Raw genomic sequence first — 72,089 nt, 5'->3', positions numbered from 1 at the left:
TGTTATATTTATATATGAATAATACTTAAACTGTAAAAAGTTAAGCATACGTTTTATTCATAAATGAATAACGAATGTACTGTAATAAAAATCTGATCGATTTTTATTCACTTATTAATAACGATAACTGAAACTCAAAAAAAAAATTATCTTAAAACTATATCAATATGGATGTGTATTCATAGAGAATAAAAAATTATGAATTTTGATATATGTAAAATAATTTTTTGATAAAAATAGCTTTCTAAAAAAAACAAAAAAAAAATATGTTTTTGTGTATATTAAGGTAATGATTAGCATAGTTTAAGGAAACATGTTTGGTTAGAAAACATATGTGTATCTGTTATCCATTTTCGTCGGTATGCCTAAGTGTTTTTGTAACAAAACAAATGTGTGGGTGGCTCAGAATGATTCTCTCATTGTCATATATATATATATATATATATATATATATATATATATATATATATATATATATATATATATATATATATATATATAAAGAAAGAGAGAGAGAGAGAGAGAGAGAGAGAGAGAGAGAATTAGGTTCATATATAAACTTCAATTATTGTGTGAATGTATGACCAAATGTGGTCTAATCATTTGGTAAAAACATTATAGTAAAATTCATTGATTGATTAATTAAATAACCAAATTTAAAACCTATAATCTAGTAAAGTTAAATAATTATCATTAATTTCAAATCCCTTTATTTAGGCAATTCAAATCACTAGCACTTCTTCAACACTTATCATCATCATCATCATCATCATCATCATCATCATGTACACACCTCACCATCTTCATCAAGAACAAATGTTTGTCATCTTCTCGACATCACAAACCCAACATGTTCACCATCATAACCGACCTTCGATCAAACACTGTGTTGTTTATCTTAGACACTAACTTGTGGATCGGGAGAAAGAGACATGAGCATTGTTAATTTTTACCCATCTGTTGATATAATAGAGGAATGTGAAGCTGATGGAGCAATCAAAGATTTTACGAGTCATCGTCTCTTGTCATGGGGTTTGGAACTAGTGGTATTATTGGTTCATCATTATTTTTCTATACAGCCTAATCTTCTCTACTAGCGTTAACCCTGCCTATAAATCACCAATCAACCTAAATTGCAATCATCTTGAAAACACACAAAAGAGGAGGGGTGATTATATTCTTGAAGAATAAAAGGAACTATGATAGTTCGTTCTCACAGAATGTACAAAAACATTAATATTTTTTCTAAATTTCTAGATTTACGTCACAAAAACATATTTACGTTACAAAAACATAAGAGTTCTTTTAGAATTCATGTTACTTTGAAAAATGTGAGTTTGATTCAAAACCAATTATGAATGAATACATGTAACAAGCCAATTCGATTATATGTTATAGTGAGTTCAATGGTGAGAATGATATTCTCTAAGAAATGTATAAAATATGAGATTTCAAATAAATTCTATGAGAATTCATGGTACATGGAAGAATACAAGAGTAATTGAATGTATATTCTTTAAGAACAATATTAAATATTCTTTAAGAACAATATTAAATATGATATATATGTTATCAATCAACGTCTTTTACGAAACAACAATGAACTCTAATTATTTTGAACAAATATTCTTACAGAATAGCCATAATAAAAATAAAATTTGGAACTTTTGGATTTTATTTTCCACTGAATTCTTATAGAATACTAGACATACTTTCACATTACATGATACTGGGAATAAAAAAGGTTGACGAAACCTAACTTCTTTAAGAATCAATGTTATGTGGAAGATTTGTCCGTTATATACATTTAAATCATATGTATCTTATTTTTCAATCTTATAAAATATTATTAGTGTTAAAAATGTAGGATTAATCTTCGTGAAATTTCCATTAATTAGTTTGACTTTATGACAACCCGAAATTTCTATTCTGAACAAACCATATCAAGCCAATAGATGTAGATCAGTTACAGTGAAAATTCAGACTCCGAGTGTAAGTTAGGCAGTTTTCAGGATTTACACTTAAGAAGATATTAGGAGAGTGGTTGCACTAGGGTTTTGTGCAACACTGTTATTCCATTTCTCTAAGACATTAGAGTTCGTTCCAGGAATAGAAATATTTGCTGCCAAAAATCCCAGGACTATAAATAGAATTCTGAACCAAATTGGTTCATTAGTTGAATTCCAATTAGAGAAAAGCCAAATTCCCTCTCACGGATCTTCGGGTTTTCATCCCAAATCGTGAGTACACTTCTCTAGTTTTGTTATAAGGCTTGTTTTATGCTTATTAACATAGATTGTATGTCAAATACATGAGATCCGGGAGTTTACCGCCCAAGAACGTTCTTGGGGAGTAAACTCCAAAATCAAGCTTAAAGGCCATTTAGTCCCATTTCCTTGTTAGGTAACTAGCTTAGGATGATATGTATGAACATTTGAGACTAGAAATCAATCAAGAACACTTAGCCTTAGGAGTTTACGGCCCAAGAGATTCTTGGACCGTAAACACCAATTTCAAGGGCTTAAATGTGCCCTACTTCCCCCAAAGGCTTAGGCTTCATTATAGACATGTACACTAATGTGTTTAGAACCTAGAAAACATAAGAAAAGCACAAGTATTGAAGAGTTTACGGCCAAGATTGGTTCTTGGGCCGTAAACTCCTTTAAAGGGGTCAAAGGACACCCTAAACCCTTCCTTAAGCCAAGAGACAATTTGGGCATGTACCTAAATGAGTTATGGACTAGTTAAAACACTTAGAACTCCAAAAGTGAGGGAGTTTACGGCCCAAAAGGTTCTATGGCCGTAAACTCCATGAAATGGTACCAAATGGTGCCATAAACTCTTCTAAAGCCAAGTACAAAAGCCTAAAATTGTTCCTAGTTATTATAGAGACTTGAAAGCACCATAATCACCCTCCCAAGGGAGTTTACGGTCGTAAACTCCAAGGGAATATGGTCTATGGGCCGTAAACTCCCCAAAGGAGTCAATATGGCACCCTAAACACTTGTGTAGCCTAGAAACAATTCCCCACTAGAGTTGTAATATTTCTAAGCACCATTTCAAGCCTTGGTTGAGAGTTTACAGCCAGGAGCTTACTCCCCTGGGCCTTAAACTCCAATGAATATGGTCATTAGACCTTAAACTCCCATTAGGGGCATTGCACTCCTTTGTTGCAACCCATTAGCCTCCTAGCACTTGACCAAAAGTGTTTTCCTCGCGCTTAAATGTTATTACTTGTATAATTAGCGTTTTAATCACTAATTATTTATATACATATGTTTTCATATGTAATTAGGATCATTGTGTGTGTCTAAGTCTTCACTTGACACCAAGCACTTGTCCGATCCTTCCGTACGATAACAGTCCGTTCAATTCCAGTCACTTACTGTAGGTGAGTTCATACCCCTTAACTAATGTTTTAAACTGTTTTAAATGTTTTATGGGGGGGATACAAGTAGAATCATGCTACTTCTCATATCAATCACATGTGATTAATAAGTAGAATTACGCTAGTTATTACATCAATCACATGTGATTAATATACATCATTCAAATGATTTGGCTACTCATTAGCCGTTTTACCAAACAGTTTCCTTCAAATGATTTTTATAAACATTTTACATGTTTTAAACTCCTTATTACACTGTACATCTTACTCCGTACATTACTTTTCAAACTTATTTACAACATATTAGTTATATATCATGTGTAAATATATAGTCATAAAAGGTCATTCCAGTTCAACATATGCCCTTGGGTAGCATGGGTATACATCCATGTCCATACTTACCAGATAGATTACTAGTAAACTACCATATGGGTAGTTTAGGAAGATACTAGAACTATTACTAGAACACGATATCATACAAATGATTCAGTTCATTCATGAGTCAATACCTTCTAGAACATTACAGTACATTACTATACTTGCTAGATAGAGAGAACACACATTACAGCTAGCACACGTAGAACATTACAGTACATTACTATACTTCCTAGATAGAGAGAACACACATTACAGCTAGCACACGTAGAACATTACAGTACATTACTATACTTGCTAGATAGAGAGAACACACATTACAGCTAGCACATGTAGAACATTACAGTACATTACTATACTTGCTAGATAGAGAGAACACACATTACAACTAGCATACGTAGAACATTTCAGTACTCTACTATACTATTACATGATCACACTTATAGGAGTATTTTTACATAGATATATCAGGAGGAGTCCTATTACATTTTATATGTATCGACTCTGTTATCAAATCCTCATTCTTATCTTTACCTTGTGATACAATCACATAATCGACGAGACGGAATGGATTTAATATCCTAGTACCAAAGGATACATTGCGGGATTGACCATTCCTAGAATCTCTGTTAGCTACAGAGGTAAAAGCACATCCACGGATGTCAACGGTTGGTACCACTACAGGTATACTTTAAGGGATTGACTATTCCTATACCCAGCTGTTAGCAACAGAGGTAAAAGTACGTCTACGGATGTCTTAAAGTTAACAATGTTAGTTACCCTAGTACCAAAGGGTAATATTCAGGTTAGTTGTATTATTACCTTTATTTTGTGACTCATTCACATAACTAATGAGGTGAATTATATTTAAGTATCCTAGGACCAAAGGATACAATTTCTTATAATGATAATATTAGTAACACAGTTAGGTCTTGGTAGAAGACTACAATCAGAACAGTTAGGTCTTGGTAGAAGACTACATTCAGAACAGTTAGGTCTTGATAGAAGATTACATTAAGAACAGTCAAGTCTTGGTAGAAGACTCCTTTTGTTACTAATAGGAATCATAGGGATTTCTAGGGTTTTTCAAACATTTACAGTTGTTCAACAAACATTTTCACACTTATACGAGCTTTCTTTCAAAACAATGTCAAGTCTTAAAAATTATAAGTTTTACAAATTAAGACACATTAATACTTATGATCTCACCAGCTTCAAAGCTGATACTCGCTTTCAAAATTACTTGTATCCTCAGGTCATCATAGACAGGTACCGATGCAAGGAGAAAGGAAGATGGAGCTTGTTCAAGACTTATCTTTCATTTTGATTTATGCTTTAGTGTTTATCAAAATTTGACAGAACACATTCGTATAATAATTATATTATTAATGCAATGGATGATGTTGTTGCTTATTTACTACTTTACATTGTTGTTGATATTATACATGACGTCCTCCGCCCCAGAACGTTTCCGCCGTTCTTGGTTTTGGGGTGTGACAGACTTAATTCCTAAAATATAGGTATTTTTCATTTTTTTTTAATAAAATGTCATATTTTCCTTTATTGTTATTCAATGTAATTATAGAGTAAATGTTTTTCCATGTTAATAATATGTACCCTAAGATCACAAAGCATTCATTTGTTTTAATCTAATAGCCATAATTTAGTCATATGTTCACACAATACTTGTAATTCACATTTGATTCTAACCCTATATATATATATATATATATATATATATATATATATATATATATATATATATATATGTATATATATATATACATATATATATATATATAGGGTTAGAATCAAATGTGAATTACAAGTATTGTGTGAACATATGACTAAATTATGGCTATTAGATTAAAACAAATAGTATGCATTTTTTTGGGGTTTTGGTCTAAACTCCAACTTTTTTGGATTTGTGGTCCTTTTGGCTATGTTTGTATGTAAATTTGGTCCCTCGTAAAATTGGAATGACTAAATTGCCCTTATTAGATTTATTTTCCATTTTCTTTTTTTAAAAGTATTTTTATATATTAAATAAAGATAGTCTCTCTCTTTCTCACACCAGACCAACTTCCCCCTCCCCCCACCTTCTTCATTTACAGTCAAGAACACCCCACCGGAGGTGGAGCTATTTTCCGGCGACCAAGAAACACCGTTGCCACCATCCATATTTTCACCTCTTTGAATCACATTCTTAACCCCAAATTAAAACTCGGAGGAATGGTGGGTCGCAATTGGCGGACTGCAACGACGGTGGAAGGGCAACGACGACGATGGGTGGTTGCGGTTGGTGGCTGTGGGCGGCCTTGCTGCTTCATTTCTATTAACGAATGCTCGACAAGGGACCAAGACGAAGTAGAAACGACGATGGCGTTTGGTGGTGGTGGGTTATGATAGGATGGAGGCGTTTGGTGGATGGTGGGTGGTGAATTGGGTTTTGCCAACAGTCACAGCAGTGGTGGGTGTTGAAGTGAGTTTTGCCAACGGTAGGTGGTGACGGAGCTATGGTGGCAGCTTCACTGCCTTCGTTTCCTTTCTTTTTCAGGTGAGCTCGACGAGAGAGAGGGCATGAAGGAGCAAGGCTATGGTGTGGAGGTGTTTGGGAAGGAAGTTTGATGGTGGTGGGTCATAACATGGGGAGGTGGAGGAGGTGTTCGAAAAATTAGGTGGGTTAAGATGGTGGTGACAGTTTGCTCTGATCAGTAGCAAGAGGGGGAAGAACACGGTGGTGTAGGGTGGTGCTTGGCAGCTTGCTCGACAGAAATAGTAAAGGAATGATGGTGGGGCTCGACCAAGACATACGAGGGTGGTTTCTGGTGGGGTTGTGGTGGTCTATGTCGGTAGTCGTGGTGGTGAGCAGCCTAAACTGGTGTTACAATCACTAATGCTTTCTTTCCTTCAACCGGTGAGATACGAATGAGAGAGAGAGAGAGGTGGGTCCCATAATTTTTATTAATAAAACTTTATATTAAATAGAAAAAAAAAACTTAGAAAATGTATCAGAAGGGTTTTTTTGTCTTTTTAATTTTACGAGGGACCAAAACCACAAAGTAGCTCAAAAGGACCGTCAATCCAAAAAAGTCGGGGTTTCGACTAAAACCCCAAAAAATACATACCACAAAGACCATTTTTGCAATTTTGTGTGTATATATATCACCGAAAAGATTTGGCATTTATATTAATTTTAACAAAAGGGAGTTCATTATACACAATATTTTATTTTTATATACAACAATTCATGTTTTGTAGATGTGTACAATACGAATTTTTAAAACATAATTGTTATGTATGGAGAAAAATTATTTCCTTTACAAAAATATTATAAATTTGATTTAAAATAAATTATGTAAAAGGTAATGTTAAGAACTGAAAATACTTTTGCTTTTTAGTACGTTAGATTGATTCCACATATGTTATTATGTGTATTGGATTGAACATGGTAACAAAACTAGTCATTATTGTCTTGAATCATAAAGTCTCCTACTCTGTTACACGGTTAATAAAAAGTATACTTTGTAAATGGTTTAACATTGTTACTTTTTTTTTTTGTCATTTAACTGATATACATTATAATTGGTTTACTATTGTTGTATTAAACAAAAATATTATAGAAAGAACTAAAGAAAGTCAAACTCCATTTGCCTCATAACCCTGCTGCTTACTTTCATACCGAAGCATCCTTGACGTAAATTTTCAGCAGCCACCCCATGTTCATGTAGGAATACCTAAACTAAAAGTCACACAAACCCGTTGACCAGATGTAAAATTTTCCTTTGACCACTATTCAAGCAAAACTGCTTAAGTAACATTTAAGTTAGGCTCAAACTCACTACCTCACCTTTTTCCAATTACCAAAAACACCCTTCCCAACCCCATCAAACTTTCTCCTCCTTTAAATACCCCAAGGGCAAAATAGTCAATTCACATCTCCACCTTCCTTCAAGGACGCAAAAAGTCCATCTAGTTGACTCAATATCACGAAACCCACTTCAAAAGAGTCTTTATATCTCATAAACTTTTAACAAGTTTTATTAACATGAATCGAGTTTTTTCAAAATGGCAAAATCAGGAAAGGGTCGGAGGTTCATTGTTTCATCTATCATCTTCATTGCGTTTCTTTGCACAATTGCTTCCATAAATGAGCTCAGATTTGACCATTTATTACGGTTTAGCCGATGTGCTCTACAATTGGAGGACACTCTACCCACAAACGCTTCATCAGAAGAAATCCGTGTCCTTCTCGGAATCCTAACCCTACCGGACAACTACCACCGCCGCCACTTCCTCCGCCTCATCTACGCCACCCAACCGGTGGTCGCCGGAGCAAAAGTTGACGTCAAATTCGTCTTTTGCAACCTCACAAAAGAAGACCAAAAGGTTCTAATAGCCCTAGAAATAATGCAATACAACGACATCATAATCTTGAATTGCAAAGAGAATATGAACAATGGGAAGAGTTATACATACTTCTCGAGTCTGCCCGATATGCTTAATGAAGATCCGGGTAGTTCAGGCAGCTTGGGAAGCTCGGGCGGGACCTACCCGCCGTATCATTATGTGATGAAGGGTGATGACGATGCTTATTTCCGCCTCGGGCAACTTGTGGAGTCGTTGAGAGTGTTACCAAGGGAGGATTTGTATTATGGATATACGATCCCTTGTAATCAAATGAATCCTTATGGACATTATATGTCTGGAATGGGATATCTGATATCCTGGGACATAGTGGAGTGGCTCAGGGTATCAGATATCCCAAAGATGCATCTAGAAGGGCCGGAAGATAAAGTTTTTGGAGATTGGATGGAAAAAGGTAAAAAGGGAAAGAATCGACACAATGCAAAGTGGTCAATGTATAATTATCCCGAGCCACCCACACAGTGTACGCATGAATTATGGCCCGACACGGTTGCGGTTCACCTTTTGAAGACACAAGAGAAGTGGATTCGGACATTGAAGTACTTCAATGCTACCCAAGATCTTAAACCTTCTAAATTGTACCATATGGATTAGGTCATGATCATTTCTACTTGATACCTTAACCATTTTTGTTTCATTTTTTTAATCGGATTTGTAAACAATAAAGAGTTGATTCTTGGTTAATTGATAACTCTTAAGAAGAAAAGGTGGATTTAGTCATTTAGATAGTTTTTAACGATTTTATCCATTATATATAGTTAGTATAGATAGTTAATATAGATGTGATCATGTTCTTTTTTTCCAATGATATATTTAATGTGACAATTACTTCAGATCCAAAACATTTATCTGAATAGTTAAAAGAGAGTTCAAATCCGATTTAAACTAACCAAATTAAAATTCAGTTGGATCAATTTTTACAATTCGACTTTTTAGAGCCGAAACCTTTTAAAAATATGACTTAAATGTTAATCAACTATCAAAAAATATATATAATTCGTCTTTTTTGGCCCGATTGTGAACAACTATTTTCAATTTTCTTGAAAAAAAAATTAGAAAAAATGAGTGGTGTTTTCATTTTCGGTTGAAAATTTTAAAAAAAGCAATGTTTGAATGTGTATTTTCTATCAGTTTTTATTTTCCAATTTTCATATATCAAATAACACAATATTTAAATATCACCTGCTAATTCAAGAATTCGATGATAATTGTGGAAAAAATATTAAACCAAACATGTTATTTAACTTTTCAATTTCTTTAAAAAAAATTCTCTAAATTAATTGCATTACATTTTTCAATTAGCAAAAAACAGAAGTAAACATCAGTAAACAATATCCAATCACAACAAAAAAAAAAAACACCAATTATAGTTCACATTCAAAAAACATTATTCAATTCTTGAAAACTCTCCTCACAAGAATATCTCAATATCAAAATTTAACTCATCTATCACCAAAAGTGATCGAAATTCATCTTCTTCTATGCAGTATGCACAGTTAAAATCTCAGTACAAAGACCTAACAGATCAGATATTCAAAAACCTAGTTTCTACACAGTTGTCACCAAAAATCTCACCACATGCTAAAGCATTTTCATGAGAAAATGGATTGAATTCAAGAGAGATTACCTGAAAACTATTTGGTAGATTCTTCATTAGATGATGTTATCTTTTTGGTCGATGCAGCAGAGCTTGTTGTTGGCTCTCTTTCTTGACGAAGGACACGAAGTTTTTCTTGAAGAGCTTTGACTCTGTCTTCAGTATTACGAAGCTTTCTGTATCTATATGCTACCCAGAGACCAAATCCACCATAGACGATAAGATAGGAACTCCATACATAAGGATAAGCTTCAGCGTTCTCTTTAGCTTTACGATACTGTTCATATATCATCCCTGTAAAGCCGCTTGAAACGCCGGTGTTTGCTACCTGGTTCTCGTTGATCTTCTCCGGTTGATTTTCATCGACTCCTTGCTCATTTGCCATTTGTTTCGTGTTCGGAACTGAAAGTAAAATTAGAAATCGAACTGATTATCAAGGTTTTTTGGAGTGAGTTTTGATCAGATTTGGCAATTCAACAGACAACAGATAAACGGATCCAGAACGAATATGCGTGTAAACTTGTGATTATAATCAATTACAAAGACGAATCAGATCCAAAGCTATTGAAAAGATGTTATTCAATGAGGCATCTGTTTTAGTCATGAAAAGAGAAATTCATGAAATTTCATTTGGGGATCTGGCCAAGTACATAAACCCTAAAACCCTAGAAGAAATAATTTGCACAAAAAGAGATTTCCGTAGATTGAAGAAAAGCTTATGAGGGAAACCTTACCTGTGATTCAGTGCGAGTCGAAGAGCGAAAACTAATGGCAGAAGTGAAGAATAGAAATGGAGGTGAGATTGGTGGCTATTCAAGCATGGAGGTGGTGGCGAGTGGCGAGTGGCGACCGGGAATATGGTTCAACGCCGTTTATGAGATTCGATGCTTTTAGCTACTGAGCTTTAGGATTATTTCTAACTAAGCCACACTTGTATTTGCTTTCATATTTTGGCCACCGAGTTTGTGTGGATCATTATTGTGAAAAAGAACAAGTTTGTGAGTTTATAGACTAGACGGTATGGACCCGGTGAGGGCGTTAGAACCGACATGGCTCACTCGGAACGGCGTGGTAACAAGCAAAAATACCACCCCCACCCGTTATGTTGTCATTTGTGCCATCCAAACGAGTCATACATGCATATTTTTTCAAATTGGAAACCGAATAAAGAAAAATACATATTAACTTTTACGTATATATACTGCATTTATATACCATTTTTGCTACACCATTCTTCTCTTTATCTTAATATATTCAAAAATCAATTCATTTTTCAACTATAGAGCAAAACTCAAACACTCAACCACCGAACACAAACACATGTTCTTATGCGTTTCATGCAATATAAGAGTTACATGAATCTCCTCAACACTCAAAACTCGTCATAAATACCATTTCAAAGAAATTATTTTAACCCCACCAGACCTCAATGTAATTTTCTATATCGTCCTACATGCAATACAACTCAAACCTACAATAACACATTTTCAATACTTTAGCTTTCATGTCACAAACAACTACTCAACCACCACCCACACAATCATTGTAAGATATGGTTGCTGAAACGCAACCGGAAGGTAATCGGAGAGGTAAAGGGAAAAGGAAAAAGAAAGGGAAAGTTATCGCAAAAAGTGAGGAAACTAAACCACCGGAAGAGGAGTACACTTTGGCGATCACGTGTGTGGGACTTCCAAAAATGAATGCCAAGGAAAGGGCATGAGGAAAGTTAGTTTTTAGGAAGTCATGCTCGAAAATTTTCACACGCTTATGAAGAAGCCTCCATATCGCAATACTGTATGTTTAGTAGCAAGTGGACTTCAATCAGTTGTAGATGCGGCAAGCATCCCTTGTGGTGGATCTAAAGGGCCCACACACATCGGTGTGTATGAGATCCAATAGACCCTCACCCCTATCACAAGTGCCAGTAAAGGGTGACTTGGTCATCTTCCCAAGCAAACAAGATTCACACACGTCATCATCCCTAAGGTCGAATGACTCCAACACTCCATCCTTTTGGTGTTGGGCTATGCGTTTCTTGTTGACATGGCCAAGGCGACAATGCCACAAGCACGCTTTGTCTAGACTATTAGACGAATCAATATTCAACACATCATTTCCTAAGTTGTCTACAACCAACACAGATTCATATATTCCATTACAAGGAAATGCATTGAAATAAAAAAAACACCATTCAAATATACATTAATAGAACCATTACTATTATCAAATGAATATCTGAAACCCTGTCTATATAATCCATGAAAAGAAATGATTTTCTTTGCCATATCTGGTGAATAGCAACAATTATTTAAATCTAATCCTAACTCATTACTCAACACTAAAGAATAAACTCCAACTCTGGTCACAGGCGACGATCTTCTGTTTCCCATAATCAAGTTTATCTTCCCATGCTCCACCTCCGTACTTCTTCTTAGGCCCTGCAAATCAGAACAAATGTGGAAACCATATCCTGTATCAAGAACCCATGAATTAGAAAGTGATGAGTTGTTAGATTTAATAGAATACATACTTGCGAAAGTTGGCTTTATCTTCCCATCCTTAATGTCCTGCAGATATTTAGGGCAGCTTCGTTTCCAGTGGCCCTTCTCATAGCAATAGAAACACTGTGCTTCCTTAGGGTCAGAGGAGGGTTTAGCAGAACCTGCTTTGGTCCCACTAGAGGATGAACCATCACGGGGCTTTCCCTTTTGGTAGCTTTTTGAAGGAGCCTTCCTCTTCTTTCCCTTCCCTTGACCAGTTGCCAACACAGAAGCAGCCACAGTAGGGGCTGATGCAGCAGATTTTTCCTTGAGGTTGCTCTCAACAGTCCTCAGCAGTCTTTGAAGCTTACTCAAGGAGATCTCTTCCTTATTCATGTGGTAGATCATTCTAAACTGGTTGTAGAAGGAAGGCAAGGAGTGGATGATAATGTCGATAGCCAAATCCTCATCAAACTTAACATTAAGTTTGAGAAGACGATCAACATACCTCTGCATTTTTTGCAAATGAGAGGTTAGGGATTCTCCACTCCCCATCTTAGCGGTGATCATGTTAGTAATGATCTCATAGCGCTCTTGCCTCGCTCTTTGGTGGTACCTGTCCTACAAATCTTGATGCATTTCATATGGATACATATCCTCATAGGACTTTTGGAGTTCGAGGTTCATGGTGGCCAGCATGATGCAATGAACTTTCGTAGCATCACGCTCGTGGGCCTCAAAGGCGGCCAACTCTTCAGGAGTAGCAACATCTGGGTTGATCTTTTCAAGTTTCTCATCGAGGACATATTCTTTGTCCTCGTAGCGAGTGAACATTCGAATGTATCTTATCCACTTGTTGAAATTCGACCCATCAAATGTCACCTTTTGACATAGGTTCATTAGCGAGAATGACCTAGAAGCGTTGTTGTTGTTGTTGTTAGCAGACATCTGAAAATAGAAAGGAACAAAATTTGATTAGAAATGAATCCCCAATTAAACACCCAAATGAAAAATTAGGGCTAGGATCCAACAACATTATTCACAACTTAGAAAAGGGATGCCATAATCTAAATGTAAATAATTTGAAGGTAAGTGAATGACGATTCACTAATTTCCACCATGAAAAACGAAAAAGAAATTAAGTTTTAAATGTATTTGAAAACTCCTAGATTCTTGTAAGATTCATTGAACCTTTCAATGGCATGTTTAAATCTCAATATGCCCTTCAAGTTTGTGACTGGGATACCGAGGATCACAAACAAGGTGTGAATAACCATGTGAATCAACATGGTGCACTCAATGTCTCTATCACCTAATCAACGTGCCGGTAAACCACACACACTCCATTGATCTATGACAAACATCAAGCCACCCTTCGATACTAATGGCAATCCCAAATTAGTGTGTCAGTTAACCACACACGCTCCACTAACGTTTGACAAGGGTACAAAGTGTAATTCCATGGAGTAGCATCATTTTCACATTTTACCCTAAAGTAACTAAGATTGAGAATTTGTATAAACATTGTAGTTACTTTGTATCATTCATTATACTTTTAACAAGGAGAGGATTGCCCTATCCTACACGTTCGACTGACGACCCTCCACCAATCAAGGAAGCGGTGGGTAAGAGTGGATACCCATTAAACAACCATTTTATAGGTCACAACCTTATACCCCCCTTATAGATCGACTTCGTGAATGAGGCCTACTAACGGTAAGACTAGCACTTTAAGTTATACATATATATTAATTAATCTTGTAATAATATAATTGTATAGGGTTGAATTTTAAACTTGTAAAATTCTAAGGGTTTGAAATTTAAATCATTCAAAATTAAACTTTTAATCATAAAATTTAAATTTCAAAACTTGAGGGCAAGTTTTGAACTTTTCAAAACACAAAGGATCAAATAAAAATAATGTAAATTAAACAATTAATTTTGTGATTATCTATATTTGACCTAATCCAATTTTAATCACAAGATAATTACCAAATAATTTAAACAATCAATATTTATCATATAAAGAAACTATTATTCAAAGGATTTGAAATTATCTTTTGTTTTGGTAAGGATAATCATTTAAATACAATAAAATTCGGATTTTATTAATAAAAAACAATTTTATCATTTATCCTTCAGCAAAACAGCAAGAAATCCCGAGATATCCTATGTCTGACTCCCAGACTCGCCGAGTTGGGCAGACTCGCCGAGTCCAGATACTGACTCGCCGAGTCGGGTCGGGCAGAGGCCAGAAAAATGATTTTTAGTAAAAACTCGACAACTACATCACATACAACAGAAACCAATCAAGTCTCTGATACCACTGATGGTTTTAATGCAAAAGAACATCCTATATGCTCATGTAAAATCCTAAAGCTTGGATCTAGGCTTCTCTATTGTACATGTAATTCATCCAAGACTTGTAACCCTAGATCTAGCATGCATAATTCGAAATTAACATTATAAGAACAGATCTAAGTGATTACGTCTTTCAATTGGCTTGAAATCCTTTGATTCTCCTTGGTCTTGAGCTTAGAGTCACAAGTGTAACTCCTCTAATGGCTTACAAACACCACGCAAGCAAGAAGGCAATTTTGAGAGAGGAGGTAGGATGCTAAAATTGGCCCTAGGGTTTCTCTTGGAACCAAGTGGCCAAAAATTGTAAGCAATGGTCTCTATTTATACTATAGGCTGCTAGGGTTTCAGGTAAAACCCTAATGGACAACTTAATCACCAAGCAACCCATGGAAACTTCTGGAATGGGGCCTATGGACGAAAATATGATGGATCCCCATCATAATTTCATTCCCTCTTTAACCCATTAGGTTTCCTAGCCCAAAAACTCAACTATCATACATTTGACAGTTTAAGGCCCTTTATTCTTATAATATATTAATAAACCATAATATCTTCTCTCTCTTCTAAATTACCTTGTCAAGTTGCTTTGGTTAAGGCAACCCAAAAGGACCATGCACAACCGAGTCAAGTTCATACCAAATATTGTTACGGGCTTAAACACTAATCCAACAATTTGCATGTCATTTATTTAAATAATGTCCAGCTCATGTCTTTCGTTAGAATTCTTGTACTGCTAATGTTTTTATGTCAATTTCAGATAGTTCGAGTGGAGCAGTGATTTGGGAGCAGTTGGATGCGTGTTTGGAGCTTAAAATGGAGCTTAGGACTTACGAAGGATTATGAGGAATGCTTTAAAGATGCTTTGGTCAAGAAACATTCGATCGGATTGATCACACGAAGATAGAATCTACAATCTAAAGTTAAAGGATGTTGCTGGCAGCTTTGACCCACTATCAGTATTTTGACCATATCTCGAGAACCGTAACTCCGATTGACGCATTCAAAATGATCTAAAAAGTAGACGAAATTTCAGACGTCTTAGGCCCAACATGTAATCGCATGTTGCCTTTATGCGATCGCATGGAACCTTTATGCGATCATAGGTTAGGTCGCAACATAGATTCGAGGTTTTTTAGTGCCAAAAATTCATCTGGAAGTGAAAAATGAAAACCTGCAATCATAGGTTGTGTACATGCGATTGCAGGTTGGCCAAAAAGTGCCAAAATAGCATCCTACTTCATTGAAAAGGCACGGGACGTGTTTTCTTCAAAACCTACGATCGCAGGTTTTGCCCATGCGATCGCATGCGCATCGTTTTTGCTGATGGATGTATAAATAGACCCTGATAGCATTCCAGTAACCTAATTTGGTGATTCTAGAGGTACCAGATGACGAAAATATGATTTTGGAGGCATTTCTTCTCTGATTTCAACGATTTCTAAAGCTCTAAAGATTGTGGATCATCTCCTTCAAGTAGATTAGTAAGATTAGTTGTTTGATGTCTTTTTTCATTTGTTTTTATCAGATTTTAGCCACGTATGGCTAAAACCTTAGTTTTCAGTTCTGCAAAGACAAGTACTTTTCATGTGATTAATCATTAGATCTGGTTTTTGATTTGTGTTTCTTTCTAGATTCTTCAATTTTGTTCTTATTGAATGTTTGATTTTGATTCTTGTTAGTCTAATCACCTAGCTAGGGTTTTATCATTCCAGTTAATCAGTTATAGAATACGTAATTGTTCTTGTCAAATGGTAATAAGTAACAAGTAATAAACTGGTTCCGTGTTTTGGATTTGACTTAATTATAAACTGTAAAAATCATATCTATATGCTTCCGAGCCTGTGAGAAGTATTGGTTATTGCTAGGAATTTTACATAGATTATAATGCAACTTTTCTGATCTTAATTAAGAGTTTGTTTAATTGAACAGTAAAAAGTTAGGTTTAATTGACGAGCCTGTTTTGATTAACTAGTTTAGGTAAAAGAGAAATTACTAGAGCTTGTAAGTTTTTCTCAGTACCAGCTTAGATAGAACGCATCTCAAATAATCAGATTTGGGTTAGTTGCATGATTAGGAAAGTCACAGCAGAGTTGAAACCATTTTTATTATTGATTTTCGTTTACTTTATTATGACTACATTTCTAGTTATTTGTTTTCATAAAAAAACCCCTTTTTATATTCTTTTTCTTGACGAGATGTGCCTGATGCAAAAAGGCATTGACTTTTAGGTTGGGTCCCTGAGCATTCGACCCTACTTCCCTGTGCTATCTTTTTAGTGCATTGCAAGTAGTGATAAATTTGTTTGCTTAATACGTTCACAACAATGTGTTAAGAGTACACTTAGCGTACTATGCATGAATGATCGCGGAGGGGCAGCACGTAAGTTGAGCGTACCAGAAGTACGCTGGGCGTACGCGCCGAATGACCAAACCCTAATTTTCGGACATGAGGCCTATTTAAACGTCCTTAACCCCTTGGACTAAACCCTTGATATCCTCCATATCCTTGGAACATCCTTCTACTCCAAAGAGAGCTTGTGAGACCTTTTTGAGCTTAGAAGGGGTGTTGGTGGCCATTAGTGACATTCAAGAAGGAGAAGTTGTCAAGGAAGCTTGGAGTGACATTAAGCTTCAAGAATCTGCATCTAGATCATCGTGAGGAGCTTCTAGAGGCATAAAGCGTGCACCTTTCCACCTCAATCACTAGATCTAGCTAGGGTTTTCTAGTTTTGTCCCCTTTGTTGATTTTGGATCATCTCTTGTGAGTTGAGCAACTCCAAAGGATGGGAATGTTAGATCTGAGGTCCTTTGGTCCGTTTATAACATAAAAATGACGTCTTGGTGGGTGTTTTGACCTCATGCATTGTCACACCCCAAAACCAAGAACGGCGGAAACGTTCTGGGGTGGAGGACGTCATGTACAGTATCACAACAATGAAAAGTAGTAAACAAGTAACAACATCATCCATTGCATTAATAATATAACTATTATACAAGTGTGTTCTGTCAAATTTTGATAAACACTAAAGCATAAATCAAAATGAAAGATGAGTCTTGAACGAGCTCCATCTTCTCTAAACCTTGCATCGGTACCTGTCTATGTTTGACCTGAGGATACAAGTTATTTTGAAAGAGAGTATCAGCTTTAAAGCTGGTGAGATCATAAGTATTTTAGTGTCTTAATTTGTATGCAAGAATTTGTATGTATTGAAAATGTATGTAAATCGTAAGTATTGAAAATATATGTAAAACAACTGTAGACGTTTGAAAAACTCAAGAAATCCCTATGATTCCTACTATTATAACAGGGAGTCTTCTACGAAGACTTAACTGATCTATATGTAGTCTTCTACCAAGACCTAACTGCTCTGAATGTTCGTTTCTTGTAAAAGTGTGTAATTTTCCAAGTGTAACTATCATTAATAAAATATAGTTTTTACATTTAATGTTTAAGTGAAAAGATCACTAAATATATGTAAGGGAAAATTAATGTAGTACTGTAGTGTTGTATTATAGGAACTACTTCTGTACTAACTACCTTAAACCGGATTTATATTAAGGTATCATGTGATTAATTGTACCATACTATCGACTGGTAACAACGACAAAGGTTAGGTCGTAAAAAGAAATGACGTTTGGCACCCGCAGACCTGCAGGTCCAGTTGTAGCTAGCAGCAAGGTGTAGGATAGTCAATCCAGTATAGATCTATACACAAACTCACGCTCTCCCTCCAAGAGACTCTGGCTACAACTTGGGCCATGACACTTAAGGCATGCTCCGATACAGTGGATCACAATTTTGTCAACGTATTTATGTATATATACTCATGTAAGCGTAATCATGTAAAAGTATATGAATGTATGCCTTTGCTACCCAAAGGTACTAAACTGACTGAAAGGAACTATTATGTCCATATATGTATACATGATATATAACTAATGTTTAAACGACCTTCAGACGGGTACCCGATATCCCACCAGACCACATCCAAATCGAGTGAAAGGAAACAGGGTGGATAGCCTTCCTAAGTCTTTTAAACATTACTTATATAACTATACATATATAGGCATGCTTATAACAGAATCTCTATGTAAACATAATCATGTAATTGTATAGTAATGTACTGTGTGTACTAGCTGTAATGTATGTTCACTCTATCTAGCAAGTATTGACTCATGAATAAACTGACTCATTGTATGATATCGCGTTCTAGTAATAATTCTAGTATCTTCCTAAACTACCCATATGGTAGCTTACTAGTAATATAACTGGTACGTATGAACATGGATATATACCCTTGCTACCTAAGGGCATTGGATGAACTGGAAAGACCTTTTATGACTATATATGTACACATGATATATAACTAATATTTAAACGACCTTCGGACAGGTACCCGATATCCCACCAGACCACATCCAAATCGAGGAAAAGGAAACAGGGTGGATAGCCTTCCTAAGTCTTTTAAACATTACTTATATAACTATACATATATAGGCATGCAATTTATAATATAAAAGCATAAAATAAGTTTTGTAAAACCTTTCAACATAATTATTATCGAAGAAAAGATCGACTTGATGTCAATCTATAAAACGTTTTGAAAGCATGGGTTTGATAAAACAGTTCAAGTATAAATAAACATTTGTTTGAAACACAGTTGTAAATGAGTTTGAAATGAAACATAAAGAGTAAAATGTACATTATAATAAGGAGTTTTAAACATATAAAGTGTTTATGAAAATCATTTGAAGGAAAATTGTTTGGTAAAACGGCTACTGAGTAGTAAATCATTTGAATGCTGCTTATTAATCACATGCGATTGATATAATAAGTAGCATGATTCTACTTGTATCCCACCCATAAAACATTTAAAAATAGTTAAAACATTGATTAAGGGATATGAACTCACCTGTAGTAAGTGGATCGGAAGGAAGTGTCGGATAAGTGCTTGGTGTCAAGTGAAGACTTTGACACGCACAAAGATCCTAATAACATATAAGGATATATGTATATACAAAATTAGTCTTTAAACAACTAATAAACAAATTTAAGACACTCTAGGACATGTTAAACACTGTATACAAGTGTTATAAGTCTCAAGGGTTGCATCTAAGTGTTGTAGGGAAAGGCTAGTGTGTTTGGGGTTCAAGGGTAAACTCCCTTGGAGTTTACGGTTTTCATGGCCATTACCCAAGGAGTTTACGGCAATAAACTCAAGGGTTTACAGTCGTAAACTCTACACTTTATGACCAGTTGTTGGTTTGAAGTTTTCTAAGCTATTCCAAGAATTCCTACTTCATGATTTAGCCTTAGGAAGTGTTGTGTGGCATCAAAACACTCCTAAATGGACTTTACGGTCTAAGGACCATTTCTCCATGAGTTTACTACCTTAAACTCATGAGTTTACTACCTTAAACTCATGATTTTACTAACTTAAACTCCTAAGTTTGGTATTTGGCGGTTTTCAAGTCCTTAGCTCAAACATGACACTAGTCTAGGTTAGATTCTAGCCATAAGGAACAACCATGGGCCATTTATGGGACATTTACACAACATTTGAGGTGTTTACGGTTTTGGGAGATCCCCAAACTGTAAACACATAAAAATATATGATTTTGGTGCTTTTTGTGTGATACACCCATCAAGGATGGATCTAGACAAGTCTCTAAGGCATTGTGAAGCATCTAGACACCCTAAAGCACCCTAAGGTACTATATTTGGTGTTTACGGTTTTGGGAGCCTCCCAAAACCGTGAACACCTTGTTCTTGGTGTTCTTGGGACTTTTCCTTGGTATAAACATGTATAGCTAGCTTAAAATGACTCTAGGATAGAAGTACTTACATTGTGGAAACTTGAAATGAACTTTAAGTCCAAGAACACTAGTGTGTGTTCTTGGTGTTTTGGAAAAACTAGTCAAAACACATAAATGAATGGATTAAAGGATGTACAATCACTAGATTAAGTGATATACTAACTTGAAAGGGTTATAACACTTACTAGTTTGAAGATCTAGAACAAAAACTAGGATGATACTTGAGAGAGTTTGGAGTTTACTCTTTTAGAAAATGGGGAGTAAAACACAAATGACTAGTTTTTGGGGAGTAAACTCATACATAGGTATGAGTTCACGATTTTTGGGTGATTTTCCAACCCAAACCTAAAAGTTTGGTCGGGAATTTCTAAGACGCGAGGTGTTTGCGGTTTTTAAAATTCAAAACCCGAGACGACACTTTCTTTCACCTGTTCGTTTAAAAATAATATTAAATTAATCAAACGAAATTTATATTTCTTAAAAATAAGAAATAATGACATTGACTTATGATACGAAGTGGTTGACTTTTAGGGTTTGACCGAATGGAAATTTCGGGTTGTCACATGTATGGGTTAAGAACCTTAAAAAGGTCTTAATGGGGGTATTGGAAACATATGAGACATGAAAAGGCATAAAGTTACCAACTTTATACCCTAGGTTGTCTTAATGAGCTTAGATCTGACTATTGGACGTGAGGGAATTGAGTATTGTGATAACTCGAAATTTCTATCTTGTACATCCATTCAATTCAATGAAAGTCAGACTTGCTTTTGGCTATGTTTTAGCCCTGTTAGAGGTCTGTTTGAGTGTGTTAAGCCTAGTACCTTAAAGGATAAAACTTTAGGAAGTATCGAACGAGTTCAGGGTGCAACTCACAAGCCGGAAACTCCAACACAAGGAGTTTATGGCCGTAAACCCTTCCTTGGCCATGAACTCAACCCTATAAGTATGAGATGCCTTCTTCCTTCACCTCTTTCTCCACCTCTAACTCAAGAAACTGGATTTTCCCTCAACCTTCATCAAGTTTTCACCTTAATCCTCCAAATTTATTTAGTGTTAACCTTCTTAATCTTGTATCACCCATTGATTTCATCCATGAAAATCATGTTTTTGGGTATATATTCAAGTGTTCATCATTCTCACCAAGAACACTCACTAGTTCTTGGGCCGTGAACCCCTCAAAGCCTCCAAAGTGTAAGTATTCATCCATCTCCTAGTTAGGCTTGATAAACCTCCGATTTCTGGACCTAAAACATCATTTGGAGCATGAAAACCAAGAGTTTATGGCCGTAAACCCTTGCATGGCCATAAACCCTTGTGTTGGTTCATGTTTTGGCCTTCACACTCATCTAAGTCAAAATCTAGGGCCAAGAACACTTAGGGAGTGCTGGTAAGACCTTAAAACACATCTTTGGCACAAAACATTATGAGTTTACGACCGTAAAATCATAGGGACGCAAAACCTTTGGCCGTAAACTCATGGGGCCATGAACCCTTGGCCGAAAACACCAAAGTGTGGCCATACTCCCCTTATATACAATCATATGTGATTTGTACCCTTCCATTCAAGTGTTTCCTTGCCCATAAGATGTTTCCCCTTACATGATTAGTTGTATAAACACTAATTATATACATATATGTACCATTATATACTTATTAGGATTCGCTTGTGCCCGAGATTTCACTTAGCACTCAGCATCCTTTTTAATCTTTCAGTCAAACCACTCACAACAGGTGAGTTCATACCCCTGAAATCAACCTTTTAAACTGTTTTAAATGCTTTTAGGGGGGGGGGGGGGGGGGAGATACAAGTGAACATAATTGAAATTGTGTTAGTATAAACATTTATATACTTGCTAAACATCTTGTTTCAAACTGCTTTTAAACAGTGTTGGACTTCATTATAAAACTTCATTTTTAAAACTGCTTTTAAACTCTTGTCAAACTCTTTTACTTTCAAAACCATACTCATTTATGTATTAGTGTATAAGTATGCTTTAATGGACTTAGGACTATTGTGGATAACCTTGATTCCTGTTCCTTGTTTGGTTGTGGGCTTAGGGTAGGATACACTAGTCTGAAATGAACATATACATAAACATATATATACAAGTATAGTAAGAACACGATAACTAGAATGTGAAATACTACTTCCTGATACAACAATATACATATACATATACAAGAACAGGAACAAACATATACATATACATATATATACAAGTATAGTAAGAACATGATAACTAGAATGTGAAATACTACTTCATGTTACAACAATACATTGTTGTATCATATTTGTAACCAGAGTCTCCTGTAGGGAGAGCGGGCATCATGTGTATAGATCTATACGGGATAGACACTCCCACACCCTGACTGCTAGCTACAGTCCCAACCGGTAAGGCCAAGGGGTGACAAAATGTCACCTTACTATTTTATGACGCCAGAAGGTCGTCAGGTATTCAGCCGTCAATCAGTATGGTTACAACTAATTCACATTTAAACCTTTAATCAACCAAATCGGAATTAAAGGCAATAAGACTCTCCAAAGAGTATAGTACATTTAATACGACCATGAGTCTTCATTTTTATCATTTCATATTCAATAGTGTCACTACTGAGTTAAAATAGTATATTTTCCTAATAGATGATAGTAATAAATGGGAGAAAACATACTTTTACACAGATATAAAGTACTACTATATTTTTCCATACTATTCCAAGTATATACGCAAACATTACATTTTTATACGAGAACAAACATGTAAAACAATCGGTCTTCGGGTAGAAGGCTACCTTAATTATAAACCGGAAATATAGGATTTTCTTGGAAAACTTTACAAACTTTCAAGGTTTTAATACAAACATTTCGAGGTTTTTAATTACTAAATGAAATTAAATACTTATGAACTCACCAACATTTTATGCTGATACTCTCTTTCAAAATTACTTGTATTCTTAAGGAACTAGCAAGACAGGTACACCCATGCAACTTTTGAAGGACAAAGTGGATTCAAGACTCGTCTATATTTTTATTATACATTTTTGGTGTCATTTAAACCTTACTAAAGAACACACATGTATTTAACTAGTCTATTAATGCAATGGATGTTGTCACTTGTTTTACTATTATGCATTGTTATGATACTGTACATGACGTCCTCCACCCCCGAATGTTTTCCGCCAATTCGGTTTGGTGGTGTGACAGATTGGTATCAGAGCATTGTTTATAGTGAATCGAGTTTATCAACCCATTCAACGGAGACAGAAGCTTCTACGACCTGAGCGAATGAGGCTCAATAAATAGAGTCCTGCCAATTATGGTATGTATGGTGGCTCGGAATGAAATACAGGGTAGGACAGCCCTCAACCGAATCATGGAAGTGGATGCCAATGCGCGAATTCATACAATCCAAACCATTCGTCTTGAAGATGCTCGTGAGCGGTCTATGAGAGACCACGAGGCCCTGCAGCGAGAGCTTGCTGCGACTTGGGCTGAGGTCATATAACTTCGGGTGTGCCAAAGAGTATATGAACGACACCTTCTTGACATGGATCATCAGCTGGCAAGCTTGAGGGTTCACCCGAGGGGTACCCGTCGCCGATAGAAGATGCTCTACTCGTCCTCTCTTTTGGTTTAAGGAATAGCTTTCGTATCTATGCTCTATGTAGCACTTTTCCTGTAAAATATTCCTGTCTTTCAAGTACTGTAACTAAAACTTCTATGCTGTCAAAAATTTCCATATGTTGATATGTTGTAAGACCTACTCCAAGGTCAATTTTTCTGAACCCTATGTAACTCCCATACCAACTATAATGACAGAAATAGTTTCCACTATGTGATCATCTCTTTAAATTCTATTCTGACATTGTATTTCTCTTAATAACCCTAAATGAAGTCGTATTACCATTTTATCTTTTATAGATAAAATATGCCTCCTCGCAAGCGTCCAAACAAAGGCATGCCTATAAATCAAACTCCACCACCACCACCCCCTCCGCGGTTTGATGCAGTGATGTTCCAGGCTGCTCTGACCGCGACTATGACCGCAACCATGACTCAAGTAAATTTTGGTGGTGCTAGTGGAGCTGGAACCGGTACCAACTCTATCCATGGTGAAAGCCAAACATGTGTATGGGAGTGAACCTATAAAGACTTCATCAACTGCAAACTGGTGTTCTTTAACGGAACCGGGGGGGGGGGGGAGGGGGGGGGGTCATTCCACTGTCTCAGTGGTTCGAAAGAACAGAAGCAATCTTTGAGATTTGCTCCTGCCCCGAAGGAAGTAAAGTAAAATTTGTTTCCTGCACCTTCTCTGAAAGGGCCCTGATGTGGTGGAATGGCCATGTTAAGTCAGTCACACTGGTAGTGGCTAACGCAATGGGCTGAGAGACACTGAAAGACCTGATGACAAAGGAGTATTGCCCAAGGGGCGAGGTTCAGAAACTCGAAGAGGAACTGTGGACCCTTAAAATGAAGGGTTCCGACATAGTGGCCTATACAGCCAGATTCAACGATCTGGTGATCCTATGTCCAAACATGGTCCCCATCGAAAGCAGAAAGATTGAGAGATACATATGTGGTTTGGTACCCCCGTATCAAGGAAACATTCTGGCATCAAACCCTGCGACATTTGATAGTGCCAAGCAATTGCCCCAAAGGCATATCGATCACGGGGTTCCTCCTCCAACAACAACTACAACTGCTGTCTCAGCACCAGCCAAAGCGGTCGACAACAAGAGGAAGCGTTGGGACCGAAAGAAGGGCAAAAAAACGCAACCTTCTTCTAAGAACCAATAGGTTGTGGCTGTACGTGCTGTCACAACCCCTGTTGCCACTGTACCATCAAAGCAATATGCAGGAAGTCCACCCAAGTGCACCAAGTGCAATTTCCATCACAACGGCCCCTGCCGGGAAATACACTGCACCAACTGCGACAGGAAGGGTCATACTATCCGGTTTTGCAAAGCACCACCAAGACCCATCACCCAGTTCCCTGGTACAAGAGAAAGCCAGGCCTGCTATGGGTGTGGCGAGACAGGGCACTTCAAAAGAAACTGCCCTAAAGTTGGGAATGCGGGTGGAGCAGGGAGACTACTTGCTATTGGTCACAATGAAGTCGTGGCAGACCCTACGATGGTCACGGGTACATTCCTCCTCAATAACTCATATGCATGTATCCTATTTGATAGTGGGGCAGAGAGGAGCTTCGTGAACCAAAAATTTAAACACTTACTTAATCAAGCACCACAAGCACTAAAAGAAACCTTCATCGTAGAAATGGCTAACAGGAAGACAGAGAGTTCTAACGAGATCTACATAGGTTTTACCCTCATGCTAGATAACTACTCATTTCCAATCGACCTCGTACCCATGTCAATCAAGAGTTTCGATGTCATTGTGGGCATGGACTGGTTGAGTCACTATCGTGCCGATATTCTGTGTTTCGAGAAAGCAGTCCGTCAAAATCTACCGAGTAACGAAACCTTATTGATCTACGACGATAAACCAAGTACGAATCTTCGTATCATCTCGAGCATGCAATCCTAGAAGTACCTGTGAAAGGAATATCGTGCATTCCTTGCTCATATAGTCGATGTGAACCAAGAAACAAAAGACCTAAAGGACCGCCTAGTAGTGCGCGACTTCCCCGACGTCTTTCCGGAAGAACTACCAGGATTACCACCCCAACGTCAAATTTATTTGAGAATCGACTTGGTTCCAGGGGTACCCTGTATCCAAATCACCCTATCGGTTAGCACCAGCTGAGATGCAGAAACTATCCGGTCAACTTAACAAAATGCTCAACAAGGGCTTTATAAGACCAATCTTCTCACCTTGGGGAGCGCCGATCTTGTTTGTGAAGAAGAAAGACGGATCGTTCCGAATGTGTATCGATTATAGAGAACTGAACAAGTTGGCCGTCAAGAATCGTTACCCCCTGCCCCGTATAGACGATTTGTTCAACCAAATGCTAGGGGCGAGCTACTTTTCAAAGATTGATTTGAGATCTGGGTATCACCAAGTACGAGTGTTAGAAGAGGATGTTCCGAAGACAGCCTTCCGAACTCGTTATGGGCATTACGAGTTTGGAGTGATGCCATTCGGATTAACTAATGCGCCCGCAGTATTCATGGACTTTGTAACAATGAAAATTTTCAAAACAACTTTTCATTTTTCAACATAGTAAAACTCAAATAATATTCTCAAATCTCACGTTATCAAATGTTATCACAAATAAAATTATCCCAGAATCTCAAAAACATAATCTTCTGCCAGTGTGTATAAATCATGTCAGCGCCTTCCCGCGATCCTCCCTAGTACCTGAAACACATAACACATAACACGGTAAGCATAAATGATTAGTGAGTTCCCCAAAATACCACATACAACACATAAGCCACACGAGGCTATAACTCGGTATGACCCTCCGATCAATGTGTCTCAGCGGGACCCTCCAGTCCCGTAGCTCGTTGGGCACTCCGGTCCGATATGTATTGTTGGACCCTCTGGTCCGGTCTATATCATTGGACCCTTCCGTCCGGTCTATATCGTTGGACCCTCCGGTCCGATCTATATCGTTGGACCTTCCATTCCGGTCTATATAACATATAGCATATAAATAACGCAATACACATAAATCTCAAAAATACATATACACATAAGACCCTCCGGTCTACACATAAATACCACTCTAGGTAATGAACAGTGAGAAGACTCACCTCGGGTAATTTCAAAAAGTCTCGAACTTGAAATACTGATCTAGCCTCCGCCTAATCACATAAAATAATTCACCTCCCATTAACAACGATTCTTAAAGGCTAGTCTAGTCCGTTCCTATAGTCTCTCAGAAAGGGAAAAGACCCTTTTACCCCTCCAATGGTCCGAATGTTCAATTGTTGACCAAACCCTAAAAGTTAACGAAACTCAACTCCCGTCAATGGTCTCGCCTTGACCAGACTTGTCGAGTGCACTCGAGTGACTCGGCGAGTCCATGCTTGTCCTCTGAATCCTTCTAAGGCCTTACTCGACTCGTCAAGTTAGCCTTTCACTCGACGGGTTACCACTGATCACGAATCACGGGGCAACCCGATCCGACTCGTCGAGTATACTTATGGACTCGGCGAGTTTCCTCCATGGCCACACTCATTTGACCTTATGAGGTCAGAACTGTTTCTCTAACTTATAGGTCTTTCCTTCTAGCACCCAAAATTCATGTAAAGGTTCAATCTTTACGTCCATGCACCACACATCAAGCTCTATTTGAAGAAATAGCCCTTAAAATGACAACCTAGACTCAAAACCCCGATGGGACTGCATGAAGCTGGATGATTGGGACTCTTTGGACCTTTCAAGGTCCAGATCTAATGACTATCCCTCAATGGGACTTTGCATGCTCCATTTTCCAACTAAAGAAGGGGTAAAGATACCCTAGATTCATGAGATCTACTTTATACATGAAACTAGGCATGGATTCATACCTCAAACAACAACCGTTGATGAAGTGATAGAAGATCTGAGCTCCTCAATCAGCCTAGCTTGAACCCACTCCTTCTTCCTTGCAACAATGCTCTAAGGTGAAGAAATTAGCTCCCTCTCTCTCTCTCTATGCTCTCTGGTTTGAATGGTTTCTCTCAAGGGTATGAGTGGCCGCAAATGAAGGCCATAAGGACCCTTAAATAGGGCACATTCCCAAAGATTTAGGGTTTCTGTCCACAGCGTGGACTCGTCGAGTCGACTCTCCGACTCGTCGAGTCCATTCATTAATCTGAGTCATCAGTTGCGATCCTACTCGACGAGTTTAGGTGTTAACTCCTCGAGTCCCTCTTCTCATCTCGAAAACAAATACTTAAATTATGATACTTAGGAATCCGGATGTTACAATTCTCCCCTACGAGAATTAGACTTCGCCCTCAAAGTCTCACTCTACAAACAACTCCGGATGCTGCTCCCGCATCTCCGTCTCTGGCTCCCAAGTCAACTCGGGCCCTCTCTGATGTTGCCACTAGACCTGAACCAGGGCACCTCTTTGTTCCTCAGAACCTTGATCTTCGGATCCAAGATCGCAATCGGCCTCTCAATGTAATTCAGACTCAAATCCACCTGAATATCCTCTAGCGGCACTACCGCCATCTCATCAGCTATACACTTCCTCAACTAGGATACGTGGAAGGTATCATGGATCTGACCCAACTCCTCATGTATCTCTAAACGGTATGCTACTTTGCCCACTCTGGCGATCACCCTGAAAGGACCAATGTATCGGGGCCCCAACTTGCCCCTCTTCCTAAATCGGATCACTCCTTTCCAAGGAGATACCTTCAGGAGTACAAAGTCTCCAACCTGGAACTTGAGCTTGGATCGCCGCCTATCTGCATAACTATTCTGGCAGCTCTAGGCTGTCAGTAACCTCTATCTGACCTGTTGTATCTGCTCAGTCGTCTTAAGCACTATCTCAGTGCTACCCATCACCCGCTGCCCTACCTCTCCCCAACAGATGGGAGTCCGACACCTTCTCCCATATAAAAGCTCAAAGGGAGGCATACGAATACTCGAATGGTGGTTGTTGTTGTTGGAAAACTCAGCCAAAGGTAGGTATGTGTCCCAACTTCCCTCGAAGTCCATAACACATGCTTGAAGCATGTCCTCAAGCATCTGAATCGTCCGCTCACTATGTCCGTCTGTCTGTGGGTGATAAGCAGTGCTGAAGTGCAATCTCGTGCCGAAATCCTCATGAAACTTCTTCCAGAACCTGGAAGTAAAACGAACATCTCGGTTTGACACGATCGAGATCGGCACTCCATGTCGAGATATCACCTCTCTCACATATATCTCTTCCAGCCTCTCTGCAGAAGAGCTCTCATTGATAGCAAGGAAGTGAGCGTTCCTCCTCAGCAGATCCACAATCACCCAAATTGCATCAACACCCATCGAGGTCCTTAACAATTTGGTGATGAATTGCATAGAAATCAACTCCTACTTCCACTTAGGAACCTTTAGTAGCTGCAACATGCCATGCGGGTGCTGGTGCTCGGCCTTAACCTGACAACAGGTCAAGCACCTTTCTACTACCCATACAACATCCCTTTTCATACCGGGCCACCGATAATCTCTCTTTAGGTCCAAATATGTCTTAGTGGCCCCGGGATGCATCGAGAATCTCAATCTGTGCGCCTCCTCCATTAGTATGCTATGTGCCCCGCCCAAAAATGGCACCCAAATCCGACCATGAAAGGTCGTAAGCCCTCGACTATCGGTAACAAACTCGGATACCTGTCCAGTCACCCGCTCTCTCTTGCGGTTCTTCGATCTCACAGCCTCTTCCTAGGCCTCTCGAATGGTGTCCAACATTGGGGTCATCACTGTCGACCTCAAACAAACATCTTATAATGGGGAACCCTCTGCCCTACGACTCAAGGCATCGGCTGCCACGTTAGCCTTGCCCAGGTGGTACAAGATCTCACACTCATAATCCTTTACCACGTCCAACCATCTTCTCTGGCGCATATTTAGGTTTGGCTGATCCATTAGATACTTCAAACTCTTATAGTCCGTGTATATGGTACACTAAAACCCATAAAAATAATGGCGCCATATCTTGAGGGCGAACACCACTGCCCCCAACTCCAAATCGTGGGTGGGATACCTCGTCTCATGAGGCTTCAGCTGCCTCGATGCGTATGCTATCACGTGCCCCCTCTGCATAAGCACCGCACCTAACCCCGATATAGATGCATCACAATACACTACAAAATCCTCCATTCCCTCCGGAAGGGCTAACACCGGTGCTTCGCATAATCTCTGGCGAAGAGTCTCAAACGAGGTCTGCTGCTCGGGACCCCAAGTAAAAGCATCGCCCTTCCGGGTCAATCTGGTGAGGGGAATGACAATCTTGGAGAAATCCTTGATAAATCTACGATAGTAGCCGGCCAACCCTAGAAAACTCCTGATCTTGGTGGGGGATCTCAGCACCTCCCAATGCATAACAACCTCAATCTTGGCCGAGTCGACCAATATCCAGTTCTGATTAACGAGGCGCCCCAAGAACTGGACCTCTCGTAACAATAAATCGTACTTGGAGAATTTGGCATAACGCCTATTTGATCTCAATACCCCGAGGATCTCTCTCAGATGCTCCTCATGCTGCTCTCTGGACCTCAAATACACTAGAATGTCGTCAATGAACACGATCACCGATCGATCCAACATCGGCCTGCATACTCGGTTCATGAGATCAATGAACGATGCTGGTGCATTGGTGAGCCCAGCAGGCATCACCACGAACTCGTAATGCCCATAACGAGTCCTAAACACCGTCTTCTGGATATCCTCATCACGCACCCTCATCTGATGATATCCAGACCTCAACTCTATCTTGGAGAACCAAGACACCCCCTGCAACTGATCGAATAGATCATCGATCCTCGGTAGTGGATAACGGTTCTTGACCATCAACTTGTTCAACTCCTGGTAATCAATGCACATCCGGTGTGAACCATCCTTTTTCTTGACAAAAAGGATCGGCGCTCCCCACGACGAGCTACTCGGTCGAATGAATCCCTTCCCCAGCAGCTCCTGAAGTTGCAAGGATAATTCATACATCTCTGGTGGCACAAGGCAATAGGGTGCCTTGGCAATAGACTCCGCTCCCGGAACCAAATCAATATGAAACTCCACTTGCCTCTCCAGAGGCACACCTGTCAACTCCTTGAGGAAAACATCCGGGAACCTGCGCACTATCGGAACCTCGTCGACAGAACTCAGCCTCTCTACAACAACTTCTGTATCAATCACATAGGCTACAAACCCTTTGCAGCCCTGCTGTAGACTTTGTCTTTCTCTGGCAGCCGAGCAAAATGCTGACCCAAACCGGGTACCCTCGCCATACACCGTAAACACTCCCCCCACTAGGGTATCGTATGGTCACCAACTGACACTTGCATTCGATAACAGCTCCAAATCGGCTTAACCAGTCCATGCCCACGATGAAACAGACATCCCCCATCGCAATCGGTACCAAATCTATCAGGAACTCAACACCAAAAAACTTGAGTATACATCCTCGAATCACATCGGTAGCATACATCGCTCACTCGTCGGCTATAGAAACTCACAGAGGGTGACTCAACGCCTCCCATTGGATACTGATGTGCTGGCTAAATGCTAATGACACGAAAGATCGACTTGCACCCGAGTCAAATAACAATAAGGCAGGTACAGAACTCACAAGAAAAGTACCTATGCATATCACAATATAAGAACAATATCTCAAACTCAGAGCAAGTAAATAAATGAATACATACCAGCCAAGACATCGGGCGTTACGCGGAACTCCTCCGCTATCAACTGAAAGGCTCTCTCGCGAGCCGTCGGTGCCTCGACATTCGTTGGACGGGCCTCGGTAGCCCTAGCAGCAGGTGCAGACCCCTAAGCTGATCCATGAAGTAGCTGCGGGCACTCGGCCTTCCGATAGCCAGTCTGCTTACAGTGAAAGCAAACTTTAAACAACTTGGGGCAATCCCTTGCGAAATGCCTCTCCTTGCTACAACTAGTGAGGGTCCGCTATAGCTAGTGAGGTGCACATCCCTGCTACAGCTAGTGAGGGTCCGCACCCCAAGTGGGGGAGAATTAGTGATTCAGGGCGAGAGGCCACAACGCGAACCGATTCTTTTCTCATCAGTGAGAGCGAGGCGCTACTTTCAGCAGGGTTGCGCAGGGTTCGTCGCCTACGTTTTAGATGCTCGGGAGAAGGGCAAGGCGACAGTCGACGATGTACCAATAGTGCGAGACTACCCGGACGTATTCCCGGAAGATTTGCCTGGGATACCTCCGGAGAGACAGGTTGAGTTCAGGATTGACCTAGTCCCTGGTGCAGCTCCGATAGCCAAGGCACCGTATCGGTTGGCTCCTCCAAAGATGCAGGAGTTGTCTACGTAGCTGCAGGAGCTGCTAGACAAGGGTTTCATTAGACCGAGTAGTTCACCATGGGGAGCCCCGATCCTGTTTGTGAAGAAGAAGGATGGGTCGCACCGTATGTACATAGATTACCGGGAGTTGAACAAGGTAATGGTGAAGAACCGTTACCCACTCACGAGGATAGACGACTTATTCGATCAGCTTCAGGGAGCATCTTGGTTTTCCAAGATCGATTTACGCCCCGGTTATCATCAGATGCTGGTCAGGGATGAGGATGTGGCCCGGGTGGGTCGGGTGGCTTATCAGTTGGATCTTCCTGTAGAGCTTAGCCAGATCCACAACACTTTCCATGTTTCTCAGTTAAGAAAGTGTTTAGCAGACGAGGCGATAGTTGTACCCTTGGAGGACATTCAGGTTGATAGCAGCCTGAATTATATTGAAAGACCAGTTGCAACCCTAGACCGAAAAACGAAGACCTTGAGGAACAAGGTGGTTCAGTTGGTGAAGGTGTAGTGGCAGCACCAAAGGGTTCAGAGTGGACGTGGGAGTCCGAGGGGGAGATGAGGGAGCATTATCCAGAGTTATTTTCAGATTCAGCCACAACAGCAAACTTCGAGGATGAAGTCTAAGATAAATGGGGGAGAGTTGTAACGCTCCGTTTCTGGTATGTGATTTAATTAAAGTTTTTCTTTCTTGAGGGGTACTCGGCGAGTCTGTAGCCCGACTCGTCGAGTAGAAGATGGGTTGATCACGCGAGTTAAGCTGGCAACTCGGCGAGTCCATACGCTGGACTCGGCGAGTCCGCCTGTCTGGGTGAAGCCCTAATTTAAGGGTTTGCACCCTATTTAAACACACTTATACGCCCCAACCTCGCCTCCATCACTCTCAGAGCATCTCTTGCCAAACCCTAACCCCCTTTTTTGAGTGTGTGAGTGATTGTTGCTTTGTGAAGGAATTTTTGGAGCAAGTAGAAGAAGGAGAAGATTGAAGAGTTCAAGGAAGAGGAAGTAGATCCACAACACATTCAGTTGTAGTCATCTTTTCTGGTAATAAAGGCTCCATCTTGTTTACTAATCTAGTAGATCTTGGTTGTCCCCAAATTGTTGCTTTAAACCCCAAAAACCCCAAATCCTTTATGATTAAGCCTTATGTTTGGGTCATACTTCAGATCTGGACCCTTATTGCATTCTAGTAGTGTAACGTTTTAGCTTTGGTGGTGATTGAGGTCCCTCTTGAGCTTAGAACCCCATTAAGAGCTTAGCTTTGGCATTTGAAGCCTTTAAAGCCATGCATGCACGTAAAGTTTGCAACTTTACGTGATAAGCATGCCCTAGAAGCATGGATCTGTGACTAAGAGCCGCTGCATGGCTCAAATCAGGCCTGTATGGAAAAGGAACTGAATGGACTCGGCGAGTCACAAGCTTGACTCGGCGAGTCATATGAAGATAGCCTTGGACTCGACGAGTTGGATGAGCAACTTGGCAAGTCCGATGAAGATTGCCTTAGACTCGACGAGTTGTTCTACAACTCGGCGAGTCAGATGAGTTTTTCCCAAGAAGAGTAGTGTTTGAGTGAAATGGCTTCATTCCTTCGTAGTTACACGTAAAGTCAGCAACTTTATGTGTTCATATGGTCCCAAGGGCTCAGATCTACGAGTTAGAGGCCCTGGAATGGATTAGAATTCGATTGTATGGAATCTGTGATAGGACTCGGCGAGTTGTTCTTCGGACTCGACGAGTCGAGTCGTGAGTCCCCGTTTTCCCTTCGAGTTGTGAGTTCAGAGTGAATCAGTGAGCGGGAAAGGGGATCGGTGAGTTAAAGTCAGAGTTAGTAAAGGAGGGACTCGGCGATTCTGCGCCCTAACTTGGCGAGTCCGGTCAACTGGAAGTTGACTTTAATTGGGTCTATGGCCACAATGTTGGCCCGTTTAGTTAGCAGTAGTTCCGGACTTTGGTCCGATGCTGTAGTTCAGTGTGCTTGATGTCTTTGTGATTCAAGCATGTCTTTGTGTTATGTGTTCCAGACTTCGGTCCGATGCAGTATGCAGTATATGTGTTTATGCTAGTTGATATGTTTATGCTATGCTATGTTATGCTCAGTCAGTTTCCGGACTTCGATCCGATGCAGGGGACAAGGTCCCAGTCAGTTCTGGATTTCGATCCGATGCAGTTAGTTCCGGACTTCGGTCTGATGCAGGGGACAAGGTCCCAATCAGTTCCGGATTTCGGTCCGATGCAGTTTCCGGACTTCGGTCCGATGCAGAGGGCAAGGCCCTGGTTAGTTCCGGACTTCAGTCCAATGCAATTTTTGGACTTCGGTCCGATGCAGTGGGCAAGGCCCAAGATGTATTTATATGATTGTATGGTATGTGGTAGTCTGGGGGAGCTCACTAAGCTTTATGCTTACAGTTTCAGTTTTGGTTTCAGGTACTTCCGTAAGCAAAGGGAAGGGATCGGGATGATGGCATTGCACACACCACAACTTCAGCTTTTGTCCTGGGAGTTTATTTCATATACTATGATATGTTGTTACAGTTCTTTTGTTATGACCTCTATTATAACTTTTTGGGATTTATGACGTACGATTTTATGATGTATTATAGATCGTTGATATCCTTAGTATTATTTAAACGAAAAATTTTGGGTCGTATTTTGGGTGGTTGCACACAACATCGGGCGCCGCGCGGACCTCCTCCGCGGTCAACTGAAAAGCTCTCCCTCATGCCTTCGGTGCCTCGGCCTTCACCGGCCGGCTCTCTGTAGCTCGAACAGCATCAGGGGCAGATCGCTGCAGCTGCAGACACTCGGCCTTCCGGTGTCCGGTCTGGTTGCAGTGGAAACAGACTGCAAATCCCTTGGGACAATCCTTATCCATATGTCCCTCCTTGCCACACTTGTAGCAAGACCCTTCTCTACACACTCCCTCATGACCCTTACCGCACTTGCCATAAGTACGACCCTTCTGGTTCCCTGATCTCGAATTGGCGGGCTTGGCCCGCTTGGCTGCCGGCTGGGACTGATCCGGTCGCCGATCCCTCCCCTGAGACTCCGCCTCCTCCCCAACCTGAGTCTCCAACTCTATCTCCCTCTTCCGAGCATTTGCCTGAAGCTCGGCAAATGTTCGGTATGACGAGTTCGCCACGAACTCTCGTATGTCCCTCCTCATAATGGGAAATTTGAATTGTTCATATATGATTATAAGCTATTATTTGATTATAAATCGTTTAATCATTCATGATCTTTTTAAACGATAAGTTTAAGATTTAACTGTAAGGTAATTAAATTTGAAATAAGATTTAACCATTGCAATCTGCAACTCTAATTTTATATTATGCTAATGAAAAGCATAATGGTACGAGACTCTCATAAAATACAGATTGTTTATTTTTTGTTTTTAACTTATGTTTTCTAATAAGATATGAGGCTAAAACTCATTTTGGGTTTTATTATTTTTATTAGTCTGGTTAGAATCTATTAGAAAATATTTTGACATCAATTATAAATATCTTTATTTATAATTTTAACTTTTTCTTTAATTCGTTATATTTACGTTATTAATAATTTATATGGTTAAATGTTTTTTCATATATTGTAACAGTCAATCAATTTATTCCGTAATAAAAAATTAGAACCCCAATATCGACAATTTTGGGAGCACTTTTAAAATATTAAAAACCGACAAAACATGTTCTAGGATCGGTTACAGTAGTCTAAGATCGTAGGTTCCAATTTTAATAGACACATATATAAAAAAACACCAAAAACCATGGATAAAATTATAAATTTTAATGCATATATATTATTTTACTGTGCAACACGTAGGAATATGCCGTGTGTGTGTGTGTATATATATAGCTGTGAGATCGGTTGAAAACTCATAGTTTCCCAAGAACCTGAGAACTAAAGGTGGAACGTTAGATTAAAATTAACTCATTAAAGACATGATCGTCATCTTACCAATCCCATTACCTTTTAGTATTATTGAAAATATTAATTAAAAACTCTCAAATTAACATTATAAATCAAATTTTCGGAATTTTTTATAAAAAAAATATAGATTTCGTTTTCTAAAAAAAATTGTAGATTTTTTTAATTTTTTCATAAAACATAAATTTTTAAAAAAAGTTGAAAAATATTTTTTAAAAAAACTGCATTTAAAAAAACAATAAACTTTATAAACTTAGTCAATTAAAAAAAACTGAAATATTATAAAAAAACTATAACCTTTTAACTAAAAAATCAACGTTTTAGTAGCATATGTATATTTTTCAAGTGTATATATACATATTTCTTATACTATAATATTCGTAAGTAAATTAAAAAAAACACATTATTATTTAGTAATCTATAAACACAATAGTACATGTATTTTATTCGACACAAAATAAAATACAAAAAACTAAAAATGCTACAAAATTTTCAAATCTCTTTCATTCCTTCAATATATCACTTTTCACATCTTCAATATTTTCCCAAAATTCTTCCAAATCTACAAGAAAATAAAAAAAAATGATTAATGCAAGAACATTCACAAAAATACATACGTAAAAATCGTGTAAGATTCACTTGTGATTATATCTTTAAGATTCAAATGTGAAACTTACAAGAACTTTTTTTTAAAATAATTAATGAGGAACGCTTACACCAAATGCATGTGTACATTTTGACGTAATTTATATGTGATTCAATTGTGATTTATATGTAAATCACATGTAATTCATATGTGATTCATTTATGATTTACATGTGAATTTCATGTGAGTTACATGTGATTTACATGTGAGTCTCATATTATTTATATGTGAATTACATGTGAAACACATGTAATTCATATGTGATTCACTTGTGATTTGCATGTGAATTACATGTGATTTATATGTGAGTTACATGTTATTCACATGTGAATACCATGTGATTCATATGTGAATTAAATGTGAATCGTATGTAATTCATATGTGAGTTACATGTAATTTACATGTGTATCCAATGTGATTGATATATGATTTACATGTGAATCACATGTAATTCATATGTGATTCACTTGTGATGTACATGTGATTTATATGTGAGTCACATGTGATTTAGAAGTGAATCACATGTGATTCATATGTGAATCACATGTAATCCGTATGTGATTCACTTATGACTGACATGTGATTCATATATGAATTACATGCGAATCATATACGTAATTTATATGTGACTCACTTGTGATATACATGTGAATCACATGCAAATCATATATGATTCACTTTCGATTTAGATGTCAATTACATGTGATTCACTTATGATGTACATGTGAATTTCATATGATTCATATGTGATTCAAATGTGAATCACATGTAATTCCTATGTGAATCACATGTAATTCCAATGTGATTCATTTGTAATTTACATATTAATCACATATAGTTCAAATGCTCAAAAGTTATGATGTTGACAACAAAAAGAACTCAAGTTAACCATTCTAAATAACGAAGAAGTGGTAAATCTTTATGGTCTAACAAATACCTGAGAAACGATCATGTGAGATGAGGATATCAAATCATCACAACCATAATGAACACCCTGATGAACTGCACTTTAGATGATATTTATAAAACATATGTACTTTTTGCAAGAGAGCGAGCGAGCGAGAGAGAGAGAGAATAAAACTTACTAATTACAAAAACTTCAAGAATATTATCCGGACGAGGTAGTGTTGCGAGACGTGAGCCCTGGATTGGTGCAAGAAAACTTCAACCATACGAGTGAAATTAATACTCAATTTGGCTATATTTTTAAATATTTTGATGATAATTATCTAGTAACATATAAAGTAAATAAAATGCTAGTTAAATAATAAACACCTCACGAAAATGGTAGTTTGGGCCATGCAGTATATTAGAGAAATTATAGTAAAATGAATGTACATGATGCCACTAACAACTAGAAACAAGGACTCTAACCTAAATTCAAAATGTGTAGAGTTTTTGCTTTTGACTATGAAAAGATGGAAAGTCTACTAAAGAAAAGTCAAAAAGTATAAAATATGGGGACAAAATGTACATAACAATCATAAATGTAATTTACATTTGTAGAAACTGATTATTATTATCTTGTTGGCCTTCTCCAACGGTAATGTGTAAAGGATCAAAACCGGATATGTTCTTCAAAAAAATCCTTTAGTTATGTAAGGAAAAAGTCATTTCATAACTTCAACATACCTCTTTCTACAATTGTAAATAAAGTTTTTTCTCTAAGCTCATTCACCTCATTCACAACCGAAGCTCCTATCTCAACCAACTTAGGATCAAACTCTGCACCTTTCATAGTCCTCAACATTTAGTGATTAATTTAATCAAGAATCTGTTTCACTACCATAACATCATGATAAATATGATAACTTACAAAATAAATCATAAAAGGTATGGAACCAAGTAAACACAACATAACATGACTCAATAATATTTTATACTGAGGAATAAGATGTAGACATCAATTTAGCACCAACAAAAAATAAATGAATTAACTAAAATCCGATTTGAAACAGAAAAGTTGAAATCATATATAAATTAAAGATAAACTCTTACAGGCATTCAATGTAGAGGAAGGAGATGAAGGTGGCCAACCAAACCGAATCGATGTAAGAGGGTGGGGGGAGAGAGTCCATTAACAATTACGGATCTGGTGAATCAAATGTGTGAGATAGATAGCTATTCTCATCGACTTCGATTTTCATCAGGTCAACACAAATGGATTGTAGCGCTTCTGTAGTAGCATCACCGCATTCACCACCAATAGTTGTCGTTAATGTAAAAAACACAATCGGTCTGGACCATCACAACAACGACATCGATCAGCATGTAATTCAGGACACATTGCAGATTATGTAGATTCATAGGGATCATTTTGATTTGATCTCTTTCTAAAAAACAACCAAATGCGATTCAAAGAAGAAGAATGAACCAGGTAGAACCTTTGAAACACGACTGATAAACTCATGAACAGATCTTGAACCCGAGCCCAAGGAATCTCTAAAGATAATGTCTTCGGACCTTTGGATCTGTACACAAGAACAATGTAGAGGTACAAGACACAAGATCTAAAGGGAGGATCTTATCAAACGATAACCGCTCAAAAACTTCGAGTAGAGGAAACTTTACATCCCTAACACGAAGGATCTGAAAACACACCAAAGAATGAGGCAAACGAAACCCTAAACGGTGTGAATTGGCAGTTGACAGTGGAAGAGATGGTCGATGAAGGGAGGAAGGAAGCGATCGATGGAGGAGGGAGGAGACAGATGATGTTAGATGGCATGGCTGAAGGTGAAGTGGAGATATCGTCGAAAATTTGCAGCTGCGACATTGATTTTTAAGAGAGAGAATTTAGGGAATGAATTATTTAGATGCCAATAGCACCCCTGAGTTAAAAAAAAAAATTAGATACCCCCATCTCTTTTTTCTAGTTATTTATAAAACTGCCATAAAAAATCACTGCCCTCCATTTTTTTTGATCTAATGGTCTAAATTTAGTTCTCGGGAAAATATAAGTTCTCAAATATATATATATATATATATATATATATATATATATATATATATATATATATTATAAACATCAAGGAAAGTGGGTGAGGGGTCTGCTAATAATTAATGAGGAATTTTTGTGGAGTTTTAAAGGATTTTTGTGGAATTTTAAGCTATTTTTGAAGAGTGTGTGTTGTTCATGTTAGGCCTTTTCTTTTGGCGTGTGAAAAATTTCCAGCCTTCTTAGGCTATGCGGAGTGGAAGGTGCCAAGCCAAGTGCCAAGGATGCCAAGTACATTGAAACACCGCCCCCTAGCTCTCGCTAGGGGGCTCGCCATGTTCGAGTCGTCAAGTGCTTAGCGAGTTTAAAGAAAAAAGATTCCTTGGTTACTATTGGTTGCATGCATACAGCTTTTCTTTTCACTTTTCAGTTTGCATGTTTCACAGTTTGCATGTTTCACTTTGCATGCATGCAAATAAAATACAAAACATTATATATATATATATATATATATATATATATATATATATATATATATATATACTCAAATACTATAAATCAAACACACTCTCACCAATTTACACACAAACAATCATATCTCTCACAAACATTCTCTCTCAATTCACCAAAGAATCATGTCTTCATCTCAAACAAAGAAAAACCTACGAACCAACAAAAAAAATCTTCAAACCTTCCATCACTACACCTTCCAACTTCAAACACTCAATCAACAAACCTATCATCCCCAAACCTTCCATCACCACCATGTTATCGACCATCATTTGATCAACCAATTTAATCTCCTTCTAACTTCTACTTTCCTACAATGGCTCCACAAATGTTTCCATTTAATCATTTCTCTTCTCAACCAATGGGATTTTACCACAATCAATCTCAACCAACACCTAGTCCGGATATGGATCTTGATCCGTTTGAAACGGTTCAAGAAACTTAATTCTTTTCTCAACCCCAACAACAAACTGACTTTCAAACTCAACCACGCCGCCTACTCGACGAGTCATCCGATTCTTCTGATGAAGCCCCCGTTGCAGATCCAGTTCAAGCATTTTTTTCAAGAGCTCAAAATGGAACAACACACACAAAAAAAAGGAAAAGGGAGGGCTAAAAGTAAAGGGTGGACGGATGATGAAGAAAGGGCACTAGCTCAATCATGGCTAGATGTGTCGGAAGACCCGATCTACGGGAATGACCAAGACTCTACAACCTTCAAAAAAAAGTTTGGAATAACTTTTGCAACCGCATGAATAACAGGGACCGCAAACCCGATGCACTTTACTTGAAGTGGAGGAACGCAAACCGAGTCGCAATGGGATAATTTGAACCTTTCTATCTTGGAAATCGATTGTGTGATGCTACTCTGCTCGACTTTAGTTTTATTCTTAAAATTATCTCATGATTAAACATTCTATCACATGTTCATATGTGAATAAAGGTTAAAATTATCCCATGATTACATACCATAACATTCATAATACAATTAAAAATGTATATATTTTCTGCATACCAAAGGGTATGTGATCAAACGACTCAACGTGTTTGTTGTCTATACTACTTAAATTGGTATATTACGAATCATAAGGCAATATGTGAAACATTTATGACCAATGACAAGTAGATAAATTATTAGGAATAGCCGTACTTTTCTACATGGCTTAACAAGCATCCATAGTGTGGATTTACTTGTGTTAAAATTTCCTTCCTTCAGTCTCGGGAAGCACAAATGTGGCAAATCTAAACATTTGCTGCTTCAAAACATCAACAAAATTCTTTTTTATTCATGAAAATATAATAATCAAAATCAAACATTCACACCAATCTAGCTAAGGTAAGTTGAAAAACCTTTTCTTTGAATGTACTATAACCCGGAAATGTCAAGTAAATTTGCCATGAGCTTGAATTGATATTCTTGAACCCGATAAAATCATTCGTTTCACACAGACCAAATTTGTGAAATTGTCTCACATCATCAATGTTGATTCTCGTGACCTAAAGACATGATAAATATATGATAAAAAACTAAGCTATGGTGTTTTTAAATAGAAAAAGTCTAATATATATAGCTAGTATCTAAACCCAAACATAACCTAACTTCATCCAAAAACACAAACAAATATACATTTTGTTTTCTATAACCATCTCTTATATGCATTTCAAGATGGAATCCAACAGAGAAAACTGAAAACATTAAAGAAACAAATACTAGTGTATAGTTACATCATATTCATATTAATGTTGTTGCTCTTTTTCAAGATACAAAGATTCCAACATACAAAACTAATTACATTAAGGTGAAGCATAATATAAAAGAGTAACGTTTTGCGTAATAACGAGGAGATAACTTTATCTAGGATCCTTATTGAGATAACTCATGCACCTTAATGGATACTGGATTTATGTAAAAACGAATAATGGATTTTTGCGTGCACCACTACGACTAGTTCAACCTTAGTCTTCATCATTTACATCATCTTCAATCAATAAAAAATAAAGAAAACAACTAAAATCAATAAAACGAACATTCTTCTGACTTCCGGCTCAATAAACCATCAATGTCTCCAGCCATGGCTAATGGCTTGATCTACATGATAAAACTGAGGTGGTGTGTACGTAACCGAAGAACTTCACGCCTGCCACCTTATTGAGAAAGTAATCATGAACAACTTCAGTTATCCGCGGTGGTAGAGGTTCGAGAATGGCTCTGATCTTCATGTCTTTACCAACCCGATCATATTCTTCCATAACATAATTAAGATCTTCATCTGATGTAACTTTCACTAATAAGTAAAAATCATCCATAGGCAACTTGCACCTCAGGTTCATAGAAGGTTCACATATATCCCACATCTTCACGATCAGTTCTGTGTAAGTGATACTCTTATCCACAGTCATGATCTTGTTTGTGCCCCCAATGTATTTGAGTTTGCCATCATTAGGACACATCTTGAACGTGCCGCCATAACTATAATGGAATTTTATCTTCTTGCTAGAACAGGAAGGCGCAGCCATTGCTAATTACGGTATGGTAACAACCAGGAATATATTGTTAATTAAGCATTCTGATGAACAAGAAGCAGAACGTATGTATATATATATATATATATATATATATATATATATATATATATATATATATATATATATATATATATATATATATATATATTGTAAAAGTTTCCTTATTCTAATAGGAAAACTTTCCTTAAATCCTTCACGATACATATCAACTATCGAGTGCTCCTGTTTGAAAATTAATGGGAGAAATAGCCTTAGATTTCTCCAAAAATTGGTTTTTATTTTATACTTTCGTTGTATATAGTTATTTGTATCAAATTCTAGTTAGTATGTTATTATCTTAATTAATTTTCAATCTTTATCGTTTATACTTATAATCTATAAACTAACTCTCTAAAGAATATATTATTAAGTATCCGTAAATGTACATGTAAGAAACTTTGAGAACAAGAAATATATAATCTATTAGTAATTACAATGTATTTCTACTATTTATTTATTTAGTTTTTCAAATTTGTTAGTGGCTGTCTTCTTTCAAAAAAAGTTGAGTGACTTATTTGATTTAATAAACATGTATTGTGTGGTTACATGTTTTTTTTCTTAGTTATTAATTAATTATTGTAATTTATCAACTATTTTTAGTTTGGTTAGTTATCATTAAAATGTTTTGTTAGTGTTTAAGTATAAAATATAAACATATTGACAAATTGTTTTAATTATGAAAAACAAAAGAATTGAGATAGTATTATATGAAATTAATTTTTAATAAATAATACACGTGAATCATAAAGATTGTCCATTATTTAGATTGGAAACAATATAATTACATATATTATAGGGTTGATGATGCATATGTAATTTTTGGCTATTTAGGTACCATGATCCAAATCCGATGACATATACATATAACCGGGTAAAAATCTCTATGGGTCAATATATAACCTAGCTACCAAGATATTTGACCATAACACTCTCAATGAGTATTGTCTAATAAGTTTTTCTTGTGTGTTTTTATAAAACCATCTTCAAAATGTTTACCGAAAAGACATAAGAAGGTTATTAAATTTGTTGCCGGCCCCACGCATATAACATCTATTTTTTGGTGCTAGAAGTTTTCGGTATTTTGATAAAAATAAAAAGTTTCTTTATTTTAGAATAAAATAAATTGAAATGAAATAAATAAATATATGGAAGTAAGTGATTTTGATTAATCATTATATGCTACCATGTCTTCCTCTCCGATGATTTCGGAAGCTCCCCTGTGTCTTCACATCCTTCCTCTCCAGCGGGATCAAATGCCAGTAGGACGTCATTCTTCCTTCTTGTCTGTTCTTTTTTTCTCAGATTCTGGGTTGATTCTCTATTTTGGGGACGACTTTCCAGGGGGATTCCAATGTGCTTCCTTCAATTTAGGTTCTGATTGGCGCTAAGAGGTGGATGGTGGATGGGGAAGAATGGCAGTTGGTTAATCGCATGAAGAAATAGGTTTTTGAACGGCCAGGGCAACGACAACCAATCAGAACTTCTAAACAAGCGCAATTGGAGAAACTTTTTGTCACTGTGTATGTGTCGAACTTTCCTTCTCATCTTTCTGTGCGTGAACTTTGGAACATTTATGGTAACATGGGACACATGGTTGATGTTTTATTGCAAAACATTTTAATAAACTCGGATAAATGTTTGGATTATGTCAGTTCATTAGAGTGGGCGATAAGGCTAAGCTAATTGAGTATCTTTGTAAGGTGTGGATTAGGAACCTGAGTTTACATGCAAACCTTAGTAGATTCAATAGGGGTGATTCAACTCTCCTTCAAAGGCTCCTGATGTTAACATGATTGTTTCACCTGATAAGAATTCTTATGCTTCAACTAATAAGAACTATTATGCTTTAGTTGTCAAAGGATCATCGGATATGAAAGAAAATGTGACAACCCAAAAACCATAATAAAATTTTTCATTTTTAAACAAGAGTTACAGTCATCAAATTGTTCCAAAACCATTGTATAGTACAAATGTCAAATTATCAAAGTAACAATGTCAAAAAGTACAGAAATTAGTGAGGGGAGAATGATGTGCCATCATGCCGGGCTTTTCCCCTTAGTACTACAAGTACCTGAAACCATAATATATAAATTGTAAGAAAAAGCTTATTGAGTTTCCCCAAAGTACCTCATACCATACATAAATAAGTCAGTGATATGCGCCAAATCATAGTCTTACAAGTAATTCTTTCCGGGGACTAAATCCCGGTCTTCCATGCAGGTGTCATGTGCCAGATCCTGGTCTTTTATATAGATGTTAGGGGCCACGTCCTAGACTTTCATAAAATTGTAGGGGTCAAATCCTGGTCTTTCATACACATACCACAGAGATAGCTAGCATCATATACCACAAATAATAGGCCGGCATTGGTGCCTTCGACCCATGGATACAATGAGAAAACACACCTCAGTCCGCTGATAAATAACTAGATGCTCGTATACAATACCAGAAGATCCCACGGGCTGGCCTTGGTGCCTTCGACCCGTTCAAACCAGGAGAAAACTCACCTCGCAAAGCTGACTTTCGAATCTCACGGTAAGGAATCTCTACCGGCTGCTCCAACGACTCCCGGCTATCATTATCACAATGAGACTTAGTCAAAATCCAATAATCCTTCTTGGGGTAGAATGACCATTTTACCCCTGATCTAAATGGACCCATGACCTAGGCCCAAATCCATAACAAGAAGGCCCAATTCCATATAGTCTCTCCAAGCCCACTAATGGCCCAGTGATGACCCAATTTTCTAAATTGGGCCCAACTTCTCAAATGGGCTTTCCCTCAAGCCCAACATGTAATAAACTCGAAAAGAATAATCCACTAAGGCCCATAGTCATCTAGTCCAAGGAAATGGCCCAAAAAGGCCCACTGATGCAACGAACGTAGGGCGTTCCCTTGTGGAACACTCAGCATTCCTCCTTGGTTTAGATCGCAAGTCCTAGTAGGAACGCAACGCGTTCCCAAGCCTTACATAGGGCGTTCGTGTCCAATTTCCAACAACGTCCATTAAGCACTTAATGCTTAATCCATGTTATCCAAACACAGATACAAGCTATCTAGGACCTCTAGGATCATAAAGTCACGAACTTGGTGACTTTTCATGTCCCCCAAAGTCCCAATCTCAAGAAATAGCAATCAACTTCCATAAATATGGCCATAACTCTTTCATGAACCCATTAAGACCTCAAAGATCGAAACTTCACTGCTATTGGGACACCAATAGCATCAAGGGTGGCAACCCTAAGTCGAGAAACGGATTGGACCATAAAAATCCACTCTTGGGACCTAAAAAGGTCCAAAACTCCATTAACATAAATCTATGCATTCATGAGGCAAGTTGAAAGCTTTTTACCTCAAATCAGTGCCAAAAGGTGATGCTATCCCGGATCCTTGAGCTCAAGATACTCAAGTTCTTCTTTACTAGTTTCTTCTTTCTCCTTTCATGCTTCTAAACCACTATGAACTTCACAAGTCCAAAAACAAACAAGAATGAGGAATGAGAGGCTATCTAGGGTTTATGAGGTTCAGAGGCTGGTAAGGAGGCCAAGGCTTGAGTCATAATGTTGTTTATATAGGTCCCAAACCCAAAAATGTAGGGTTTGCATTCAGAGCGGGAATGCAGCGCGTTCCTCAGGGAAACCCCCCGCGTTCGGGCTCCACCTCCAAAATCCAAAGTTGGCAGAAATGGTCCCTCCTTCCTCTAAACTCACTAATTACAATGTCCAAAAGTAGTAGTTTAATATATAAGGGACAAAAATGTAAATAATACCTAGACTGGGTGTTACATGACTAATGTACTAACTTATGAAAAATGACCATTTTACTCTTACCTCAACTATTTCACCCTTATCTCTGTATCAGCCACCAAAATCACCAGCTTTCATCTCCATTAACACCTAATATGTATGTATATGTGTATGAACAAAAATCACCAGCCTTCAGGTATCAAAATCAAGATCAACAGGCAGGGTCGGTCCAAACGTATATGGCGCCCGGGTCGAAAAGAAAAAAAAGGCCCCTTAAAGACGAATATAATAAAGATTCAAAAAAATATCATTTATTCTTCATTATAAACGTGTTCAATTAGCAATAACAAGCAAGCAAAATTCTTTATCTTTTGAGCTAGTTTGAGTTTGAACAAACTTTATGCTCTAAAAATCATTTACGCAATAAAGTTATATATATATATATATATATATATATATATATATATATATATATACACACACACACACTACTACATAGCCTAGAATTTTTGGGCCCCTAGAGACGTGAGGCCTGGGCGGTCGCCTGGGTTGCCTACCATTTGGACCGGACCTGTCAACAGGAAACATTCAAGAGAAAAAAATAAATTGAATTTATTGTGTTCGTCTTTCACTGATGAGATACAAATATGTTTTTTCATACCTTTACACCTTCAACAATGAGGCCAAAGGTAAGTACAATGGAAGTGGTGGAACCATCTCTAACTAGATCATTTTTTTTGGACCAACTTACCTCACTAGTTTTGTAACATCCCAATTTTCAAGACCAAAATTTTCATTTTGATAAAACGATTTGCAAAAACAAACATAAGAAAACATCATCGAGTCACACCATTTCATAAAAACCATAACCATATGTATCAAAATCATATAATAAAAATAGTAACAATGTCTTAGTACAATCCCAAGAATCTCATAATGCAGAATTCATGTGTGTGCGATGCGTTGCTACGACGAGGGGTGTGGATGACATATGGGTGATCGTGGACAGACTGACGCAGAGTGCCGACTTCATTCTCATTTCCAAGAGTATATCTATGGAAAAGTTGGTGGATATTTATGTACGAGAGGTGGTGGCTAGATACAGGGTGTCAGTGTCGGTAGTCTTTGACAGGGATGTTCGGTTTACATCCAGGTTTTGGAAGAAGTTCCATTTAGCACGGCATACCACCCCCAGACCGACGGCCAGAGCGAGAGGACGATCCAGACACTTGAGGACATGCTTCGAGCATGCATGTTGGATTTTGGAGGGAGTTGGGACACGTACCTCCCATTAGCAGAGTTTTCGTACAATAACAGTTATCATGCCAGTATCGATCAAGCTCCATTCGAGATGTTATATGGTTAGAGGTACAGGACCCCGGTTTGTTGGGACGAGGTTGGGCACCGGATCATGGTGAGAACTGAGGTGGTGTTCGAGACTATCAGGCTGATTCAGCAGGTATGCGACCGGCTACGAGTCGCGTAGAGCCGTCAGAAATATTATGCTGACCGACGATGATCAGATCTAGAGTTTCAGGTGGGGGACTTTATGTTACTAAAGGTGTCGCCCTGGAAGGGTATCATCAGGTTTTGGAAGAGGGGCAAGCTGGGGCCTCGGTACATAGGCCTATTCAGGATCACGACCCAAGGGGCATGGTGGCATATCGCTTGGATCTGTCGAAAGAGCATAGCCAGATTCACAACTCCTTCCATGTGTCTTAGCTTCGGAAGTGTGTCACTGACGAGTCTGCAGTCATTTCGTTGGATGATATTCAGGTGGACGAGAGCCTGAACAACATCGAGAGGTCGGTTGCCATCTTAGAAAAGAAGACAAAGGGTCTTCGAAACAAGGAGGTGAAGTTGGTGTAGGTGCAATGGCTGAACTGAAGAGAATCCGAATGGACATGTGTGACATCCCCATTTTCACGACCTGAAAAGACCGATTTTGTTTATGCTTTATAAAAATCAGAGTACTTCTTTTAATAAAAATGTTGTGGAATTTGTTCCTAGAAAAACATGATAAATACGTTATTAAAACATTTTCGAAGAAACGTATTTTATTCATTTTAAAACGTTTGGGATGTCATCGTTAATACAGAAATATAAGCATAAACATAACTTACATTTATTTACACTAGTGATCTACATCTCTTTAAATCTCTCAGTGTAATGTGACTTCATATCAACACCTGTGATATAAATAGACTGAGTGGGTCAGGTTGGGAAACCTGGTACAGGGTTTTCAACCCACAATAATATAATTATTATGTTTAAACAATCAAGCAATTAAACCCCATTACCCATCCCCATTATATTCTCTATTCTTATGGATCTACCCTAAGAATCAGCTTATTCCTCATTCATTCGTTCCTAAGGATCATCCAAAGGAATCGACATGAAGTCCATTGTTGCCATGGTTTACACAACGGGTACTAAGTCTGCATAGTCGCAAGGGTTTAGACACTAAGTCTGCATAGTCGCCAGGGTTTAGGCATCAAGTCTGCATGATCACCAAGGTTTAGGCACCAAGTTTGCATGGTCACCAATGTTTAAAGTACACCGGGTGAACACATCGTTCACAACACCTACAGGTTGTGAGCCTGCGAGTGTTCCAATGGACTGTCTAGAATAGTCTGTGGTTGTCATCCATACTCTGCTGAATGACGGGGACATCGTTTGGGAAAAAGGCTTCTCACATCGTACACCTGTCACCCATACCTCATGGTCTATATCACCTCTCAACTCATCGTCCAACTCATATTTCATCTATTATATCTACCCATGTTTTACCCTAACATTTTCGTAGATATAAAATACATATATAGTTTAAATTATTTAAAACATGTATAAAATCTTTCACCGAGCATAGACATGCTAGAAAAACAGCCTTTTACGACGCACAATCAATGACACGCGCTAATAGAGGACACGCATCTGTCCGTGCCCTAAAAATTGATGTCAATTTTCCAAAATATGAAGCATAGAAGACACGCATTTATGGGTACCCTAAAATTAGTGTCCAACAAAAAAAATTAAAAACACGGAGGGCACCTACCATAAAAAAGTTCGTCGTGTAGAACTGTCGTTTTATAATTTTGCATCAACGCGTGTTCTTTAGTTTTTTAATTGCCAATGGGGGAATCAAATACCAAAACATTGAAAACCCCGCCTGATACTCTCCTCCTTCTTCTTCGTATGTTGTGAAATCCTCTTAGATTAAAAGAAACCCTAAAATCATTGTGTGGGTTCCTGATATACGATTTTTAGTTGTGAAGTTCCTGAAATCATATTTTTGACTTCAAAATGCGATTTTTCTGAATTGCTACTTGGTGTGTTGAAGATCTATAATTTCATATTTTTGAAGTTCTTAAAATCCTCTTCGACCAACACTACCTCCAATCGACACCGAATTGTCAGGCCTCGTACGACGACGATGTACGGGCCTTATCGACCAACACTTCATCCACCATCACCGTTTGCAGCTCTCCAACCCCATCCTTGGGCGACCAATGGATGATGTTCCCGCAAGTCAATTTGGTGTGACGCATCTTGTCACTCATAAAACCACGCACCAACAGTTTGCTTGCAAGTCAATCGCGATGCAGAAGCTGATTAACAAGGATGACATCGACGTTGTCTTTCGAGAGCTCCATGGCGCCTACGAGGATCGCTTGCTAGTCAATCGATGATTGTCGCCCGCTCATAGGGCCAAGAAATTGAAATCAAAGGGTTAGGGTTTTGTCAATTTCTGGTTTTGTAATTTTCTCGTTCAGTAATTTTTTTATGTTTCCTAATTATTGGTTTTGTAGTTTGTCAATTCTACAAGCCACCATGGCTTGCCGAGGAAGATGAAACGCTACTCACTAATTTCAGGGTGCATCACTTGAAACATTATTTCTAGATTAGTTCCCAAAAACGCAATTCAAGATCGCTAGCGATTGAAACAATTTTGCAATTGGAGATTGTTCCACCAGTTGCGTTCATAAAAAAATGCTACTTATATCAAAACCACCTACCATAGTAACAAGTGTGACATAGCTACCATTGGTATGTGATTTTGTGCGCATTATGTTATAAAAACGGAAAATTACATAAAAGCCCTTGCAATCTCATTTCTACTTGTATATGTTTGATTTGAATAGATGATGGGAGATTAATGGATGATGTTGAAGCTGGAGAATTATGGGGTTTCTTTGGTGGATTTTCTCCACTTCCAAAGAAAACATCTACAAATGATGCTCAAAGTACTCATGCTTATCCTACTCAGCAACTTTGGTAATATTTTCGTATATTATTCTATTACTATTCTATCTCTTTATTCAACAATTAACAAAATTCTAATTTTTTTTTCTTGTTTTAAGTATCATAAAGGGAAAGCAATACCTGTAGCTGATGATTCATACAAAGAAGTTACTAGACACACACCATTGTTATCTTCTAGATTGTGGAACAAAAATTTATGTGTGGGTTAGAAGAAGTACTAATCTTGAAGAAAGAAAAGCTGCAAATGGAGCTGCAGAAGTAAACATTATATCAAACTATATAAATATAAATATAAATTTCCAAGGTTCTTATTATAATAAATAACGTATTGATTTACAGGAACATTTACGTGTTCATGAAAGACCAAAATCCAATATCATTCGAATGATTGAGAATTTTGAGACAGTTTCTTTCAGATCAAAGTTTGATTCATGGCCTCCATTGAGTGATGTGGTTGCATCTAAAGATGGTAGAGGGAAGGTGGCTGCTTAAATCTAACAGTAAGAAGTAAGAACAGGGGAACAGAGAACAAGAAGAAGCAATTGAGGGGTATTTTTGTCCAACTTTCTGCTGGGATTTTTATTGAACTGAAAAAACTCACTGTAACATCATAAATAACGTTCCTACTTATACTTGAAAGAAACAAAGCAAACTAACTAGATGGGTTTATCTCTAAAATGCAGGAAGAAAGGATAATGACTAAAAGTTCAAAAAATAAACTAGATAAATTCTTCTAAACTTCTGGATTATTCCAACATAGGTCACCCAAGTAGAGCTATATAATCTAGCATTGGTTAAAACCTTGCTTTTTTAGTAAGGTCTTGAATATAGAGAGAGGGTCTTTTGAAAATGAATGAATTTATCTATGAAAGAAATCAATTTTATACAAGTGTGTTGAAAGTTCATCGTCTGAGGATGATGTCTATCACTCATCCGTTTGTCAGCATCTGGGTTCTACGAGCGACCCTGTTTTTGGAGTTGTTGACGAAGGCTTTGTTTCATGGTATGAAAATAGTTAGTATCACCATGTATGTCCACTTCAGGATACATTAATTCTACTGGTATGTCTTCTGGTTTTAATAATATTCCACCCCTGTAATTTTTTGATGCCATTATATCAAACTATATAAATATAAATATTAATTATCCTGGTCTGGATGACTAATTGGTTTTGTTTTTTGTTTGGGTTTGATATTTTGATTGGTGTGAAGGGTGAGATGATTTTTGATAATATTTAATGTGACATTTGTTTCAGGTTAACACAATGTTCCATTTGGATCAACCTATGTATCTTCTTGGGTTTCTTGCTAACCAGAGCAGGGTTTATCTCATTAAAAAAGAATTCAAGTGAGTGGGTATAATAATCTTTAAATAAACAATTATCATCAACATTTATGCTAATATTTTTTCTTTAATTTTTATGTTTTAGTGTCATTGGTTACACTCTACTCCTGATATTAATCGAGTACAAGACACTTGTGATGCGTGGAGACATAGAATGAGCTTATGGAGTTTTACCTTCAATCCCAAAGGAGCATTATAATAGGTAGAATTTCAAATATTATATTGTTATTAACAAAATTTGTATCTTAAATATATATTATATTTTTATATAAACGAATTCTGGTTGTTTTCTTCAATAGTGTTGCTCATTTTCTGGAGTCATGGGGCAAGGTTGAAGAGGCCTTGGAAGTTGCTACAGACCCTGATTATAGATTTGAGTTGGTTATTCAGCTTGGTAAACTTGACATTGCCAAGGTAATAGATTGCTCTTTAATTAAAAACCAAGGGCATTGATGGAATTGGTATATGAGATTCCATTCCATGGCATGTTTGGTTGCTAAATAGAGGCAATTCAATTCCGCTGGAGTCCTACAATTACTATGTTTGCTGGATTTCATTAGGAGGGTGGAAGGAATTCAATTCCGTTTTTTATTTATTTTTCGTTAAAAAGACTAAAATACCCTTGTTATATAATATTAAAATAAATAAAAACAAAAATTCTGATATATATATATATATATATATATATATATATATACGTATATATATATATATATATATATATATATATATATATATATATATATAGTCACAATAAATAACATTTTTTAATTCCTCATGCATCATCCTTGTTGTTGAATGGGCTGTTGTTATTCCACGGTGGACTCTTGCTTTTTCTATTCTTTAGCAAGGTAGTTTATGTCAGAATTTCTATTTAAGAATCATAATTATGTAGATAAATAATTAAATATGTATCTTAATATCACATGTTTAATTATGTTCACTAACTATTATATATGCAGGTAGAATTTCTACTAGCTTTGTTCAAGAACAAAAGGAAAAAGAATCTGTTTGCAAATAGGGTATGTATGTTGTTGTTGTTCCTCCAATTTATTTTTAGTTCCATGGGCCAATTTACAAAATTGAGTGATTTATGCAAATAATTTCACTAAACAGATGATTGTTAACAGAAGAGCAAGGTATGCTGCTACAAAGCTAACGACAGATGTTTTAAGTCTCTACAAGGTATTAACTTAATATTAATTTTTTTAATTAAAAAAAGTATATTGAATTTATTGTTTTTTCATGGACGATGAAAATTGGCACCACTACGTGTAGAAGTCATTGGAATCAGAGATGGAAATGGAAATGGTGCTCCTTATCTGATGCACCTAAAGGTTTTGACACCAAACGTAATCAGTGAGTCCCTTGTTGTCATATATATTATATTATATTTATATATATGGAAGCTAGTTCCAATACTTAATCCTCTACATTTAATTTTCTCTGTGGATGTGTTGGGTATGACAAGATCCACTTTGGCATCTCTAAGTAAAGGATTTGCTGAGCTCTCCATAGATGGACAGTTTCTACAACTGCGCTCAAAACAGGTTTAACTTTTTTTCCCTAGTCAAGCACATTACAGTAGAAGTCAAACCACACTACACCATACCTAAGTAATAAATTATATTCCCAGGTATGGTCAAGAAGAATAACAGGGGTAGGGACGGATTCTTACAAGGGATAGAAGCTCTTACACAAGGTTTTACTTTTAGGGCGTCTGGTGTAGTGAGGAAACCTGTTGAAAGTGCCAGACAGATCGAATGGTATTCTTGGACTTGGGAGAGCCTTTCTTGGATTCGTGGTACAACCAGTGAGTGGAGCATTGGAGCCACTGGAGGTGGAAGATCATATGAATATATGAGTCTGTCTTCACCTGTTTTGTTTCGTTTCTTGAAGCCATTGTTTGGGTGATTCTCAAGATTCCGGTTTCGTTTCTTGAATCTGTTGTTTGGGTGATTCTCACTTATTACGTAGTTGGTTTCAATTCTAATATTGCAAGGTAATTAATTATATTACATTACAAAATCACAGATTGAAAGTGTCAAAAATATGTTTTTTGATTTGCATATGTTTATTTAACGGATATTTCTTGTTTTACAGATTCTTCAAGCAATATCTTCTGCTTTTGCTTTTTAACCAAATGTCTTCAGAATTTTTTCGGTTCATTGGGTTGAAATATGATTGTTGCAAACACGTTTGGTTCATTTGCACTTCTCTTAGTCTTTGCTTTGGGTGGCTTTGTTCTTGTTCGAGGTACTAATTGTTTAGAAGCATACTGAAACATGACTATTGATCCATTTTTACTGTCAACTATTTTGTTTTCAAAGAGGACATAAAGAAATGGTGGTTGTGGGGATACTGGTCATCTCCTATGATGTACACTATGAATGGAATTATTGTGAACGAGTTTCTTGGGAATCAATGGAATTGCTATTTTTCATTTTCTGTTCTTTTTTGTTTTGATTATGAAAACATTGACTGATGTTTTTAATGCAATATGGTTTGGAATAGTGAACTAATTTGTTTGAACATTTTTTAGCATGGGTAGATTGGGGAGGAAGTATTGTCAAGTGGAACACTAGTACATGGAAGCGTATAAGATGATGGGAGGTTTCTTGCAATGTAAGACTCCATTTGCTTTTCTTAAACTTCATGTTATCACTTAGCATGTGTATAAATCTGCTTCTGGTCAAATGGATCTGTTTCAAAATAAAACATCTCAATTCTCAGATGAAGAATCTATAGTAGTATTTTATATGAATGATAAATGTTGATGCATTAATTGCAAAGGTACGATCCAAGGGGACATATTTATATTGAATTCTAGTAATATGAGGATGCATAGTGTAGTGAAGAAACCACATCTTGGCATTGTTACAGCTCTAGCCTTCTCATAGGATTCAAGGTTCCCTCCCTTTCTTTCTTTATAAATTCTTTAATTCAGACTTCGGACCTTTGACCTTTCCATACCCATATTTTTTTATATAAGAAAGCTTGTTTTTTTGTAATAATTACAATTTCTTTCAGACACGCATGGGTGACTATCTCAAAGATGTGGCATTCAGTCATATCTAAAAGCTTACAGATACAACAGTTAAATCAGGACTTGAAGTTGCACTCTATCCTCAAGAAATAAGTTAGAATGTCAATTCACTTCATTTTCACTTTCATTTTGCTATTGATTTTCCCTTATTTTTAATATAAAATATTGTTCTTAATTCTGATTGTATGTTTTTGACAAATGGAGATTCCATATTTGGATGAATGGGATCAAAATGAAAAGGATCACTCCATCTCCTTAGGTCGGGCTGTTAAGGATATGGAGTCTAGCTCTCTCCATCTTCTAGTTTTATGTGGTGCAAAGGTATGATCTTCAAATCTTAATGATCTTCAAAAGTAAAACTGTAAAAAGTTATTTGTTATGCTCATTGATTTTACAGCTAGATGTTGATGTGATGCAAAGAATATCAGGTCTGGAGCAGCTGTTGATGTGATTAAGAGAATATCAGTCTCCATATGCTCTTTAGTAACTAAGGTGAAGCGGAACAGCTAACTCTACATGAAACATTTCTACTTTCTAGTAGTGACAATAGGTTTCCATGATGGCATGAAATTGGTATTAAGTATTTGCATTGTTATTATATTATACCCCTCACATTTTTCCAAATTACCCCTTCCGCTACAATGTTTTTTTTTTTGTGTATTTTGTGCATCAGGTAAAGTTGATGGAAGAAAGGAATATGAAGCCACTTGATTTAAATCTTGCAGCATTATCAGCAAGATGCAGTAAAGACTTGGAGTTGAATTTGGCTAAGTCATTATTGAGTGAGATGAGCCAATGTACAACTGCTTATCCATATAATCAGTTGTTTCGAGCATTAGTCTTAAAGAATTATGAAAGGCAAGATGCAACTTTACTTAGTTGGAATTTGATGTACATAGTAGATTAGATGCAAATTTATATATTGTAAGATATAGAATTGTATGACATTAAATTTATGCAATGGATTCTATTTTTTGTATATGATATTTTATTTTCTATTATAAAACATTAAATACAAATTTAATTTGAAAATAAGTAAACCTATAAAGAATATATTTTTTTTAAATATTTAAAATTATGATACGCAAAAATGTGTGTCATCTTCATTTATGACATGACCTTTCTTGACAGGGGCTTTGTTGATACGCATTGCGTGTCATTAACATGCGCGTCGTAAGGTTACGACACGCGAATGTGTGTCGTCTTCCTTTATGACAGGGCCTTCTTTGATACGCATTGCATGTCGTAAACGCGCGTCGTAATTGCGCGCCGTAAATGAGCGTCGTAAATGCGCGTCGTCTATAGATGATGCTTAAAAGCGCGTCGTCTCTCTTTATGACAGCGTCTGAGCCTTTTACGACACGCAATGAGCGTCGTAAAAGGCTGTTTTTCTAGTAGTGACAGCAAGTAAACAGACAATATGCACACATAGCACATAGTAAATACTTCATATCTATGTGTAAGTTGAAGGGGACCATGCACTCACCTGAAAGGTGGTGACTCAGCACTCGGACAACGCTTCGATACTCTCAAAACAATTTTCCTTCGATAAAACCTAATACCAATACCAGTAGGGTTTAGTCTAACGATAATCGCAACAAATTAATAGTCTAGCTATTATTATTATTATTATATAAGAGTTAAATAACACTCAATATAACTCATAATAATAGCCCAAATACTCATTATAAGTTCCTAATAATGTTACTATATTAAAACATAAGCTATACTAAAGATAGGGTAGGCATAGCTCACTTACAGCGGGTTTTCTTGAAAACCGGGCTTCACTGGAGAAGCGTTCCCGAGCCGAAAGGCTCTTTTCTTGGGATTCCGGGAGCCTCGGGGCTTCCTTTGGGTGCTAGGGGGTTTACCTAGGCTTTAGGGGGGGGGGGGGGTTGGGAGGCTAGAGAGGGAAACTAGAGAGAGAAAGTGAGTTTGGGAGGTGTGAAGAAGAGGCGAGACCCGACACCTCTATTTATAGTGAAAATATCTGATGGAATCGCCGAGTAGGGGGACCTACTCGCCGAGTTGGTGCATGTGGTGGCCTTCTGGTGGTGCCACGTGTCCAATTCTGGTGGTGCCACGTCACCCCCTATCGCGTATCAGCCTTCAAACTTAGAAAAATCATAACTCTCGCATACAAGCTCCGTTTTCGACGTTATTTTCTTCAACGCGTAGGTAAAATCAAGATATACAACTTTCATTTAGACTCCGTCGGCTAATTCTCGACCGATCTCAAATTTAACAGTAGGAGGCGTTTAGACTGTTAAATGACCGCGAAGAATTCGTAACTCCTTCATACGGACTCCGTTTTCGTCTATCTTTTTACCATTGAGTTCCTATTAATGAGATCTTAAACTTTCATTTAGGTCACGTAAGCCAAAAACCACCTGAACTAAAATTCAAGTTTCGGGTCGTGCACTGCTAAGTTGTATCTTAGAAAAATCATAACTTCCTCATACGAAGCCAGATTTGGGCGTTCTTTTTATCGATGCTCTTAGTTTAACATATTCTATGACTTTCGTTTAGATTTCTAAGGCTAAATCTCGCTCTATCGTAAATTCACTATTTACGCTTCCCGGTGTCGCGCCGGTTTTGCCGTAAAACTTCGACGGACCATAACTTCTTCGTTATAACTCGGATTTCGGCGTTCTTTATATGTACGAAAACCTTGTGACATATTCCACAACTTGGTTAAGATTCTTTATTCTATATAATCTTTTGTCGAAAAGTCGTTTTCGACCCCTATTGCCTCTAAATTGACTAGCCCAGATCTGCGGGTGTTACAACATGGGAGCCAGAGGAGGAGATATGGGAGCATTATCTCGATCTATTCAAAGCAACACGGACTTCGAGGACAAAGTCTAGTTTAAGTGGGGGAGAGTTGTAACACTCCAAATCATGTATTACCTTGAAACCCTCGAAGAATTCTAAATATAGCATAATAGTCCCTTAAGTACGTTGGGCGTACTCATGAGTATGCTTAGCATACTATGCAAGGATGATTGCAGATGGGGAGCACGTACACTGCGCATACTAGAAGTACGCTAGTCCTACATGATGAATGTCCAAACCCTAATTTCTGGACTTGACGCCTATTTAAACGTCCTTAAGCCACTTGGACTTAACCCTAGAGAGCCTCCATAGCCTTAGTTAGTCCTCCTACTCCAAAGAGATCTTGTGAGACCATTTTAAGCTTAGAAAGGGTGTTGGTGGCCATTTTTAGTGTCATTCAAGAAGAAGAAGTTGTCAAGCAAGCTTGGAGTGACATTGGACTTCAAGAATCTGCATCTAGTTCACCTTGAGGAGCTTCTGGAGGTATAAAGCTTGGACCTTTCCACCTTATTCATTAGATCTAGCTAGGTTTTTCTAGTTTTGTCCCCTTTGTTGGTTTTCGATCTCCTCTTGTGAGTTAAGCAACTCCAGAGGATGGAAATGTTAGATCTGAGGTACTTTGGTCCACTTATAACATAAAAATGAACTCTTGGTGGGTGTTTTGACGTCATGCATGGGTTAAGACCCTTAAAAAGGTATTAATGTGAGTTTTGGGAACATATGAAACATGTAAAGGCATAAAGTTGCCAACTTTATGCCCTTGGTCATCTTAATAAGCTTAGATCTGACTTTTGGATGTCAGAAAACCGAGTATTAAGCACTTAATGGAGAAAGTGCTTAATCTGTTAGTATGATGGGTGTAACCTAGCGTATGTAGTGCTTAAGGCCCATAGTCTCAGTACGCTGCACGTACCAGGGTGGTATGCTAAGCGTACACATATCATATGGGCTTGGATTCTTTTTGGTCCTTTGAATTGTTGGGCCTCAATTGGTCATTGGGCCTAGTCGTATTTTGGGGATGGTGGGTTAGTTTATCTGTTTTGGGCCATGGATGTTATTATTAGGCTTTATTGGGCCATAAGGCCCATTAATGATTTTTGGACATGGGCTTTGGGCCCATTAACAAAGGAAGAATATTTGGGACTTTATGGAAGGACTTGGGGTTTGGGTTTCCCTTTGATCATGTGAATTCCTAACATTGGGTAATGTTATTATTCAATAAGGGTGGTTACGGACAGTTAGGATAGCAGCTTTCAGATTCTTCGGACAGAGGTGAGTCTCCTTACCATACTAATGGGTCAAAGGCACCAAGGCTAGCCCATTCTATGTTATGTGGTACACTAGATGTTGTAGAGATATATGGTATAATAGTTAGCTTTATGCTAAGTAGTATTCTAGTGATCGTATGTTATTACATGGAAGATCACGAGGGAGCCCGTGACAGTTGGATATAAGACCATGTGGGGTAGCCCATGGCATTCTGAGGTAAAGACCATGTGGGGTAGCCCATGGCATTCCCAGGTAAATACCATGTGGAGTAGCCATTGGCACGATGTTGTAACACCCTGGGGGGAGCCCATGGTATCCTTATAGGTTTATGTATGCATCGCTTATGTGATATATGTAGCTTTTATAGCTAACATGATATTTGATATGTGGATTGTGTGTGTGGTTTGCTCTGGGGAACTCACTAAGCATTAGCTTATAGGTTGTGGATTTGTTTTAGGTACTACAGATCCCAAGGGTAAGGGAAAGGCGAGATGGCGCGGCGTGTACTCTCTTTCAGGTGTTTTTACGGGACACTATGATGTTTGGAATAAAAGTTGTATTTGACTTAGGTTTTGAAAATAATTATAATTGGATTTCTTAATTTATGAAAATGTGTTTGATTATTCAAAAATGAAAAATTTTCTTTGAAAAATTGGGGTTGTTACAAGTTGGTATCAGAGCCTTGGTTTGAGGGACTCGGGTACACTCTCGGGTGTGTCAGGACTCAAACTAAGGAGATGGTAAAATTGTTTTCAAAAATAAAATAAAAAGCTTTTGAAGAAAGGAAAAGATGAGAGTGCAACGCGCGTGATCAGCCGAGCCAAGTAAGTAGTTCCCAAATATGTTAGCCATGTTATACTTATATTTGAGCTTTGATGATCCTATGGAAATTGCTATGTGTATGCTTTTAAAATTGTGTACGGTTAGGAGCTTATAGCCTTAGAATGATTGATTTGGCCTTATTTCTTGTTCCGTGTCTGGTTGTGGTCCTAGGGTAGAATATTATATTCGAAAGTCTATTTGATCTTTTTTCTGTGTATAATTTGCATGCATAAAGGCAACCTGTTATGATTGGTCTGATGGATGTGAGTAGGGAAAATCTTAGGACGGCATGGGATTTGATGTATACGGTATCCCATGGGATATGGTTTATTTTGGGACGAATTTGAGTTATCAGGTAGAGCATTGGGACAGGTAGGTGTGGAAGGTAGTATTGGGCTCGTACTACTGAAAGCACAGGACCTGTACCCGAACCAATGTTAGCCTAGGGAGCTCTAAGGAGGACCGGTGTAGGAAGGTCACTGTTATAGATATCCTGATCATTATGTTTTATGGAATTGCAGTACAGTATGGTAGGCATGATTTGGGGAAGGGGGATCAGGATCGGGATCTGGATCCTGGACTGGATCAAGCGACACTATCGATGTCATTGACGAGAGGCTACGTGAGCTTATTGCAGTCGAGGTTACAAGGGGCATCCTTGACACTACACGAGTCATCTTTGGGATGGTCAAGGAGGGCATGATGGATATTATAGAGGAGAGGCTCAGAGCCGAGATCGCTGTAGGCCAGGTTGGGGCCCGAACTCCCTTATTTCGGGAGTTCAAGGAGTGCAGAGCACCAAAGTTTTTCAGGGTCAGGGACCCCATTGTTAGCCGATGCTGGGTGGTGGATATTAAGAACATACAACGCACGAGTTCTTGCCCAAATGCGGAAAAGGTGGGATTTGCTTCTGGAATGCTGAGAGACAGGGCCTGAGATTGGTGGGGCAAGGTTACTAGCCAGGTAGGAGCAGCCGTGTGGCTGAGATGACATGGGCCGAGTTTGTTTGGCGATTTGACTTGGAGTTTGCACCAGCCATTGAGGATGGTGAGGGAGTTCCAGGAACTCCAGTAGACCACCGAGACTGTGGTGGAGATCACCACCAAGTTTCGGGAGCGAGCATTGTTGATCCCACAGTATGCTACCGATAACGATATGCGGAGGACAAAATATCATTCCATGCTGGGGGATGATATCCGGGAGTTTGTGAGCTTTATAGGGTGCAAAATAATGAATGAGATGGTAGAGAAGGCCCATGAGAGGGAGATGGAGTTGGACTTCCGCACCAAGCAGAAGCCGGAGTAGGTGCAGGCAGCGGTGGGTCAGGCTAAGAAGCCTAAGACCTCAGACACTTCCAGCAGGGCCGAGGCCAGTGTGCCAGGTGCGGTAAATCGCACAGTGGGTCTTGTCAGACAACAGGAATATCAGGATGTTACTCTTGTGGCCAGCAGGGCCATTTGAGCAGGGATTGCCCCAAGAAGGGCTTGATATGTTTCCACTGCAACTAGACTGGACATAAAAAAGCCGATTGTCCGAGGTTGCATGGAGGGGGTGGAGCAGTGGTGGCACCGGTGCCCGCCACGATGAGGATTATTGATGGCCGCCCTGTTAAGGCGGATGCCCTCAACGATGAAGAGTCGTGCATTTCAACTGACTACCAAGGAGGCTCGGGCAACGCCAGACGTTGTGGCTGGTACGTGTCTATTATTCTCTGCTCCTATTATTTGTATGACGTGTGTGTACTTTATGTTTGTATAGGGACCTTGTTGGTCAATGGTATGTCTGCTCATGTCTTGTTTGATTCGGGTACTACCCGATCTTTGGTGTCCCTTGCGCTTAACAAGAAGTTCTGGGACGTGCCGAGAACTTTGGATTCCTAACTTGAGGTAGAGATTGTAGATAACCACATCGTGATGGCTGTGAGGGTGTATCAGGACTGCATCCTGAATGTGCTCGGCGAGAGGTTTCACGTTGACCAAGTGAAGATACTGTTGTGAGGGTTGAAGGTGATTGTCGTGATGGATTGGCTGGGCGCCAACGGAGCCATGATCGATTCTTAGCACCAGTTGGTGAGGGTTCGAACCCCAAGTGGGGGAGACCTGGTTATACATGGTGAGAGGGCCTCGCAGGGGCCAACTCTCTGTTCTGCTGCGAGGGCCATGAGATTTCTACAGCAGGGATGTACGGGATTTCTGGCTTATATCTCAGATACGAGGGTTGAGACCACAACGGATATGCGAAGTCTGCCGGTGGTACATGAGTGACATTTAACTTCAAGAATCTGCATCTAGTTCACCTTGAAGAGCTTCTGGAGGTATAAAGCTTGGACCTTTCCACCCTATTCTTTAGATCTAGCTAGAGTTTTCTAGTTTTGTCCCCTTTGTTGGTTTTGGATCTCCTTTTGTGAGTTGAGAAATTCCAGCGGATGGAAATGTTAAATCTGAGGTCCTTTGGTCCATTTATAACATAAAAATGAAGTCTTGGGGGGTGTTTTGACCTCATGCATGGGTTAAGACCCTTAAAAAGGTCTTAATGGGAGTGTTGGGAACATATGAAACACGCAAAGGCACAAAGTTTCCAAATTTATGCCCTAGGTCGTCTTAATAAGCTTAGATCTAACTTTTGGATGTGAGAAAATCAAGTATTAAGCACTTAATGGAGAAAGTGCTTAATTTGTTAGTACACTAGGCGTAACCAAGGATACGCAGCGTGTACGACCCAGAGACTTAGTATGTTACGCATAGCAGGGTGGTACGCTAAGCGTACGCACAACAGATGGGCTTGGATTCATTTTGGGCCTTTGAACTCTTGGGCCTCAATTGGTCATTGGGCCTGGTCTTATTTTGGGGATGGTGGGTCAGTTTATCTTTTTTGGACCATGGATGTTATGATTGGGCTTTATTGGGCCATAAGGCCTATTAATGATTTTGGACATGGACTTTGGGCCCATTCACATAGGAAGAATATTTGGGCCTTTATGGAAGGACTTGGGGTTTGGGTTTCCCTTTGATCACGTGAATTCCTAACATTGGGTAATTTTATTATTCAGTAAGGGTGGTTACAGACAGTTAGGGGAGCAGCTTTCGTATTCTTCGGACAGAGGTGAGTCTCCTTACCATACTAATGGGTCGAAGGCACCAAGGCCGGCCCATTCTATGTTATGTGGTACACTAGCTATTGTAGAGATATATGGTATGATAGTTAGCTTTATGCTAAGTAGTATGCTATTGATTGTATGTTATTGCATGGAATATCACGGGGGAGCCCGTGGCAGTTGGATATAAGACCATGTGGGGTAGCCTATGGGATTCCCAGGTAAAGACCATGTGGGGTAGCCCATGGCACAATGGTATAAGACCCTAGGGGGAGCCTATGGCATCCTTACAGGTTTATGTATGTGTTATGTACTGTGTAGATACTTCTAAAATATATGATATCTTATTTGATTATGTACGTTATTGCATGAAAGACCCCAGGGGAGCCCGTGGCTGTTGGATATAAGACCATGTGGGGTAGTCCATGACACTCACAGGTAAAGACCATGTAGGGTAGCCCATGGCACGATGGTGTAAGAACCTAGGGGGAGCCCACGATATCCTTACAGGTTTATGTATGCATGGCTTATGTGATATATGTAGTTTTTATAGCTAATATTATATGTGATATGTGGATTGTGTGCGTTGTATGCTCGAGGGAACTCACTAAGCATTAGCTTACAGGTTGTGGATTTGTTTCAGGTACTTCAGATCCCAAGGGTAAGCTAAAGGCGAGATCGCACGACGTGCACTCTCTCTCAGGCGTTTTTATGGGCCACTCTCATGTTTGGAATAAAAGTTGTATTTGACTTGTGTTTTGAATACAAATTTTAATTGGATTGCTTAATTTATGGAAATGTGTTTGATTATTCAAAAATGAAAATTTTCTTTGAAAATTTGGGTTTGTTACAAAGGCAATCATCTAACTACAACTCCTACTTAGTGGGACGACATTGTGGCCTTTGACACACTCCACTAGAAGGTAACTCACCTAAATGTCGTGCAGTAACTGAACTGTCCTCGGCACTAGGAGCAACTCCTCTCAAACTCCTACACATGATGACCTCCCTTAATTACCATTCCCTACTCGTAACCCTTTCAATGGTCAACTCAGGTCAAGGTCAAAGTCAAGGTCAACACCTTGGTTAAAGTCAATTTTTGGTCAAAGTCAACACCTGGTTGACGCAACTCGTTGAGTTCCATAATCCACAAAATGCTAGAACTTCGATCCTACTCGTCGAGTCTTTCAAGAACCCGTCGAGTTCTCCTTCATATAGAATCGGGACCCTTTGCTCGTGACTCGCCAAGTTCATCCTTGACTCGTCGAGTTATTCTCAATATCAGTATATACATTGCCTTGAACTCGCCGAGTTCATCCTTGAATTCATCGATCTCTTTGATCTTCCAGTCCACATTCACGTCCATGTTGTTGAGTCCTCTTCTAGACTTAACCAGATTGCGCTGACATAGAAAAGGTTGGGGATCCATGACCCGACTCACTGAGTCCTATGAACGACTCGTCGAGTCCCCCAAATTCCAAGTCTATCCAGTCAATTTTAGTTGGGCTTAATGCATCCAGAACATAGATATGACCTCCTAGGATCGATATAGCATGTAAAGTTACAAACTTTACGTGCATGCATGGGTTAAGTAGTCCATAAGGTCCTAAAAAGTGTTCCATAAGATCCATGGGACTCCCATGGACATAAAGTTGGCACCTTTATGCCATGGAGTCCCTCTAAGACTCTGGATCCGAAGTCCTAACACCAAAACAATCTTGCATCCATGAATGGTTCCATAATGAGCTCCAAATTGCTCTAAACTACCCTATGGAGAGATCTAATGAATGAATGAACAAGGTATAGACCTTTTACCTCAAATGAGCAGGGAATGTGACAAAATCTCTGGATCTACTTGATTACTCTTGATCTCCCAAGCTTCCTTTTTCTTCTTAAGCTTCAAAAACAAACAAGATGGCTCAAAAGGTCAAGAACACTCACAAACTGATTAGGGTTTTGAGAATAGGATCTGAGGGTGATGGAGGCTGGAGTGGAGGCTATATAAGTTGTTTAAACAGGGTGCAAACCCTAAGATTTAGGATTTCATCCAGATAGATGTACTCGTCGAGTCGGGGCTTCCAACTCGGCGAGTAGACACTTCCACCCGCGTCTAAGATTCGCATCTACTCAACGAGTTGGGAACCAGGCATTACAACTCTCGCCCACTTATTTTAGACTTCCTCCTCAATGTCTGGTGCTGCATCTGGAAAAAGCTTGGGGTAGTGCTCTGTAACGCCCGTAGATCCGGGCTAATCAATTTAGAGACGATAAGCATCAAAAATGAGTTTTTTATGGAAGATTATTTATAGGGATTAATCTTAACCAAGTTATAGTATATGTTACAAGGGTTCCGTACATATAAAGAACGCCGAAATCCGAGTTATAACGAAGAAGTTATGGCTCGTCGAAGTTTCGCGACGAGATCGGCACGGCACCGGGAAACATAAAAAGTGACTTTACGATAAAGTGCTTTTTAGCCTTAGCGATCTAAACGAAAGTGGTAGTGTTCGTTAAACCGAGAGCATCCATAAAAAGAACGCCAAAGTCTGACTTCGTATAAGGAAGTTATGATTTTTCTATGTTTCGGAATAGCAGTAGGCAGCTAAAAACTCGAAATAAAGATCGAGTTATATTTAGCTGACACAACCTAAATGAGAATCGAAGCTCTCATCAATAGTAGTACAACGGTAAAAAGTCTGACGAAAATGGACGTCGGATGAAGAAGTTATGAATTTTTAACGGATTTTCCTGTCTCGGTCTATTCAAAATAATAATATTAAAAATAAAGTCAGAATTAGCCCACAAAGTCTAAACAAAAGTTGTAGAATATATTCACGCCTACGTGTGCATATAAAGAACGTCAAAAATGGAGCGCATATGCGAAAGTTATGGATTTTAGAAGTTTGGGCACAAAATCCGAGGAATTTCGCATGCATGGTTCGAAATTCGCCACGTACGAGCCTCGCATGCATGACGCGTGTCGGATTGTGACACGACCTAAGGGAGGTCCAACCGAAGTCTTCTTGGTGTCGCATACGTGACGTGTCCGAAGCGAGCCACGTCTCGCCTACGAGCTTCTGAGGCGCCTTCTACACCTTGCCTCCGTGTCTCGCCCTCGCACAAACCATATGTCCCCCTCGCATGTGAGCCACGTGCCCCCCTTGGATCCGAAGCCTTCCCTATAAATAGTGTATGTGAGATTTCCCATCTAGAATTGGATATTTGGCATTTTTAACCCCTAAATCAATATTTTAGCTATTTCTACTCCCCCCGAAGCCTCAGAATCATTTTCAACACTCGAAACACGTCCCGAGTTGCCCAAAGACCTGGAAAAAATTATCTTTTTAGTTTTGAAGCTCCAACCTCGCAGAACCCGATTTTCAATAAAACATCCCGGTTTTATTGGAAACGATCATTTTTGGAAACGAAGTGTTGCCTGATTATCATCTTATCAGGTGAGTGTGTAGTCACTTTCATTTTACACATAAATATGAAGTATTTTATATAAAATACGTGCTATGTGTATATATATTGTTTTTTTATTTGAAATGATTATTGAATGAATGTTTTATACAAGTATTAAAATGATTTAAACTGTATATATATTTTATCTACAACTATGTTGGGTATAACATGGGTAGGTGAAATAAGTTGATGTGTGATAAAATGATGAGATAAACGATGAGCGATGAAATATGAGTGATGATATATATATGAGTGGTAAAATATAGTGAGAAGCGATGGGCCAAGCGATGGCCCCGTCATCTAGTAGAGTATGGATGACAACCATGGACTATTCTAGACGGTCCATGGAACACTGGCAGGTTCGCAACCTGTAGGTGTGTGAACTATATGCTCATCAGATGTACTCTAAAAACCCATTGAATGTATTGCAGGTGGATTCCTATGAATAATATTGTCGATAAATTAGAGCTATGGACTTAGCACATGTTGTATAAACCCTGGCGACGATGTGACTTTGTGCCTATTGCTTAGGATGAATCCTTAGGAATGAGTGATAAGATGAATCTTTTCTTAGGGTAGATCCTTAAGAATAAAGAATAAAATGGGGATGGGTAATTGGGTTAACTATTTGATGATTAAACTTAATAATTACATTATTGTGGGTTGAAAACCCTTTATGCTCACCAGGCTCCCAAGCCTGACCCACTCAGTTTATTTGTATCACAAATATCGATACAAAGATGCTTTACACTGAGAGATTAAAGGAGATGTAAATCACTAGTGTAAATGAATGTAAGTTCTGTTTATGCTTATGCTTCTGTATTAATGATGACATTCCAAGTTTTTTTTTAAATGAATAAAATACATTTCTTCCTAAATGCCATGATAATATATTTATCATATTTTCTGGGGACAAATTCCTCAACATCTTTTAGAAAATAACTCTAATTTTATTTTAAAAAGCATAAACTAAATCTGTCTTTTCTGGCGGTGAAATTGGGGATGTCACATGCTCCCTCATCTCGTCCTCCGGCTCCCAAGTCCATTATGAGCCCTTGCAGTTGTGTCATTGGACCATCACCATCTCATCTCTCTTGTTCCTCAGATCCTTCGACTTCCTATCGAGTATGGCTACTGGCTGCTCAATGTAGTTTAGGCTGTCATCCACCTGCGTATCCTCTATAGGCACCATTGCAGTGTTGTCTACCAGGAACTTCTGCATCTGGGAGACGTGAAAGGTACTGTGAATCTGGCTAAGCTCGGCTGGCAGATCCAGCCATTACACCACCTTGCCAACCCGGGATGCAACCCTAAAGGGACCGATTTACCTGGGGCCCAACTTGCCCCGCTTCCTGAACCGAATGACACCTTTCGAAGGTGATACCTTCATGAGGACAATATCCTCGACCTGGAACTCCAAGTCTGAACGGCGCCTATCGGCATAAATTTTCTGTCGACTCTGAGCAGTCTGAATCCTGCTCCGAACCTACTGGATCCTCTCCTTCATCTTGAGTACCACTTCGGTACTCCCCATGACCCTCTTCCCAAACTCAACCTAGCATATCGGGGTTCTGCACTTCCTCCCGTATAACATCTTGAAAGGAGGACGATCAATACTCGCGTGGTAGCTATTATTGTAGGAAAACTCTGCCAAGGGAAGGTAGGTATCCCAACTACCATTGAAGTCTGAAACACATGCCCGCAACATATCCTCCATAGTCTGGATGGTCCGCTCGCTCTGGCCATCCGTCTACAGGTGAAAAGCAGTGCTGAAGTGCAGGCGAGTACCCAACTCGTCGTGAAACTTCCTCCAGAATCTAGAAGTGAACCGCATATCCTTGTCAGAGATCACAGAGACTAGCACTCCGTGTCGTGACCTCTCGAATGTAGATGTCGGCCAGCTTCTCGACCGAAATGCTCTCCTAGATGGGAATGAAATGGGCGCTCTTGGTAAATCAATCCATGATGAACCAAATCAATTCCACTCCCCATGCGGTACTACGAAGCTTCGTGATAAAATCCATAGTAATATCTTCCCATTTCCACATAGGGATATCCAACATATGTGTCTTTCCGTGAGGCCTTTGGTGCTCGGCCTTGACCTTCCTACAGGTCAGGCATCTCTCAACGTACCAGGCTACATCCTGCTTCATGCAGGGCCACCAATAATCAGGACAAAGATCTCTGTACATCTTCGTTGCCCCGAGATTGTCACACCCCCAAGCCGGAACGATAGAAACGTTCAGGGGTGGAGGACAACATGTACAGTATCACAATAATTGTATAATAGGAATCAAATCAAACACAACCATTACATTGATAAGGTAAAGTATTTACATCTATTCAATACATAGTTTGTATGACATCAAAATGTATAACAAAAGTATAAAAGGTGAGACTCTAAAAGCTCCGTCTTCTCAAAATCTGCGGGTGTACCTGTCTTATCGGTTCCCTGAGAATACAAGTGATTTTGAAAGTGTATCAACATTTAAGTTGGTAAGTTCATAAGTATGTTGTAGTGCTGCAAAACTTGTCTTTGTACTTTGAAAATACTAGCCTGTTTCTCAAGAAAATCCAATATTTTATATAGTGATTTTAATGTAGTCATGTATGTTCCTTGTAAATGTATACTGTATTAGTGTACATAGTATGGGAAAACAGTGTATTATATCTGTATTTGTATGTAAACCTTTGTATGTAATAGCATTTATATAAGAACCTTATTATGAATGTCTGTTATTCACCAGCTGTAGTGTAAAGTAGTGTACCATAGTAGTGTTTGCATGAAAACCTTGTATGAATGCCTTGTTACTACCAGTTGTAGTGTAAATAGTGTACTGTAGTTTTATTAATTTAAATAAAACCATTGGAGTAGTGTTAATCCCGTAAACAAATGTTTTAGTTTATACTGTTGTGAGTTTCATATAACCATGCTTTATATAACCGGCCTAGTGACCTCTAAGATGTTCTTCAAGCGTCTGAAAGTTATGACATTTGTCACCCCAGGCCTACCGGCCTAACTGTAGCTAACCGTTAAGGTGTGGGATTGTCAGTCCCGTATAGACTTATACACAAATCTCACGCTCTCCCTCCAGGAGACTCTAGTTATACTGTATAGGATTTAGTTCCGTATCTTGGTGGATACTAGTGAATTGTCACCTCACAACCCTGTATTAACTAGTTTACGTGTAGTGTTGTAGTGTTGTAGTGTTCTCTTCTATAGAAACTGTGTGTATTGTCTAGTATTAATGTGCTTTGTAGTGTAAACTAATTATACTTAAATAATTATTTTTATAACATATACTTGTATAAATGTATTAGAGTAGTGTTTCCCAAACTATACCTATTATAGCTTTGATTGTACGTTCTTGTCTCGTGTGTAGTACTTAGTAAACTAATGTAGCGAATCTCAAACTAAACCATTTATAGTTTAACTGTGATGTTCCGTAGTGAAATGAAAACATTTGCAATTTAATTGTATGAAAGCAAATACTCTTATGCTCAACATATTACAAAAGAGTTATAAATATATATATATATATATATATATATATATATATATATATATATATATATAATATTTTTATGAAGTGTAGCGAAAGCTCGTTTGGAAACAATTGCAAAGGTTTTTAAACTATTTAAAAATGTTTGAATAAACACAAAAGTCCATGTGTTTTGCTTGTATCCCCCCCCCTAAAAATATTAAAAGCGTTGAAAATGTAGGGGTATGAATTCCCCTCAAATGTGCGTTAACTTGAATTAGCAACTTAAAGAGACGATCCCTGGGTAAGCGTACGCGCGAATAATGTTATCCTAAAAATAATTATATTCAACATTGTATTTAAATTAAATATGTATTATTTTAAATAATGAGTTGAATTATAAATTATTTATGCAAGGGATACTTACAAATTTAATTGGAATTATTTGGAATGTTGTAGATTGATTTTTGGTTGGAAAATGGGTTCACGATTGGATCTTGAAAAATTATGAAGATTTGAAGATTGCTTGAAGAGTTGAATGTGGGTTTGAATGTTATTTATGGGGAATATCGAGGTTGTAGAAATCGCTTGACGGTAGCTCGATGGTCGACTGGGGTTAAGGGATTAATCGATCGGTCTAGACGGGGATTAATCGGGGACCATTATTTACTAATAAAAAATTAAATATATACTAAGCAAATAACCATAAAAAAGTCATAACTAGTATTTAAACATTTAAGTCATAATCCCTCATATTACAAGTCCAAAATAAGTTTAATAATAATTGAAACACACATTTTCATATATTTAAATGTCGATATTAATTTAATGTTAAAGTTCTTCCACTATTTGAACTCCATCCGACTCATAATCATCTTATCCAAACACTTGCTCATCATTGTCAGATTCAAAGTCTTCATCAAAAAGTTCTTTTGGTGTTGAACTTTTATGGGGTACTTGATTATTATAATCCCAAGAGCTTCATCAGTTGCTTCCATAACTGATTCGGGGTCAACTTCATCTCCATCACTGTCATCTCCATCTATCATCCATTCTTGAGTTGCATGAGAATCATTTGCTAAAAGCACTTCCAAAGTCCTATCTTTTCTCTTTTTATTTTTTTCCATTAGATTAGCATTGAATTGAACATGAACAAGATTGTTCAATCTATTTGTCTCCAATCTATTATGTTTCTTTGTATGTACCTATAAAAGTTCATATAACAAAAGGTTAAAAACGTTCTTGATATTAAAGATTACAACTTTATAACTAACCGCTTCAAATGTGCTCCAATTCATTTCACAACCCGATGAACTACTAGTTAAAGAAAGAATCATCATTGCAATAATTTTAAAGCAAAAACACATTATTAAATTGAAAGATATAAAATTATATTATTTTATAAATTACTAAAATAAACATAAAGCATGTTACTCGGATCAAAGTCGACATTGTTCACCATACAACCTTTAATTGCAAGATCCGCTCCAAATCTATCAAAATTTCTTTGTATTTTGGCAAATCTATCATCATGATTTGTCTTTGCATCTCAAAATCTCCACAAAGTAATGTATCAAAAAATTCAAGAATCTCATCCATTACGTCGGGATCATGTTGGAGTTGGGAATCCTTATAATGATAATAAGGATTCAAAAGATAAGTCATCAAATGTAATTTTGAATCTAGCCTACCTTTCATCTTGTGGTTTATGATATCTACAATAGGCTTGTAAGATTTCTCGTTGCCACCTAAAGCTTTCATAATTTCTTCTTTTGCTAC

General features: G+C 38.2%; 3 protein-coding genes and 1 long non-coding RNA gene across 5 annotated transcripts; 2 read left to right on the top strand and 2 right to left on the bottom strand.

Moving 5' to 3' along the window:
- Positions 1-7,819: 7,819 nt before the first annotated feature.
- On the top strand, positions 7,820-8,996 carry LOC145051420 (hydroxyproline O-galactosyltransferase GALT3-like). Its single transcript, XM_078999411.1, has one exon. It carries the CDS (start codon positions 7,832-7,834, stop codon positions 8,783-8,785), a length of 954 nt encoding a protein of 317 aa, XP_078855537.1. The 5' UTR covers positions 7,820-7,831; the 3' UTR covers positions 8,786-8,996.
- Positions 8,997-9,555: 559 nt separating this feature from the next.
- On the bottom strand, positions 9,556-10,775 carry LOC145053523 (uncharacterized). The gene is made up of 2 exons (XM_079001574.1): positions 10,523-10,775; positions 9,556-10,190 (listed from the first exon to the last, which is right to left on the bottom strand). The coding sequence occupies exon 2, from the start codon at positions 10,171-10,173 to the stop codon at positions 9,826-9,828; it is 348 nt and encodes a 115-aa protein (XP_078857700.1). The 5' UTR covers positions 10,174-10,190; positions 10,523-10,775; the 3' UTR covers positions 9,556-9,825.
- Positions 10,776-42,455: 31,680 nt separating this feature from the next.
- On the bottom strand, positions 42,456-42,896 carry LOC145050125 (RAF-like serine/threonine-protein kinase 24). Its single transcript, XM_078998425.1, has one exon. It carries the CDS (start codon positions 42,894-42,896, stop codon positions 42,456-42,458), a length of 441 nt encoding a protein of 146 aa, XP_078854551.1.
- An 11,496-nt stretch (positions 42,897-54,392) lies between these two features.
- On the top strand, positions 54,393-56,283 carry LOC145051419 (uncharacterized). 2 transcript variants are annotated; one of them, XR_013683610.1, is made up of 6 exons: positions 54,393-54,553; positions 54,849-54,922; positions 55,091-55,205; positions 55,328-55,664; positions 55,772-55,916; positions 56,017-56,283. It is a non-coding gene; the product is annotated as an uncharacterized LOC145051419 (long non-coding RNA). The 2 variants fall into 2 exon arrangements; XR_013683609.1 differs by having other exon boundaries at positions 55,741-55,916.
- Positions 56,284-72,089: the final 15,806 nt, after the last annotated feature.

This window comes from Lactuca serriola, chromosome 5 (assembly GCF_051521515.1).
Source record: "Lactuca serriola cultivar US96UC23 chromosome 5, Lser_US96UC23_V15, whole genome shotgun sequence".
Taxonomy (NCBI): Eukaryota; Viridiplantae; Streptophyta; class Magnoliopsida; order Asterales; family Asteraceae; genus Lactuca; species Lactuca serriola.
Note: the sequence above shows the minus strand (reverse complement) of the source record. Positions and strands in the feature narration are given on the sequence as shown.

Coding starts and splice junctions, on each gene's coding strand:
- LOC145051420 (XM_078999411.1), top strand. CDS start 7,832: ATGGCAAAATCAGGAAAGGGTCGGAGGTTCATTGTTTCATCTATCATC.
- LOC145053523 (XM_079001574.1), bottom strand. CDS start 10,173: ATGGCAAATGAGCAAGGAGTCGATGAAAATCAACCGGAGAAGATCAAC.
- LOC145050125 (XM_078998425.1), bottom strand. CDS start 42,896: ATGGCTGCGCCTTCCTGTTCTAGCAAGAAGATAAAATTCCATTATAGT.